The sequence below is a fragment of the Marmota flaviventris genome, chromosome 16 (assembly GCF_047511675.1).
Source record: "Marmota flaviventris isolate mMarFla1 chromosome 16, mMarFla1.hap1, whole genome shotgun sequence".
Taxonomy (NCBI): domain Eukaryota; kingdom Metazoa; phylum Chordata; class Mammalia; order Rodentia; family Sciuridae; genus Marmota; species Marmota flaviventris.
In genome coordinates, this window is record NC_092513.1 from 60,860,952 (window position 1) to 60,925,473 (window position 64,522).

Consider the following 64,522-nt stretch of genomic DNA (forward strand, 5'->3'; position numbering starts at 1 on the left):
TATCTATAATCCACTTTACTAAAATGAGAAAATCTCATTATGTTTTCTAGATTTATATATATATATATTTTTTTAATTTTCTAGCCTTATCCACTCAAGATACTTTTTACACTCAAGTGCTATCATAACTAGCATCTCACCAGTCTGTTTTTCTTCAAACAAGATGTGGCTACATTTCCCAGGATGGCCTCATAGCCATATTGGTCATCAAGACTGACCTGACCCATACTGGCTGTTGGCACCACTGGTAGAGAAAATCTAATCAAGCCAAGAGGCTTATCATATGTCACCAAAAGTGATCTCTGAGAAATCTCAGCTGTCACAATAGAGAAGAAAAGAGCAGTTGGTCTTAAACATCTGACAGAAGAATGTAGACAAAGCATTTTTGCATAATGATATTTAAATGGAAACCATTTTTTTTACAGAATGTAACTTAAGATGTACAGTTGTGAAAGCTTTAACAAAAGTAAATAAAGCTTGAGGCTGTAAAGGAAGTGTTCTTGTGTGGCAGAATTATTTTCTTCTTTTATCAGAGGTGTTTCAGTCTTTATAAACTTCATAATTCTATATCTTGTATTTATTGTGAAATACCACTTTGACAATTGGAGTTGACCACTGAAAATAAAAGTCAAAATGATGATAATTACAGAAAACTTATGATGAGTTTTATGTAAATGCTCATGTGCCAGGGCTCCTGTGATGTGGTGTGGGTCTGTATGGCAAGCCCAGAGTGAGTATAATTTTGCATGGCTGCCAGGTAAAATGAAAGCATTGAATGAGACAGAATTGCCACCAAACACTGCTTCTTTGTTTAGTCTTTTGCATAAATTCTTTGCACACTAGCACATTTTTGTAAAAGACAAATTCCTGGAACTGATGTTTTAGTTGAAGTGTCTACATTTTTTATCCTGATCAACAATGTTAAATGACATTCCAATGGGAGAGTCCATTTCACTTTGTCTTAACCAATTATGAATGTCATTTTTCTCTTTGTTAATTTGGTAGATGAAAATGACATTAACAACTAAATTATACATATTGGTAGAGGCAAACAACACTCCTCAGTGGGAGAAAGAATTCTAGTGTGTAGAGAGAAAATACTTAGCATAAGTCCCTGAAGACAGCTCTTCTCTGCTGACTCACAGACTGGATTCTTAACCTTGAGCAGATAAATTCCCAACTTTATGCCCATTTTCCCTGCGTGGTATCCTCATCTTCCTATCCTTGGCATGATGGCACATTTGTGTAGACTCATACACACCACTGCTGTTCGCCTGAGGACAAAACTCCTGGTTGCTTATACCACAGTTATTTCTATCCTCTTAGTTAAACTGGTGGCAAGATGTAATTTTATAGTCTAGCTGTATAATTGAGTACTTTTTCACCTTAATAGGAATCACATTCTGATACATGATAAAACAGGTTTGATTTAAAAAAAAATGCTAAGTAGATGATGTCAGTCATGAAAGAACAAATAGTATCTCTTCCAATTAAATAAAATCCTTGAATAAGCAAATCTACATATAGAGAAAATAGAATGGTCATTACAAGAAACTAGGTATAGAGAACATTTAAAGATAGTAGTTATAGGTTACAGTGTTTAGTTTGAGGTGGTGAAATTTTTCCAGAAATGGATAACTGTGATGATGGTTCCACAATGATGTGAACATGTGTAATGTCCTTAATTATACTTAAAAATAGTATAAAGGGAAAAATGGTTAATAAGGCAATGCTGGGCATGGAGATATATGCCTGTAGTCTGAGAAATCTGTGTATCTAAGAAAGGAGAATGAATAACAAGTTTAAGGCCAGCCTGATTAACTTTGTGAGACCCTGTCTCAAAACAAAAATATTAATTTAAAATGACTGGGGAATGTAACTCAGTCATTCTGACACATAATTCAATTCCTAGTTATGGCCAAATTATGATTAAATATATATATCCATAAAAATAATAAAATATTGCTAAATTTTCCAATATGAATGAAACTTGAAAACACACTAGGTGAAAAGGTCCATAGTCACATATGATTCCAGAAGAGGCCAGACTACAGAAAGAAAGTGTAGATTCATAGTTTTCAGGGAATGGATCATATGAGGAATTGAAAAGTGACCACTAAATCTATGAGTTTTTAAGAAGAGTAATAAAAATACTCTAAAATTTGATAGTAATAATTTTTGTAACATTTTATGATCATGCAAGTATAAAATAAAATGCATTCTTTATTTTTAAGTTGATTTAATTTAAAAATACTTTTCTGTTACTGGGAAATAAATCTAGGGTTTTGCTTGTAGTCCTCCTTTCTCAGGAACATTGCAGTTTATTGTGCCATTCCCCAATGAAAGTATATTGTGGCTGGGATTATAGGAATGAAGCTTGTTGCCTGGCTCTGAATCGTATGTTTTAATATGGTGAATATGATGGTGTATAAATTATATGTTAATTTAAAAGAAGAAAGAAATTATTGAAGTGGAAGAGAATCTTGTAATATTTCAGGCAATTCCCACATTTCAGTTCATTCTGCCATTCCACAGTAAAAGAAAATTGATTAATGTTACAAGATTGTTCCTAATTTGGAGGAGAAATGTTGGCTGACTCAAGGCAGGACAGGTTTTAGCAGTGCAAGTGACTTCCTGACACCTTGTCTTCATCAGCCTCTCCCTTTCATCAGGTTTCAGGTGTCTGCTATTGGAACTTGAGTAGGATAGCAACTAGTAGCATGTGAAGGACAGGTACGTCCCACTCTGAGTTACCCTAATATGTACAGCAGTTTTTAGACTACAACTTAACTTGAGTTACTGCATTTTGTAAAGCAATAATTTTCCACAAGCCACTACATTTTGACTACAAGTGACAAGGTACACTTTCTTTATACAAGTAAACAACCACCACCTGCCTAGTACAACTATAAAGCACAACCTGTAAGTAACTAACTTACATCTCACCTTATCAAAATAAATCCAGGAACACATTGGCATGTAAACATTCCAAACCATATTAGAAACTTCAGACATGGGAACTTACCAACCTCAGTAGATGCCACAGTTCACTCGAGATCCATTATAAAAAACGAGCCCACTGAGACTAACCACTCATCATCACTCTGACCCTGTCACTTGGTTATCATGAACTTGCCCAGGAAAATCATCACAGTAACAAACCACTAAATTTCTGTCCTCTTTGGACTGCATGACAGCATGGTTTCTTCTACATGTGGTGAGTGTACATGGCCCAGTCCAAGCTGACATTTTAAGCTGATGCTCTGAAACTGAAACTGCTGGACCCTCTATTTTGACTACTCTGCAGAACTGGTTGTCTAAAATACAATCTGACCATCTACAATGACTCTGACTCTGCTCTCAGATGTTTCTACATATAATCTTGGCTCAGCATCCTGTAGCCCTGAAGCTTTCTTTAACCTACTTACATATCATTGTGTGAAATATGATATGTGACATGATTGTTATAGACATTGAAAATTAAAATTGGAATAGAGAACTTGTATTTACCCAGATTATAACTATCAGGAAATCCATAACCCTCACATATTTAGGGAACTGGCACTAGTGAAAGTGATGTGGCCTTTTAATGTATTGGTATTCAACAAACCCTAGCAGTGTGGAAAGGCAGTGTTGTATCTATATTAGTGCCAATGTTTGCACAATCCACATAGCATACTCTGCAGAGAAATAGTAGCAAGACAGGAGCTCAACAAGTTATAGCTGGGTGAGAGCCAGCCTTCCTAGCTCCATGCACAAAGCCTAGGAGCCATACTTTTCTTCTGTCCCTAAAGCTCACATCAGAAATAACTGAAAGGCCCTGATTTGCATCCAGCAAGAATTTTGAAACAAGGTCTTTATGCCTGTGTTGCTCAGCCCCAGATACCTAGCCTAGGGCTCTGGAGGCTCTCATCCCTTCATCAAACTGCACTGCCATGCTCAGGCCATGCTGAGGGAGACAGGTGTTGTCCAGGCTGGGTACATTTGCCTACTAAGGGATGCTAAATGTTGTGTATTTGGTCACAGGTATTATGGGACTTCCAAACCATCCAGAGGAGTGGCAGTGGTGAAGGCCTTTACATTCCTGCTTTCTTCCTTCTTCCAAACACTGGCACCAAGTAGTTTTAGAATTGTCTGATACAATCTTAGCATTTTACATTCTGGCCTTTTCCTTGGGGGATTAGGGCCCTCATTTTTGATAACTGTCTGGAAAGAAAAACTGTCATTTGGAATCTGGACACATTAAAAATGTGAAATTTGTTCTTTTTTTTTGGTCCTAGATTTCCAACTGCATGAGTAACTGAGAAAAACTCAACCTGAAAGCTGGGGAATTTTAGTTTAGGGTAAATGAGTGCACCTACAAGGCAGAAGAAAGTCACATAGAGGGCTAGGAAATCAAGGACCAGCAATAAATTTTAAATTTCTCATTGAAGGAGAAATGTGAAAACACATAGATCACACCTTATGTTCATTATGATAAAACAATGGTAAGTGGTGGAGATGAAAACAGCCCAAATTCCAGAGCCCACATGTATCCCAAACTTCATTGACTGGTACTATCTCAGGTTTCTCTGATTTGGACATATGAAAATGATAAAATTATTCATACTCATAAGTATTTCACATTGTTTTATTTTCATTTTTTGTGACAGACATGGAGTATTTTAAATTTATGTAAAATTACTATAAATTTTCATGAAAATTAACATTAGAGGGCCATGTTAAAACAGAAATAATGTTGTATCTATTTTGTTCTTTGATATGATAGAATTTTAATCAATGACCATACTGACATTTTATGTGTTTTGACTTATCTACAATAAAATATTATTCTAGATATCTGTCAGTTATTCATTTCTCTCTTCCTTATAATTACAGACAAAAAATGCTAATTCATATTCAGAGGGAATATTGGATATATACTTGGATTTTGCATATTATTTTATTTTACCTATATTTTAACTTGGATCTTCATAAAGAAAATAAGATGACTATTTCAAGATATGTAATTATATTTGGGGCATTTCTTAGATTAGTAATTAAGAATAAATTCTAATAAAATGGAAGAAAATCTTCCTGCTTAATATATCACACATAACTCATGTTTTCTCCAAAATAATTAAAATATCCCCATGAAGTTTCTATTTGCTAGATAAGTAAAACATGAATTTGCCCTGGATTTTAATAAATTATATAATACTTTTAATTGTGCAGGCTTGGTACCCCACACTAGTAGTATGTGAAATTACAGAAAAAAAGCAATGTTGGTGAATTAATTAGCATTTTGAAACCCAGACAGAAAATTAGAAGATGGAAAGGAGGATTTTACTTCCTCACTCCTACAGGGAGGGTAGTTGAACCCAAGATTTCACAAATATAAACCTATAGTTATTGGATGACTTTTAAACAGATGTAGAACTTTATTGAATTAGTGCTATTCATTTTTATGTGTAAAATATCATTAATAGTTTTGAGAAAATGATAGTAACTTTTTAAAATTAGTATCAAAACTTATCTATTTGTGTGACTTCACCTTGATGTCTAATAAACAGAAAACCTATGTGAAGATTATTAGTGAAGATTATTTTCTTCACTAATTACCTGGGTGGGTTGCTTTGGACTCTCTTTTGCTGAAAAAAATGCTATTATTATTATTATTATTATTATTATTATTTTCAGTATTTTCTAAGAGGTACTTCATGGTGTAACATGTTGCCTATTTTCAAAAATGTTCAATATGATTCTCAGAAAAATTGTATGCAGTCATTCGTGGATGAAATATTTTATATGTGTCTGTTAAATATAGACTATTGATTGTATATTTTAATTCTGTTGATTTGTTATTTATTTTTTGTTTGAAAGATCTATCTAGTGATGAGGGTGCCATGTTAAAGTCACCCAGTGTTATTGTGTTATATATTTATTCAGTGTATTAGGCACTTTTATCATAATGTGTCTTAAAGTGTGCTTGTTGTGATTTTGTATACTTGGAAAACTGTATGCCTTCTTAATTTATTTTTTATTTCATTCTTAAGTTTTGAAATATTTTCTTCTAATAACTTATCCCAAAAGTTGTACATTCTTTCAGTTTTATTTCACAGCTTTCATTTATCTCAATAAATATTAAATTTTACTTTTTCATATGATTGTTTTTTCTTTTATTTTTCTTAAACTAAGGATTAAACCCAGGGATACTTAATCACTGTGCCACATCCCCAGCCCTTTTTATGTTTTATTTTGACAGATAGTCTTGGTAAGTTGCTGAGTCTTATCTCAAACTTGCTTTCCTCCTTCCTTAGCTTCCCGAGTTTCTAAGATTATTGAAATATACCACCATGTCTGGCCAGATCCTATTTTTAAAACACTTAGGTGAAGGTTCAAATCACTAGCATGCTTAAGATATGCTAAATTTATTAAGTAAGATACACTATACATCATCATTTATAATTTTAATTTAATTGTTTTGGGAATATACAACAACTAGCAGGAATAAATAAAGATAAGAATTTTAACATTTATAAAACAATGTTTTTATTGCATATGGTAAAAAGCTTATACTAATAAATCATACATTATATATATATATATATATATTATATGGTATGTCTATAACAAATTATATGCAATAGGTCATATGTGTGTGCGTGTGTCTGTAAGAAAGAAAAAAGCAGAAATGTAAAAGGCCTTCACCATTGTCACCCTTCTTGATGATTTGGAAGCCTCATAATCCTTGTGACCAAAGACACCATGCTTAGCACCCCTTAATACTGAGTTGCATACATTTTCAACATATGAACCAAAGTTTTACTAGGATGATATATATTAAAAGAAAAATAAATTTTACTAGTGTGTAGAATGGCTTTTAGGAACCACTACACAATAAGTTATCCTCAACTACATGGTGTAGGTGATTCTTTTTCTACTGATCATGGAAATTTTCTTGCTAGAGTAGTACGTGGGGTTGATCCCAGTCAGTTCACAATAATAAGCAATCTTCTCAATAGTTTATGGAATATTATTCCAAAAATACCAGGTTCAAAGTACAAACAAATGTTAATAAATATTAAAATACAGAAATTGCTTTCTAACATAAAGTAATTTTGTGGAAAATAAAAATGGAAGTGATATCCAAAAATTCATGAATATGAGTTTAAGGCCAAATTCCAAAATTTAGCAAGGCCCTATGGAAATTAGCAAGATTGGTCTAAAAATAAAATATAAAGAGGGCTGTCAGCCAGGTGTGGTAGCCCATGCCTGTAGCTCCAGAGGCTGAGATACAAGGATCAAGAGTTGAAAGCTAGCTGCAGCAAAAATGAGGGGCTAAGCAATCAAATGAGATCATGTCTCTAAATAAAATACAAAATAGGGCTTTAAATGTGTCTCAGTGGGCAATACCTCTGAAGCCTATTCCATGAATTCAAAAAAGGTTTGTGGTTGTGGTTCAGTGGTTGAGCACCTCTAGTACCAAAAAAAGTGCCTATACTACCCAAAGTGATCTAAGAAGTCCATGTAGTACATATAAAACACTCAATATTACTTTTGCAGAAACAAAGTAACTTGTTTTTAAAAATTCTATGAGGTATACAGGTTACATAAATAACTAGACATTAAAATTTTAAAAATGCTTCCTGATATAAAAATAATAAAAGCTGCATGTTGAATGGTTTTATGTTAACATGAAGTTAAATGAGGAAGCAATATATAACAAAATTGAGAATACATAAATTAACCTTCAATTTGATGATCAACTCAAAATATAGTTAATGATATATGCTCATTAAAACATCATTCAATAGAGAAAAATGTGGAAACCTATAAAATGTCCTTCCACATGAGTGGATGTAAACAATTTGGGATGAACTATGAAATATTTTCAAACTTTATGAAGATAATAAATTAATAATATGTACAATGATCAACTTTTAGTATAGTATGCTAAGTGAAATAAGTCATTCACAAAAACAAATATCATGAGATTCTACTTATGAGATATGTAATTTAACTAAACATACAGGCCAAAAGGAATGGTGTCTGGGATGGAAAGGTGAGAGAAAAATGAGCACTTGTTTTGGAGAGAATTGAATTTTACTTTTATGTGATACAAACTTTCTAGAAATATATTACAAAACCATTTGAATCACCACTTTTGAACAGAACATTTAAAAGACAATAAATTTAATTATAAGTAAGTTAATGGTTTTGATCACAACTAAAATTTCAAAAACCTTTTATAGATAAACAGAATTTTGAAAATCTTTGTTACCTTTAAAATGCTAAAGTCTTATTCCTAAACAAGAGAACAAATTTATTTGTATAAAGATGAGGAATGTGTTAGTACTTCTAGCTACTTGGAAGCCTGAGACAGAGAAATGCAAATCTAGCTTCAGCAACTTAGTAAGAATCTGTTACAAAATAAAAGTAAAAAGGGGCTGGAGATGTAGCTCAGTATTATAGCACCCCTGACTTCAATCTCTAGTATACATACATTTATGCCTATATGTATTTATATCACAAAATTTAGATAAATTATGTAAATAATCACATAAACAGAATAAACAAAACAAGGGTAATATTTATACAAGTAAGTAAAATAAAAGTTTATTGAAAATAGGCACATTGTTCACATGCATTTAAATTTCACCTAATATTGTCCTAAAGTGAAAAATCATGAAAATTTCTATTCCATTATATCACATAGGCATAAAAATAAAAACTGTATTAACTTATGTGTGGAAACCTACTTAACAACACTGAAGTTACTCTAAATAGTGGAACTCAAAAAGAGACACAAGAATTAGAGAAAATGTAACCCACAAAATTCTGAATAAATATTTTACTTTAGAAATCCTTATTTTATAATGTATTTTTTTAGTTATGGATAGATAGAATGACTTTTTTAAATTTGATTTAATTAATTAATTTACTTACTTATTTTTTGTGGCACTAAGGATCAAACACAGTGCCTCATATATGCTAGGCAAGCACTATGCCACTGAGCAACAGCTCCAGCCTTAGAAATCTTTATTTAAACCACAATTTTCAGCTACACTTAAATAACTACTATGAGCAGCCATTGAGAATTACTGCTATTCATGACACAGCAGAGAAAGTCCACAGAAAATACAGTGTAAGCATTCATAAAATGCTCTGATGTGAAAAATTTGAATGAATAAATAATTAAATTATATTAAAGTTTTCTTTAAGATATTATATGATATTAATATATTACAATGGTTTAACCTAGAAATATTTAGAACTTGCACAGATATTCTAGGAAGCCACGATTTTATTTGCAAAAATAAAAGACCCAGAATAGTCAAAGAAATCCTTAGCAAGAAGGATGAAGTAGAAGGCATCAAAATACCAGACTTTAAATTACACTACAGAGCAATAGTAATAAAAATGTCAAGGTATTGGCACAAAATTAGAAATACAGACAAATGGTACAAAAGACAGAGACAATCCCAAATGAATATGGTTATCTTATATATACAAAGCTGCCAGAACCATGCATTAGTGAAAAGACCCCCTATTCAATAAGTGGTGCTGGAAAAACTGGAAATCTATATGTAAGAAAATGAAATTAAACCACTATTTTTTACCCTGCACAAAAGTCAACTCAAAGTGAACCAAAAGCTTAGAGAGTAGAACAAAAACATGCACATAACAGAAGAAAAAGTAGGCCCAAACACTTATCATTTTAACTTAAGACATCACTTTTTTAAAAAAGGCTCCTATAGCACAAGATGTAATATTAATAACCAATGAAATGGGATGGATTCAAACGAAAAATGTTCTTATCAGCAAAGGATACAATAATGTGAAGAGAGAGCCTACAGAAAAGAATAAAATCATTATCACACACACCTCAGATAGTCTTAATCTTCCGGATACATAAAGAACACAAAAATCTTAACACCAAAACCACAAATACCCCAATCAATAAATGGGCGGAGGAACTAAGCAGAAACTTCACAGAAGAAGAAATACAATTGATTAAGAAACACGAAAAGTGTTCAACATCTCTAGTGATTAATCAACTCAAATCTAAGATTTCATCTCACTCAAGGCAGAATGGCAACTGTCAAGAATACAAGCAATATTAAGTGTTGATGAGGATGTGTGAAAAAAATGTACAATCATACATTGCTGGTGCTGCAAATTTTTGCAACCACTGTGAAAAGCAGTATGAAAATTCCTCAGAAAAATTGAAATGAAACCACCATTTGAACCAGCTATCCACCCCTCAGTTTATTCTCAAAGGACTTAAAATCAGAATACTACAGTGAAACAGCAACCTCCATGTTTATAGCAGTTCAATTCACAAGAGCTTAACTACAGAAACAACCAAGATGCCCTTCAACAGATAAATGGATAAGCAAAATATGCTACATATACACAGTGCAATATTACTCAGCCTTAAAAAATAATATTATGGCATGTGCAGGTAAATGGATGTAAATTAGAAAATATATTGCTAAAAAGAAATAAGCCAATCCCAAAAAAAACAAAAGCCAAATATTTTCTCTGATTAGCAGATGTTATTCCATAGTTGGAGGGGTAGTGAAAAATAAAGGAACTTTGGATTATGTAGAGAAAAGTGAGGAGAGGAGTTGGGGTGTGGGTATGGAAAGGATCATACAATGATACAGACATCATTATCTTATATTCATATATGATTACACAAGTTCTGTGACTGAGCACTGTGTATACGCAGAGGAATGAGAAGTTATGTTCCATTTGTATGCAATGTGTTAAAATGCATCTATTGTAATGCAATAACAAATAAAAATAACAATTTTTAAAATGAAATTAGGAATTTCACCAGGGGTACCCTACCCCTGAGCTGCATCCCCTGTGCTTTTGATTATTACTACTTTTTTGAGACAAGAACTTACCAATTTGATTAGGACCTCTCTAAATTACTGAGACTGGCCTCAAACTTGACATCTTTCTGAATCATTCTTACAAATTAGTAGGATTACAAGTGTGCCTGATCCCCCTGGCTCTCCAACCACTTTTAATACCAAATGTGTAAAATTGCACAACAACCAATATTCCAACAACTAGTAGTCTAATAATTCAACACTGATACCACTTAGTAGAGATGCCACAAGTTTTGGGTGCACTCCTGTCAAATTTCACTAATCTGAGTTATTAGTTACAAGCCCCAGAATAAGTTCTATATTTGTGATGAGTTTTTCATAAATTGGGGTCTCTACAACAACACACTCAAGTTACATGTTCTAATAAAACTAACTACTTACAGAACAAATAAACACAATTTACTTATACATACCAGCTTCTATAAAATATGAAACTCAGGAAGCTGACAATGGAAAATACATAGAGAACATGAAAAATGTTAGAGGGAAATAGAGCACATAGAAAATTTTAGGAAATAGATGGTTGAAGAAATACCCTCTAGTTTTGGTGATTTGCTTCAGTAGCAAAATCTCCCTTACCATCATCATTAAGAAAATTCTCCCTATTTAAACTGTGGTGATTCAGACACTCACACTGCAAAATTTCCATTTTTTTGCCATCAAAACCAATTAATCTAACAGTTTCATATTTAGTGATCAGAACAAAATATTGTTTATCCAACCTTACCTTAAATTTTCCCCCTATGTTCTACCCTTTGTACATTAAACCATGTCATGTCAACCTATAGCAACATACACAACTTTTTTTTAATCTCCTAAGTATAGGTTGGCTTTTGTGTAAAATACTTTTTCATTTTGAATTTTGATTTATTCTTGTGATAATGGGGCATTCTGCCACTGAAATATATTCTTAGTCTTTTTAATTAATTAACTAATTAATTAATTTTTGAGACAAGGTATTACTAAGTTTCTCCACTAAGTTTGAACTTGTGAACTTTTTGCCTTAACCTCCCAGTGGTTGTAATTATTGGAATGACAAAATATGCCAGTTGGGTATGAATATTTTACCCTTCTTTGATGCATTCCCCTTTCAACTTCTTTTTTTACACTTCCCTCTAAAAACAAGCCATTTACAGGCTAAATTTTGGGATGCATCAAGATCTTATATTTGATGCTTTCCCATTATTGCAATATCCATTTAGAATTTTTAAAATTCATTCATAATGAATATCTGAGTTTGTCTAATCTGATATTTTATAAATAGCTCCACAACAATAAAAATATAGCCACATATATTATTAAGAACTAACTTAACTGACCTTAGTTTGTGTATGATTTTATTCTGAAATTACCTCTATCTTTACTCTTAGGAAAAATTTTTATATCTTTCTAATACTAGTCATAAATTACATTCCATAGCTAATGAGAAAGTAAAACTAAAATGAGACAGTCTCTATCCAGCATCTTATTGGCTTAAATATTTGATGACCACCCTGACCATGAGGCAATACACTATGCCTTCCTATCTGCATGTAGTGAGTTTTCCCTTGAAGACTCCTGCACAAATAGACTAGAATTGTTTTCCTGATTTTTTGTCATAGTTTATTGTCCTACTGCATTATTAGAACTTTTAATCTTTTCTCCCTATATGGGTAAAAGGAAAAATAATAGAGATCATTTTTCCCTTTCTCTTTAATGCCAGAAGCTATGTGACTAAACTGCAATGTGTTTCTGGGGAGCTGAATCTAAAATTAGAAGAAAATTATATTAACGTTTCAATACATGATATTTATATAAAACCTATACAGGATATTCCTGTAATCTCTAGAGTAACCAGCTAGTCTGACCAGGTGCTCCATTTCCCAATAAGCTGCTTTGTAGAAAGTAATGATTACACAGATGTTGATATTCTCTAGGTAATTCATCTAACATGGCAGCTGGGGGAACCTTGGTTTACCTTCATGCAGTGCTGACACTTAGGACCAGTAAAAGACATGGCATTCATTGAAGACACATCACACTCTAAAGTTTTCTAAGGGGGCCCTAAACCTTCTATCCATGCTTACAGAAGACAAATAGATAAGATGTTATATAATTTTTTATTTTGGTACCAAGGATTAAGCCCAGGAGTGCTTAAGCACTGAGAGACATTCTCCCTTCTATTTTTTATTCTCAAACTTGTGATCCTGCTGCCTCAGCCTCCTGAGTTGCTGGAATTGTAGACATGCTTTCCCACATGGCATTAGATGCCAAACTTTTTTTTACAGTTTCAAGTGATAATCCTATTTTTCTCTCTTGTGAATGCACACAAACATATTTTATTTTAAAAAAATTTATCCAGAACTCAGAGAAAAAGATGAATTAAAATGTTATGTTATTTGAAATGTACAGTAAAAAAGCATACTTCATAATATACTGAGTTAACTGAGAAAAGATGGCATTTAGGGAACTCATGCTTACTATACTATTGGAAAATACCCAAAAATGTGGACAACATCTGAGATGTAAAAAGAAATTGAATACCTAATGGGCCACAACTACTCCCAAATATGAATTATTTACGTCAGTCAGAATTCTCATGTCATAACTATATATTTAATACGTGCTTTGAAGGTGTGTGGCAAGGAGGTAAAGAGAGTTTAAGCCAAGGCTGAGGCCAACAATCTGGCACAGGACATAAAAGTAGTATCCTGTCAAGCCTCATTATGTGGGCCAGAGGTGATGGAATATTGAGCACTATCAAAATTTGACTAGGGTTAACAGATTCCAAATCTGAACTCAGGAAAGTTCAGTTTCCCACAATTAGTTCTATTTTCAACCAGCCCCTGTCTTCTGTTTCATAATGCCCAGCCCTGCAGACTTATCATTTCTACAAATACTCTAGCCCCTGAAGTTCAGAGTGAAAGAACCTGTGACAGAAACTCCCAGGTATCATAATACCTGATGGATCTAGAGATTTACCTCCGCCAGAGATAAAAGTCTCCCAGAATTTTGAAACTTGTCCTCTATTCTTTGGTTGTTTATGATTGAATAATTACCATCACAATCACCTCTGATTGGATAATTTTTAACTGAATGGACAAAATACCTGCCTCAGACCCCTCTGAGTGACAGGTGAAACAATTAGAACTCAGGCTGCTGCATCAATGATTGACAGGTCCTTGGTTATTTTCTTTTTCAGACAGAGCTTTGTTTTTCCTGATTTTCTTTGTATACCCCACCATCTCAAGGAGAGAAGCTAATATGATGATGATTGTGAAGAAGAAGAGGTCATGTGGATGAGAAGAAAAATGCCACAGTTGACAGCCATCTCTCTTCCAGGAGCAGGGCTACCATGTCAAATAGCAGAGCATATGCAGAAAGTTTCCTAGCTGAAATCAGAAGAATAACCCAGCTTAACCCAGTCTAAACAGGGCTTTCTCATACACTGATCATTTCAATCATAAATTTGTAAGTTTGGTGTAGTTTGTAATATTTGATAGCTAATCAACAAAGATATCCAATGCAAACAGTAAACCAGAGTTCAAGACTTGCTGATTTCAGAATCACTAAATTGAATCGAGCATGCAAGAAATACAGATTTTCCCCCCTGATTTAATATTCGAAGTCATATTAGATGATTTTGAGTTATGCAGAAATGTGTGCAGACATGAACTTAAACTCACACCATACTCCTCACCAGAAGATGAACCAGACAACCTTAGCCAGATCACTAGAATCAAGGCTCAATGGCAAGATAAAAAGTTTTAATTTTTTCCTTCACATCTAAATTCTGATGTCAAGGTGTAGACACATGTGAAGACATAGAAATCCTTCCCCATGTTCACTTTCTAATATCTAAAAGGCCTGAGATTTTCCAGGTAGTCATTTGGAAAGATGGATTGCCTTTGTGAACTCTCATCTCATAGCACCCTCCTGTGTTTTCAAGACACTTTAGGCCAAGGCATAATACTAGTACATTTTTATACTCACTGTATTTTACTTACTGTAATATAAGCCATTCTAGATTAAAGTATCAGAAAACAGACCCTACCTGTCAATAAGAACAGCTACAAAAGAACATTGTCAATTGCCTGGCTACAGAGAAGGATGAAGAATTAGAACTATTTTTGCAATTCATACCTTTTTTTCTTTTCTTTCAGATAACATTTGTGTAACTATTCAAAATTAATAAAATTTTATTAAACCATAGGTACTAAGAGGCTAGTCAGGATTGGGAATCATAATTACTACTGCCTTCCTCAAAAACTCAAAGTTTTGCTAGGTCAAAATAATTATGCAACTTCTCTAGGAATTCAAGTAACTGAAGAATTCCACCTCTGCAATAGAAGCAAAATTCTTTTTTAGCTTCACATATCTTTACTATTTTTATTATCAAAATGTTTTCAAAAGAATGCTCAAGTGACTTTTAAAATAGGAAAAAATCTAGGTAAATAGATTTGGGCTATGTTTAGAAAATTAAGGCTGAATGATTCATTTTTTATTTCTCATCATGTGATAATATTAAAATTGTGCATAACACAATATAATTACAACTTCTTTCATTCCTTCTTTTGGTATTTTTAGTCTACATTTTTTTTTCTTGGTACCAAGGATTTAACTCAGGGACACTTGAACTCTAAACTACATCCACAGCCCTGTTTTATATTTTATTTAGAGACAGAGTCTCACTAAGGTGCCAGTGCCTTGCTGTTTATAGGCTGGCTTTGAAATCAAAATCCTTTTTTCTCAGCCTCTCAAGCCACTGGAATTACAGGCATGTGCCACTGCACCCAGCTTATGTACAATTTTTAACCTAGACTATACCTAGTCTTTTTTTGCATGAAAAAAAATCTTAATATGAAAGCAAAAGAGCAAGATAGATATACTTAGAAGATATTTCCTCCTCTAGCACTTTGTATAAACAGCTTAGTATGTAAGAAAATTATCTTTTTGGTTTTTTAAACATGGCAAATCTCTTTTCTATGAACCCAAACCTGAAAGGCTAAAATGGGCACATCCACACAGCACACATAAAAAGCACACAGTGTTAATGCATTTTCAACTGTTAACTAATGGATCCTCGTCTGGCTGAAGTGTACAGTTACCTGAAGTGAAAATTCAAAGAATCCAAATTGCATTAAAACAATGTAATCCATGTCCCTGCAGAGGGACCTAAGCTTCTGTGTTTATCAAAGATTTGGAAGGAATTATCATGTGAGTTTAAGTTCATGTCTGAAATTGAATGACTTAAACCCTCTTTTTTTTTCAGTAAAATTAAAAACCACTGCTTTAAGTGAATACCTTTTGATGAATGAGTTGAAAATACATATAAGACATTTGCTCATGGCATGGGCATTTCAGGCTCACCCAATGTCTTAGTCAGGTTTTACTAACTATAAAAAGTACCTGCGATAATCATATAATAAACAAAAAATCTTATTTTGAATCAAAGTTCTGGAGATCCTTGTTCATAAGTGATTGGTATTGCTTTAGGCCTTATGTGAGGCAGCATATTATGGCAGGAGCTCATGGCAACACAAAACTAAAAAAGCACCAGGAGGCCAAAGTTACCTTCAAGTACACACTCTGCAGTGAATTAAAAAATTTCCACCATGCCTTACCTTGTAAAGCTCCCACAACTTCAAAAACCCTGGGGACCAAGCCTTTAATACCTGAACCACTCACTATGGGGAAGTTACCCAAGCCAGAGCACCTGCATTGTCTAATTGACATCCTTTGCATAAACTGATCTCTAATAGTCTTTTTTTTCTCAGTAAACGCAATTAAAAATTATTGAGAATACACCATGCAAAGGACACAGTTCTAAGTACTTTTTCATGAACAACCTCACTGTACAAAATAATTTTTATTAGAAAAAATCATTACAAAACATGTGTTAAGCCATGAGGTGTGGTGCATGCTAATAATCTTGGCAACTAAGAAGTCTGATACACATGGATTGCAAGTTCAAGGATATGCTCAGTTACTTATTACATTATTACAATTTGTCTCAAAATAAAAAATAAAAATGATACAACTCAGTGGTAAAGTGCAACTTGGTGTCATCCCCAGTACCAAGAAAAAATAAATAAATAAATGAATGAATAAATAAATAAATAAATAAATAAATAAAAATAGAATGTTGGTCAAATTGTGGCTAAAATAAAAAGTCTTATGTTCAAGTGTTAGAACATGGAAAATTGACTGCAAATAATAAAATACTAAAAGCCAAAATGAGGGGTTGGAGTTGTGGCTCACTGGCAAGTCTGTTTGCCTAGCATGAGTGAGGCACTGGGTTCAATGCTCAACACCACATATAAATAAATAAAACAAATGTCCATTGACAAGTAAAAAAAAATTATGCTGAGCCAATTTGAAATCTAAACTAAATCACAAATTGTTCCTAATATCCTTTTTAAATATTTATGTTTAGTTGAGGTTGGACATATAGCTTTATTTTTATTTATTTTTATGTTGATCAAACCCAGGGCCTTGCACGTATCAGGTGAAGCCTCTACCAGTGAGCCAAAACCTCAGACCTGTTCCTAATATTTTGAGATACCTAATAATTTCACACACATAGCATTCAGAATTCCCATGTAAATATGTTATACATATAAAAACACACAAAGCATCCTGTAAAGGTTCAGAAATTATCCCAAAGTTAACACATTTTGAATTGCCCTTGCTCAGGACAGACTAAAACATTTTCTTCATCTTTGATCTCAGAAAGCAACCAAGATCTTATAAACCAGTATAGAAATGTTTTATTACATAAAAGTAAAATGTAAATAAATAAATGTTAAAATATACCAGTTATCCAAATTCAACATCTGCTTATTACATGACATGTTTTATTTCTTCTATGCTTCCACCAATTTTCCAACATAGACCAGTCCCACTACTTCTATATTTAGTTTTGGTGAGGTCTTGTGCCTTTAATGTCACATATATTAATGTAGAATTTTGACTAATAGAATAATAAAAAAATCACCATTTTTAAGCAGAGAATATTTATATCATCCCAAGAAAACTATGTTTTTTCCCAACAACATTTTGTTTCCCAGAAGGAAGATACTGTACTGGATATTTAATCATACTTTCATTTTGCCTGTCATCATGCAATATAATTTTAAATCCAGCTGCTGAACCATGCAGTGTTTGTGAGTCAATCAGCATGTTTGCTTCAGTAATGTGTTCCTTTGTAGTGAAGATTACTATTGTATTTTATGGATGCACTACCGATTTTTCATTTCAACATTCATGGTGTGCAAGCATCCTCATGGACTGCTAAAGTCCTAAGCAGTAGTTCATAGAAGGGATTAAAAAATATGCATCTGTGTTAATTCCCAGAAAATGTTTAGAGCACACTTTATCTGTGGCTACTTGACAGAATGGACTCTATAATCTTCCATCAGGAATTTGATACATAAGCTAAAACAGTGGACATTGTATACTGACCACAACTTTTAGAAGCACTTTTATCAATAAGCTGAAAGATAACAAAGAATCAAGAAACTATTGATATGGGAAAAAGAAAACCTTGTACATTGTTGGTGAAAATATAAGTTTCAAAAAGTCAGGGCATCAAACTACTTTACTGAAAATCTACACACAATACTTCAGACTGCTTCCCCTATGTCAGAAAAGGATGCAGAGACTGATATGAAACACTCCAAAAGAACTTAGACATGAAAGCTGTTGGTATCTAAGAATCCCCAGAGCCAAGAAAAGATATGAGGGTGGCATGAGGGCACATCATCCTTCCAAGTCTACAATGGGGCATCACAACTCAAAAATATTCCAATAAGGTATCTGTGTCTATAAAAGACAAAGGGAGGATAATAACAAGTACTGTTTTACAAAGAGTCAAGTGATTCTTCTCTTTTTTCCTATCATAGGAAATGCTCACAAACAGGATTTTTTGAAAAATCTCATAGTGTCATCATGTGCTAGAGAAAACGAAGTTACAAAACACTCTCCTTTTGAAGTATAATGTGAGGAATAATTTATTATGTGGTAGGGAAATAAAGTTGGCATCAGAAATGGGGACAATGAGATGAAAATATAGGAATAGAGATTCAGACATATGTTAAAAGAAAAGAAAGTCAGTAACTAATAAGGCAACTGCTGTTTTTCATAGAATTTTCTCACAACATGTGACAGAATCATAGTTTCCATTTATAAGGGGTGTATGAGTTATCTAAGTTAGTCACTCCAAAAATTATTAGATCATGGGTGGAGTGGTTTATTATGTCATGCTGGTCTTATCTAGTTTTTTTCTGGTGGAAGTAGTTAGCAAATGACTGCTAAATTTTATAAAGTCAGCTATCAACATTATAAAGGGCACCTTGTTTCTTTGCTTTGATATCTCTTCCTTTAAGGAGGGCTTGTTATTTTGAAAGCAGCATGGTTTGAAAGGCAAAAGCAGAGGAAATCAAGATCTTTTAAGTATAGGTACCAAAAAATGCACTTTCATAGATTCAGTTTTTCTGCATTTTAAGACATGAAGATAAAAAGCATATTACCTAGTTAATAAATACACAAATAAATTGCTGATATCCTAATACATTTTCTTATACATGAAGCTTATATAACTATTTAAAGGAAAGAAATATGTTCCAAGCCCCACAGCTATTAAGAAGATGAGGATGATTCAGAATAAACTCTGCATAACTTCAAATTTAAGAGCTCCACTTGGTCACACACTATATACAACTTTTTATTTTCTTAGGTTAGGTTTTACATAGAGACATACCAAAAAATCAGGGTATGTGTCTATATTTTGCTCTTCATCAATGGGAATAGTATCCTCAGAAGTATTTTTCTGAAGCATCTAGAAATGACTTGGAATACTGTGAAAAAATGGCTGAGGTCTGAATTTAGGAAATCAATAATCAACAATGCATTTTTAATTTCTCACCATATAAGAAATATTAAATTTTATAATGCATTCCACAGGCATGGTGATAAAATATTCTATGGAAACATGAACAAAAGACTGCATCTGTCTCCCAAGAGTGCTAAAAATGAAAAATTTTTACCCATAGATAATGTAAGGAGAGCACAGCATTTATAAATAGGATATCAAACAGTGCACTAGAATTCCCTGATGAGACTATTATCTGGGAATATCTATACAAAAACATAAAGCTACATGCAACTTGGGTCAATACAGAAGGATTCAAAATAGATTCAAACAGGAAATAGAATCCATGATTATGGTATATTGATAAAGCACTGTTTCAAATTTAATTGCAAGAAATTATTCTAAGTAGTTAATAGAGACAAATCCAAATATGAGTTAAAGTAAAAACAATGGCAAATAAAAATAAATGGAAAACAACTAATAATTTGAATAAAAATTAACACTATCAGAAAACTGAGTTGAGCAAAGCCACTCCTGTGGTTAGTGGTGAAGAGATAAAAATTCAGTTCCAACTATCAATTAGAGAGGCCATATTTTATCCCAAATTTACTGATTGGTAACTCATTTGTAAATAGGTGAGAATAACTTCCAATAACTTGAATGAACAATATCTTCAACTTTCAAAATATTTTAACTACCTAAGCATGGTGGTACAAATGTATAATTTCAATGGCTCAGGAGGGGGAATAAAAATATGACAATTTAAAGAAAGCCTCAGCAACTTAGTGAGGTCCTAAGCAATTTCTAGATTCTGACAAAATAGAAAATTTTTACAAAGTGTCTCATAAGATTATGTAAAAATTTTCTATTTTGACATATGTGTATCTTAATGACATTAACGTATTCTATCACCAGAAGCATGATAAATATTTGTATATTCAGTTAGCATATAAAAGAATGAGATCTACTTATAGGGACAGCACAGTGGTGCATACCTGTAATTACAGCCACTAAGGATGCTTAGATGGAAGGAGAGCAAGGCCCTAAGCAATTCAGTGAGACCCTGTCTCTAAGTAAAAAATAAATAAATAAATAGGGCTAGGGATGTGACTCCATTTTTAAGTTCCCCTGTGTTCAATTGTTCAATTCTGGTACAAAAAAAAAAAAAAAAAAAAAAAAAAAACAACTAAAAAACAATGGAAGAAAATTGAAGTCTAGAAGTAAATGCCACACTTTTGTTTAATTGAATTTTAACAAGTTTGTCAGAGGAATTACATGGAAAATGAGGAGTCTCTTCCACAAATAAGGTTGGTATTTATTGGATATTCATGTGTCAAAAGCATTACTGGATTTTACATGAGATTATTTAAAATAGTTATTATGAAATGAATCTTACACCAGAATATGAGAGCTAACACTAGAAAAATTAAGAAAATAATTACATATTTTTGAATAAGATTTAGCAGTAAATTCTTAGTTATGATTCAAAAGTAGGTGTGAAAATTAATAACTTGGGCTTGAAAAAACATATATATATATAAAATAACCTTACCATGAAAGTAAAGACAAAATTATTAGTTTTTTTTCTTGTTTTCAAAGAACTATCTTGATCAAATTTTTAACCTTAACTAGAGGACAGTCAATCCTCTTTCTTGAGTTGATGATTGAGCCTAGAGCTCAAACAATTCTCTTTTTAGGCTCTCATAATCCAGTGCCACAATGGACCCTGCATAGTTACACCAAAAAAAGGAACTAAAATATAGACAAATTCTATACATCCCAGACACCCCCAAATTATTTAAGCTGTAAAATCAATGATAAGCCCTAAATTGACTTCATACCACTTGACATATATTAATTGACCCCTACATTTCTATTTGGTTTTGCTCTGCCCATGAATAAACCACTATGTGATCTGGTCAGGCAGTATTCTTTTGTTTCTTTGTCTATCCAAGTGCAACTGTTTTATATTATATAAAGTTTTGCAAAAAAAAAAAATCTTAAAATGGATGAAAAAAGAAAAGAACAAATGTCAAGTGTGCAGAAAATTGAAAATTTTATACCTCTTTTTTGGGAAAGTAAAATTAACTAATCACTGTGCAAAGCACCTTGGTGGTTTCTTAGTAACATAAAAATTACTAAATTAACCAGCAATTACCTCTAAAATAACTGAAAATGTGTTCAGTTTGAAAATAATACACTAGCTAACATGTAAAGATAATACAAAGTAAATGGATTTTAAAAACTCTGTATTTTTCCAAAATAGTACATTATTAAGCAATATTATATCTGTATTGCTAGGAATTGAACTCCAGGCTACATGTGATAGGTGGGCACTCTACTTCTGAACTGTAATCCAAGTCATATTCAGCAATAATGTTTCATATGAGTACTAAAATATTACAATAAATATGTATGTGGAAACCGTAAACCTTAAGCCAATTAAAAGAAAGCAGAGAAAAATGCCTTGTATTTTATAATCAAAAGTATATGTAACTTCCTGAACAGGTAAATTTATGAAGCAAAAAAAACCCCATATTTCTCATTATCAAAGAGCTGTGTGAAAGAGAAACAAAGGAGTAATTGCTAGTGGGCACTAGTTGCTTTCCATCTCAAACAATACCTGGAACTAAGTGTTTGTGATGATACACATGTGAATATACTAAGTGATAAATAATTACACCCTTAAATGGTTATAAATATAATTTTAATTTCATCTGTGCTTTACCAGAATAAACAGATAAATTTTTTTATGGAATGCATAAAGTAGCCAAAGTCCCAGCCAGTAAAATAGGGAAATAAAAATGTAACTGATTTTCTTTTTATTATGGCTTCCACTTACATTTACTTGAATATGCTGTGGCTATATGTATATGATGATTATTTTTTATTTCCTTATTGCTTGTTTATAATTTGTGATAAATATATGAGAAAAATATGTCTGTATACAATACAATTGTAAAGTTGTCAAGAATTTACTATACTTACATAATTAAATATTCATTATTTTTTGAGTGTGTGTGTGTGTGTGTGTGTGTGCGTGTGTGTGTTCAGTGCTTGAGATCAAACATAAGCATAGCAAATGTTTTACTGTTTGGTCACATCCCAAATACAAATGTACATTTCTAACCTTGATTGCTTCTCTCTCTTTGTGGGTGTATGTGTGTGTTTCTTTCTGTGTCTCTCTTTGTTGTTTTTGTTGTGGTTGTTTGTTTGTTTGTTTTGTAACATGGATTGAACCCAGAGGAGTTTTACCACTGAACTACATTCCCAATCCTTTTCATTTGCTATTGTGACCCAGGTTCTAGCTAATTTGATTAGGCAGGCCTCAGATTTATAAATCTGCTGCAGCCTTTCAAGTTCTGAGATTAAATAAATGGGCAACCATGGCTGGCTATTAATTTCTTTTGAAAGAATATCCAATGACACATTTTTTTTTTCATTGTATGTATTTCTTATTGTTAAAGTGAACTTTTAGCACATCCTAATTAACTCTGTTATGATTGTTGTTGCTGTTATATTAGTGAGTAAAAATTCCCCATTATTAACCATAATCTTCTCCTTCACACATGTGCTTTGTTCTATTGCATATTTATTGTATTTAAATTTTTTTAGAGAAAGAGAGAGAGAAGGGGGGGAGAGAGAGAGAGAGGGAGGGAGAGAGAGAATTTTTTAATATTTATTTTTCAGTTTTTGGTGGACACAACATCTTTATTTTATTTTTATGTGGTGCTGAGGATTGAACCCAGTGCCCTGTGCATGCCAGGCAAGCGCATTACCACTTGAGCCACATCCCCAGCCCTTATTTTGAGTTTAAACTTAATCGGCCTGCTGATTAGTGTGCTCAGTCTCAGAGTCCTCAGTTCTCTGGCCATCTCAGCCTCCTCATTCCTGTTTTACTCTAGTTCAGTGTTGCAAATCTCCCTTACCTATGCTGTACATATGTCCTGAGTATGAGAATCTCTTTAATTGTGCTAGTGCACCAGCCCTGGTTCTGAGTTTAGCACAGCAAGGCACAGTATTGTGTTAAAATAACAAAAAAAAATTCACCTTCATCTTATATCCATGTTTTCAAACAGAAGAAACTATTCAAAGGGACACTCAGATGGATGTAAAGGAAGGGGGTTACATGGTATTCACTGAAGATAAAATGAAAGCTGAGAAATAAAATCTTGAGCATAAAGATCCCTCATATTGGTAATATGAGTAATACACAAAGACCCAATTTAGACAATTTATTACACATCTGTAATCCCAGCAACGTGGAAGGTTGAGGTAGGAGGATTGTGAGTCTGAGTCCAATTTCAGCAACTTAGTGAGACCCTGACTCAAAATAAAAAGGGCTCAGGTATTGACTCATTGGTAAAATATCAAGGGGTTCAGTGACCAATGCCCCCCCACACACAATTTAATTCCTGCAATTTTGTGAAGTTGAACTGATGAATTATCTAATTGTCCTTTAAATTACAAAATCAGCACTCAGTTCTTCCTACAGTTTATATATATATATATATATATATATATATATATATATATATATATTATATATTTAATATATTTATATACATACATATACATACATACACACACATATATTTTAGTTATAGATGGACACAATACCTTTATTTTATTTATGCTGTGCTGAGGATCAAACCGAGGGCCTCACATATGCAAGACAAGGATTCTAATGCTAAACCCCAGCCCCAGCCCCTAACCTATGCCTTCTTTAGCCTCACTTTTGGTTCCTATTTGAAGGTGATAACTTAAGTCAAAAATCACAAACATAATAAATAACCAAAGAATAGTACTCCTCTGAGGCCAGAAGTTATACATTTCTTTTTGTTCATTATCCAGAGCCATGAAGACTAATTATAATAACACAGGGTCAATAACTACAAGTGAATATTAATTTAGTAATAAAGTAATAAATAAATTTCAGTTTTGTATCTGGCTTCAGATTATACACACACACACACACACACACACACACACACACACAGAGTTTTGTATGAATCTTTATTGTTTATTTATTTATTTATACGTGGTGCTGATAATTGAACCCAGTGCCTCACACATGCGTTGTAACCACTCTACCCCTGAGCTAAAAGCACAGCCCTTCAGATGTTTTTAATCAGATCCAAATAGTTACATTCAGTGGTCAAAAAATGGCATAAAGTATACCTTGAGCTGCCCCACAAGAACCACCAATTAATTCTAAAAAGAGAATGATGTAACACAATGGAATAAATAAATAAGAAGGTAACACATAAGTACTAAATGAATTTAAAAAGAAATTAATCCAGGCATGGTGGTGTATATCTATAATTTTAGTAAGATGGAATTGTGAGGCCATCCAAACATAAATACAAGACTCCTGATGGTGCATGTCTGTAATTCCAGCAGCTTAGAAGTTGAAGGCAGGAAGTTCTCAGGTTTAAAAGCAACCTCAAAATTAAGCAAGTCCCTAAGCAACTTAGTTTGACTTTGTCTCAAAACTAAAAAGTAAACTGGGCATTGTGGCATTTTCAAAGCCAGCCTCAGCAACTTAGCAACACTATAAACAACCTAGTGAGACACTATATCAAAATAAAAATATAATATCTGGGGATGTGGTTAATGGTTATACATCTCAGGATTAAAAAATAAATAAATAAAAAGGGGGAAGAGGCTTGGGATAGGACTTGGTGGTTGAGTGCCCTAGAGTTTAACCCCTGGTCCAATATATAAATAAATAAATAACAAGATCAATTGGGCAACTTAGCCAGAGATGATATACCTCAGTAATAGAGCACTTCTAGGTTTGATCCCCACACAAAAAAGAACAAGAATAAGAAGAATAAAATAAAAATTGTTTTATAATGAAAACAAAGAAATACAATCATTAAAAACAAATAAGAGCAACTATCTAATGTAAAGGAGAGAACCACTAATTTACTAAATTAGTTTCCAAAGTAAATAAAATAAAATAAATTAATTAGTACTTGAATTAAGTTTGTTGATATACAGAATTTATAGTCTTGAAGCTTTGATTGTACCCTGAAACCATTCATAAAATTAAACCGGTATTTTCTGAACCAAGCCAAATATATGTGTATTGGTGATTAATAAACTTGTTAAACACTTGAATCTGAATAGAGTTTCTATTCTTTTACATGTTTTTCATCATAAGTCTCAATAGATGTTTCAAAGAAGACAATGAAGAATCCTTAGTATCCTTCCCACATTGTGTGAGATCTTTCTATCTTTATTTTTGTGGTTCAAGGTACATATATTTCTATATATGCAGTTGTATATTTTTGCTTTCAAGATCCATTGAAAAAGAAAAAAAAATTAATCTTCTCATCACAAATTTGAGTGCAAACATTGAAAAGTCTATCTTAAATTAACTACATTGGAATCATACAATATTAGAGAAATATGGAGCTTTTTTTAATTACAACATAGGTTAAAAAATTAAATATGAAACACTTTCAAGGAGATGAAACTAACATGCTGATATATCACATATTTATTTTAGTAAATAAAACAAAAAAATCATAGAGAAACATTACACAAAAATTTTGTTATCACATTAATAGATATCTACTCTCATGAAATATATCTTCTGTAAGTGCAATATAGTTGCATATACAAGTTTTTCATAATATCAATTTAAAAGATGCAAGATCTAGCTGGGAAAGGAGGCACATATCTGTAGTCCCAACAGCTCAAGAGGTTGAGGAAAGAGGATAATGTGTTCCAAGCCAGCCTCAGCAAAAGCAAGATGCAAAGCAACTCACTAAGGCCCAGTCTCTAAATAAAATGGCATTCCTTAGCTTTTGACCACAAAAAAATAAATAAATAAAAATAAATAGATAAATAGATAAATAAATAAATAAAATAAAAAAGTCAAAGGTTTGATGGGAAACTTAGAAGACACCAATATCTATAAGCTAGAAAACTAGAGAATAGAACCCTTGACCAAACCATATTCACTTAATGCAAGAGATGATAGAATAACCAGCCAACAAAATGCCCAGGTTTTCAACTGCCAAATAAAAACCAGCCTAAATGCTTTTCTATAGAGAATGGATAAAGAAACTGTGGCATATATACACAATGGAAAATTACTCATAATTAAAAAGAATAAAATTATGGTAATTGTATGTAAATGGATGGAGTTAAAGAATATCATGCTAACCCAAGTAAGCCAATTCTCCAAAACCAAAGGTCAAATGTTTTTTCTGATAAGTGGATGCTAATCCATAATGGAGGAGGCATGAGATACGTGGAGAAACTTTGGATTTGTAGAAAGAAAGGGGGAAATTAGTGTAGGAAAGATGGTGGAATGAGACAGAAATCATTACCTTAGGTACGTGTATGATTTAATAAATGGTGTTACCCTACTTTGTGTGTAATTCATGCACAACCAGAAGCAAAAATTTGTGCTCTATTTGTATATAATTTGAAGAGCATTCTGCTGTCATGTTTAACTGATTAGAACAAATAAAAAATAGATTCAAAAAATACTCAGGTTTAAACTGAGTAGGAAAGAAACCTGAAAATCTATTATCCAACCTCCAAAATGTAAAATAAGAGTGATCAAGAAATGTATAACACTAGAAAATCTTCTGTGAAATCAGTCTTCTTAGTTACAAAAAATAATGTGTCTTCTAATGGGGATTAGGTTCACAAGAAAATAAATGTTAAGACAGAAGTTACCAGAAATAATTGAAGGCAAAGAGGACATTATAGATAATAGCAGAAGGGAATAGGTTCTTGATGGAACACCATGTAGTTCACATCACAAGGAAGCTGGTATTAAAGAAAAGAATAACAAATACATTTACTTATCAATCTGAAATTAAAGGCTGTCTGATCAAGCTGTGCTGACTCTCAGAAAAGTCAGTGAAGCTACAATCATGTTTTCCAGTAGCTTTGGTCAACGATTTCATAACTACTACTTAATGCTGATCACATTATCATAATGGAAATTTGATCACATAGAAGATGTAATTTGCAATAATGCCTGATTTTCTACTACTGCAAAATAATAAAAGAATTAGGCACTCATTTGAATAAAATAACCAGAATTTTTTTCTCTTCCAGTTATGAATGACTTAAATATAAGATTTTCAGTGTGAATGACTGTGAGTGCACTGATATCAAAGTGATGTTAGGGCCATACTACCTCTAAAGGCTCTAAGAGAAAAATATTTTTTGCATTTTCTCAAATCTGATGACTTCTAGCATTCCTTATCTTGTGACCACAAATCTTTCTTTTCTGTGTTATTGAGGCCTTCAACATAAAGCAGAGAAGTCCCTATCATATTAAAGATAGTGCTAACACAACAGGGAGCTACTATCCAATACTACAGGATATGGGAAACATATTGCATGATATGAAAGACCCTCCAATAGGCTTGTTCTTTCAAACATTGTTTGCAAAGATTGACAAAAGTCAGTTCATGTCCCAGAATAAATGAGATGAGTCTCTGCCTCTGGAGACCAGAACAGGTCATAAAAGAGTTATAAAAGTGAATTAAGGACAGGGCATTACAGGACATAGCTGATAAAATCCTGATATAAAAACAAAACAAAAATTCAAAAAACATCATACCCACCTACATTCATTTAAGAGAATCAAATTTGGATGAAGAACAGAGGACAGAGGCATAGCCAGAAGGATTTAGCTTTATTTTCTTTTTACTAAATTGCTAATAATGTTTCCCACAATTACAGATTTCTGGATCACATTAATTACTACTTCATGTTTTGAATGCAATCATTACCTTCTATCTAAAATGCATGTGGCATACTGAATTCACACCCACATTTATGCACTGATCATTAATCTTTTTCTCTATATAAATGTATATGTATGTGCTTATATTTTTCCCACATTTCCAAGGTTCTGCCCTGAAAATTTCTGTGATATCATCTCCCTGAAATGCATTTTTGTCATTTCATGTCACTACATCTAAATGTTCCATTCCATATAGTTGGAAAAGATTGAAAAATTGAAATGCCCTTTTGATTTATCTAATTAGCCACTAGAATTAAAGATCAACCTCAGTGACTCCAGAGGTATTAATTCTCATTCACTTTTTTTGTTGGTGTTTAAATTTTTGTAGTTGTAGATAGACAGGATGCCTTTATTTGATTTGTATATTTTTAAAAAACATTTTTTACTTATGGTTGGGCACAATGTTTTTATTTTATTTGTTGATTTTTATGTGGTGCTGAAGATCAAACCCAGCATCTAACACATGATAAGTGAGCACTCTATTGCTGAACTACAACCCCAGCCCCTATTTGTATATTTTTTACGTGGAGCTGAGATTCAAACCCACTGCCTCATGCATGCTAGGCAAGCACTCTTCTGCTGAGCTACAGCCCAGTCCATCATTAACCTTTCTTATACATAGTGTTTTAATTTTAAAGCAAGTAGCAGGAATTTTATTTAACTGGATAGTTAAAGATTCAGAGCCATCCATGATGCTTTAAATGGTCCCAACAACATAGGGTAGTGGTTTTCACACCACTTTACCACTGAAGCATACGGATTTCATTCCAAGTTGGACATGGGTATTATGCTTTTCCTAGAAGGAGGTAGTTGGTTATGAATATTGACCTTTAACTACCTCTAATAATCTTGTAAATGTGAAGGTTGGATAAGAGGTTTAGAATTATAATATTCAAAACACTTAGAGTAGACCCATTTGACAACAGGTGACATTTATATTCTGAAAACATGGAAGAAAACCCTTTACCTAGGCCCAAAGAGGTGACAAAATAAACTATGGAAAAGAAAATTGTAGTCATTCATTAAATTGGTTTAAAAATATTTTAGATGGTAATATATTACTGTACTAGGAAAAAGTGATGCAAATGAAATTTCAGTTTTTACATTTCTGAATATTTTAAAGAGAGTATAAAACCTGGCTACAATGGTGCATGTTTTTAATCTCAGTGGCTTTGGAGGTTGAAGGTGGGGAATCACAAGTTTAAAGCCAGCCTCAGCAATTTAGTGAGGCTCTAAGAAATTATGCCAGACCCTGTCTCTAAGTACAATATTTTATAAAGTGCTGATAATGTCCCAGTGGAAAAACATTCCAGGATTCAACCAGTGATACCACAGAAAAAAAAAGAGTATAGAAAAAGATGAGGTAATAAGTGACAATCTGTGTCAAGAATGTAAAGAATTTAAAAGCAGTAGTGGTTAGTCTATGGAAAACTCCTCTAGGTTTGTTAACTGCTGCTTTAGAAAGTTAGTATCCTGTTCTTCAGTGTATACAAGGGAGATAGAAGTCCTATTTTAAGGTGTGTATGGGAACAAACAGAGGTTTCAACACAGCTTTTAGTTGTCCCAGAGTTCCACTTTAGTGGGTGATTGGATTATACCCAGGTGATAGATTCTTGAGCTGTTTGAATTGATGTGTTTTTATACCAGGTCTTCATAAACCAAGTTTAGGACTTAATAAGAAGCAGACTTGGCAAAGATGAAAACATTCAAATGATAAGTAAACATGTAAATATGTAAACCATTATTAGAAAAGCTAAGATTCAGGAGATTTGTTATCATTATATACTCACCAGGAATGTAAAAACAATGACAACTATGCAAAAGTGAATAAATAATATTTTCAGAGCATAATGAAATAAATGAAGAAATGAATAACAGACTAAAAAGTGCAAGGACATTAAGTGATTGGAATTTTCAAAGATTTCTTGTGGCCATGCAAAAGTGTAAAGCTACTTGGAAATGTTTATTTTACTACCTGCTAAGGCATACCCTATGAACTATCAATTTTGCTCCTTTCTGGGAAGACATAAACACATATACAACCCTATTTATATATTTTTCATGTGGAGCTGAGGATCATATTCAACTGGCTCTCTCTCTCGGGGACTGTGCTATCTTCTTCTTTCTATCTAAACCATATTTCTGCTTATAAAGACACTGCCCCTCTATCCTCATGCTAACAGTTTAGACTTGTTGCTTTTGAACCTATTAGCTGGTCTTTTTTTCTCCTCTTTTCTTCCATGCTTATTTCCTCCCTACCCCATCTATCCCACCAATACTTTGTCATGAATAGACAGTCCTACATACTCAGCATCCACCTTTTCTTATGTCCTGCCCTTTCCCTTTTCTGTCTTGTGCATGTATCACTTTGTGATCCCCTCCACTTAGACATCAATAGTGCAGAGTGGGGTCAGGGCTGAAGATTAAATGTGCAGGGTATTAGAAGTCAATTACATAACAATAAAGCTATAAAAAGTGGGATACCTCTAAAGCTGTAATATAAATGAGGTTAAAAAGATATCTAAAGACATCACTAGTTAAATTAAAGGGTCTAAAATTCATTAATTTCAGTAAGTTGGAAAATATAATTACATGAAAGGGAGAGTGATGAAAAGAACATTAAGTACAATAAAAATTTTCAAGATATACAAAATGTACATGTCCACAGAGTGTCATATATTGGTGCATATATACAAAATGTGCCTCTTTTTATAACGAATATACAGTGCAATAAATACACTCTAAAGTGTTTTTTTTTCCATTTTTTAAATGCCATAGTGAATACCAACACCATGATTTTTGTATTACCAAATGCTTAGGCTACATGTTATAGTTACATAAAGTTCCTCACTGACCAACAGATAATTTTATCACACATTACTGTATGTCATGATGTTATAAATATTAGTATATACCTCATAATAATATAGATAAATAGACCTGTGTAAATAAGATACAAGATTTATTAAAAGAAAAAAAAAGACTTGTCCTTGAGACAACGATAAAATATATAGCTTGCACTATGGTGAGGACATAGAAAAATGACATTCTTTCCAAAGACAACTCCTGGGACAAGGGGATTTTTTGAGGGGGAATAGTATTATATGCTTTCTTAATACCAGATGTAAATTATTTTCAGCAGTAATGTATACTTCAAAATAAAGATAAAATGTAGCTGGGAATGGTGGCACACATTTGTAATCACAATGACCTGGAAAGCAAAGTTCAAAGGTAGCCTCAGAAACTTATCAAGACCCTGAGAACATGGAACAAGACTCTGTCTCAAAATATAATATTAGATGGCCTGAAGATATGCCTGTGGCTTAAGGTTAAACCACCTCTAGTTTCAATCTGATATATGTCAAAACTTACTGTAGAAATAAATTTATGGGAGTTGGTTTTGTAGCTCAGTGTTATAACACCTGTCTAGCATGTGAAAGGCACTGGGTTTGATCCTAAGCACCACATAAAAATAAATAAATAAATGTTCAACTACAACTACAAAAATAAAGGGGAGTTTATGCCAGAACACATTCCTGTAATCCTAGCAGCTAAGGAGGCTGAGGAAGGAGGATCACAAGTTCAAGGCCAGCTTCAGCAAAAACAATGGGCTGAGCAACTCAGTAAGATCCTGTCTCTAAATAATACACAAAATAGAGCTGGGAATATGGCCCAAATCCCCAGCACTAAAAAGTAATAAGGAGACTTATAGTATGAATGTCATAAAACATGCCTCTAATACCATCTATTTGGGAGGTTAAAGCAAATAAACTGAAATTTCAGGGTCAGCCGAGGCCACTTACTGACAACCTGTCTCTACATTAAGATTCAATAAATGGCTTGGAAGAGCAGTGAAATGGCACCCTTGGTTTCAATATCAAGAACAACAAAACAGGGCTTTTTTTCAAAAAATTACACAAAATATGTTAAAAATTCATAATTGGGCAACATTAAAATTAAAATTTGAATGATACCATTAAAAAGTATGAAGAAAAGAGATAGAGTAGGAGAATTAATGTCCTCACATATAACTAAACTCTTTTAATAAAAAAGGAAATGATAGAGACACCAAGTGAAAAGCAGACAAGAGATTTGAATAACTCAAATATAGAAGTGTTCAACAATAAAAAAATTACAACATGTTAGCAACTTAGAGAAAAATAAAATAACATCAGATAAAAAAATATTACAGTGTTGATGAGGACATGAAACAAATTCTAATAAATTGAAAGGAGTATAAATTATTGTCATCTATTTTGAAAAATGTTTACTATAAATATATACATAATATTATATATATATATATATATATATATATATATATATATATATATAATACTCCTCAGAAAGTAAGATAGACCTATAGAAATTAATGTACATGTGAACCATGATAGCATATAATTACATGATAGAATAAAGCTAGAGCTATGTTGGTCCATACAGCTAAAATCTGGGGGCTGGGAAAAGAGAGGAGTTACATTAAAAATTACATGACTACTAAAGTTTGAAAAATTGGTTTCTAGGGAATAGACACATTTTTTGTTTCACTACATTCAGTTTTAACTAATAAAATATCACAGAAGTATTATATAGAAGTGATATCTGTGTAACATATCACATATGTAGAGATTTTTATGAAAAATATGTAGAACTTATCACAAAATAAAAATTTACGGAGGACATAAAATACTTCATCAAACACACCAAGTGGATAAATAAAACTCATCACTGCAAAGACAATCAATTTATGGTAGTTTAAAGTATTATATTCCCCCATCAAAATTTTAGCATGACTTTCTTTAATAAAAGAAGAGTCCAAGGCAATTTTTTTTCTAAAATTTATCTGAGAAGTAAAATACCTCGAAACCTCTCATTTAAAAGACCAAATAAAGTAGTTATTGTTATTTGACACTAATGTATATTGTAAAACAATATTGCAATAATACAGTCCTATCAATTATAACAGAATCAAATCTAATATATATATATATATATATATATATATATATATATATATATATATATATATATATATGTTAATTTGGGGTATTTTTAAGAGCAATAGAAAGGCCTACCTAAATACAACCATATGAAAAATAATATTAGATGTGAAGGGTGAGATGGGCATGGTGGGACATGCCTTTAATCTCAGCAGCTTGGGATGCTGAGGCAGGAGGTTCATAAGTTTACAGTCAGCCCCAGAAACAGTGAGGCACTAAGCAACTCAGTGCGACCCTGTCTCTAAATAAAACACAAGATAGGGCTGGTGATGTGACTCAGAGATCCAGTGCCCAGAGTTCAATCCCAGGTACAAAAAAAAAAAGATGTGAATGGGTGAATGGTGAAATTTTCAATATAAAGTTAGAGTTTGAAACCGGTGGCACAGTTCATTGATAGCGTGTGTGTGTAGATATGCAAGGTACTGGGTTCCAAACTTAGAAACATAATAAAAAGCAAATGTTAAGTGGAGATGATGTTGAAAATAAAGGAAAATATTAACATTCTGGACTCTCCCTTCATCTGTAGAGTTAATAAAAATCTACTCATGAGTGTCTCTTTGACACAGTCATAAATAAGTAGAGAGACTTAGATACATTGGACAGTTTAGAAAATATCTACCTTTAATCAGCAGAAAAGCTAGGCTGCACTGGGTATTAGTTTTGTCTTGAGCAAAATACCATATTTGGGACCAAATCTCCAACAGCAACATTACCCTCAGTAAAGAGAAATGTGGGAGAATTGATACACAATTCTCTATGCCACAAAAAAATGTGGTGATTTTCTAGGGACTGTGTTAGTTTGCAAGCATATTTTCCCCAACTGCTGTTGCTGGCAGATGAGGTTCTCTCTAGCTTGTACTGTGGGTATAATAGGGGAAAATACAGTATAACACTGATAGCCTAAGCGAGATTTTAGCATTTCCTGAGCCCTACACAAACTCTGTTTACTCCAGTAATAACTCCAGAACTACCAATTGCTGCTAGTAAGACTTTGTTTGTGCCCTGAGTGACTCAACTTTAACATATTTTGTTTGTTACCATGTCCTGAAGTTCCAAGCTCTGGAAGCAAAGGTGACTGAGAATGTGCAAATCTCCATAGATTGCAAAAAATAAATAAATAAATTTACATTGTTTTTCCAGCATTTTTATGGACTATGATACCTAAAAGTAGTTCAGAAAAAGGGTTAGAAAATGTCAAGAGCTTTGTAATGTTTTGAACAACTAATTTAAAAAAAAAAAAGAAAATACAAATTCCTGGTTATTCCATGCAGTCTTTACAAAAATGCTTTTATACTAGCTACTTCACATAAACTTGCCTCAGGGATTTAATGTATTAGTCAAATGGACATCTTGCAGTCTATGTACTGCTGTTATAATAAAACTGTAATTAAAACCTGAGAACCAGGTGTGGTGGCACATGCTAGTAATCCCAGAGGGTCATGGGGATGAGGCAGGAGGACTCATTCAAAGAGAGACTCAGCAACTTAGCAAAGCTTTAAGTAACTTAGGGAGAGCCTGTCTCAAAATAAAACACAAAAAGGGCTGGGGATGTGGTCAGTGGTAAGCACCCCTGGGTTCAATTCCCAATACAAAACAAAACAAAAACAAACAAATACCTGAATGATAAAAGAGATTTCAGAGTAAATAAGTATATAAAACTGTTGGTGACAATAAAAATTCTATAAATATATTTTTGAAACAAATGTTTAGGTTCTCCAAAAAGTCAAAATAAAAATGCCATATAATCCACTAATAACTATTTTGGGTAGTAGAGCAAGGTTGTACATGCTTGTACTCTCAGTGGCTTAGAAGGATGGGGCAGGGGGATTTCAAGTTCAAACCAGCTTTAGCATCTTCGCAAGCTCCTAAGAATCTCATTGATACCCTGTCTCAAAAGAAGAAGAGGAGGGAGGCTGGGGATGTAGAACTATGATGAAGTGCTCATGGATTGATGTCCACTACCTAAATAAATAAAAATAAATAAATAATAATTCTGGGTTGAAAAAGTCATACATTCCACTAATAAATATGCTGGGTATATATCTAAAGGAATTGGGATCCTCTTGTCAAAGAAATTTTTGCAATTCCATTTTCACTGTAGTTTTATTCACAGTCAGTATCTAAAAAGAGGAATCAAATAAAGTGTTTTTAGATGAAAGGTATATCAGAATATTTCTTCCACCTTCAGAGCATCCAACTACTCCCCTTAGAGGATACACACTTATAATTCCAATGGTTCCTAAGAAGGCAAGACTCAGATACTGATATTTTCAAGATACTCCAAGAGACTTTGATATCTTTGGGCACCTTTTGTCATACTGTTCTAAAATTGAGGACTAGATAAATATGAGACACTGAAACAAAAACACAAGATAGAGTAAATTCTTCAATGGGGAATCTTAACCTAGACCTGGTGATAACTGAAACCAGAGTTTGAGATAAAACTAGATTCTCTGCTTCACTGATTTCTGGGTTATGGATACAATCCAAACAGATATTGGAAAAGTGTTAAGGCTACTGGTTAAAATCTATGTAAAATAGTTATTAAAAAGTACTGGGGATGTAGCTCAGTTTGTAGAGTGCTTGCCTTACATACACAAGACCCTGGGTTTTATCCCCTGTGACACACACACACACACACACACACACACATCAGGTTATTGACATGGCTTTTGACCTAATTTGCTGTGTATTTTACCCCTTGAGATTGAACATGCCTGTAATTTAAATCCAAGTCCAGACCCACTTTTATTTTACTACCACAGCAGGACAAAGGAGTTTGCTGAAATATTTCAAATGTTTCCACAGGTTGCTTTAATAAAGTGGTCTAACATATAAAACAAAACAAAAATCTCAATTGAGGACCCATTTATTTTTAAATCCTTAATTGTGACACATTAACTATATTATGCTATTTAGAAGAGAGTCATTCTTTTTAATGTCACTTGTTTTTTCCTGCTTTCTTCACATGTGAAAGGCTCACAAGGGTAAAACAACATCTTGAAAAGCTTCCCTGCAGTACTTGGAGAAAAAAAAATACAAATAATGCATCCACTTGAAATGAAACATGGGAAAATAAAAATTGATAATGTTGAAACTGGAGTTTTGAGAAGAAATTAAATTCTCCATTTTGCCAAATTCTTTGGGGTTCTTGTCTCACTCCATATATATATATATACAAATGAGTAGAGAGTCATAAATGAGTAGAGAGATTTGATCTCAACTGATGATCAAATCTCCACTAGACTGTGTGTGTGTGTGTGTGTGTGTGTGTGTGTTGTGTGTGTGTGTAAAACCATGCAGGAAAAGAGATGACAGCAGGAAAAAAAATACAGTGGTGTGAACTTAGGATTGTATATATGGTTTTGGGCAGAGCATGAAGCAAAATTTACCTAAAATAGTTATTGAAAAAGTTATCCTGACTACAATCTTCCTTCACTTACATTCTTTCATAACCCATCCTACTTTGTTCCCACAAGTGTCCTCATAATTTTTTTTTTACATTTAAAATAGGCTTTAATAGTGCTCATTAATATATCTACTAGTTAGCCTCCAGGTGTGGTTGAATGAAGCCCATTATCCTAACTGCCTGATCATTTTACTATCTATTCACTGAACCCTGGCTTTGAAAATGTAAACAAGGAGCTGAAAAACTAAGGATTTATTCTTAGACATACAAAGAGCTAAGATGAAGTTCTGGATTTCAAATTTTTGTTTTATTTGAGATACTTTCTTCCACTAATTTTAAGAAGCTCAAGAAGCATGAGTATCATGAGTTCAAAGTCAACCCCAGCAACTTAGTGAGGCCCTAACAAACTCAGAAAACCCTGTATCTATACTAAAAATTTATATATATATATATATATATATATATATATATATATATATATGGGCTGAGGATGTAGATCAATGGATGAATGCCCCTGGGTTGAATTCCTGATACCAAAAAACAAAACAAACAATAAAAACCTCAAGAGAAACAAGTCCTAAAAATCACAGCTTCTACCATGCATGAACATAACTAATGGATTTGGGATTCTGGTGATTATCCCAGTCTTCACTACATAATCTGGGGATCTGAGGACATGCTGGGCTAGTGGCACATGGATTCCCACATAGGGCTTCACCAAGGTGCTTAAAAACACCATACAATGATGGGATTGAATGCCTAGGGTCTCCACTGATGATCAAATCTTCACTAGATTAGTTAGAGGGGAGTGAAGCCTGAGCTGCCACAGAGGCCCTCTGGTCACCAGACTCAACAGAGGACCAAGAGGAGTCCCTGAGTCCCTACTACATTTCCAGTTCCTGCCATTGGCAGTCCTGTTGGCTTAAAACAGCCTCCCTATCCAATCTCATGATAACAATGCACACTTACCATTTTCTCTTTCAGGGTTCTTAGCGTTGTCACTTTGATTTTTTTCAGCACCTGTGTAGCACAGAAACCAGAGGTTCTTGATCTAGTATAGGAAGCTTAGGAAAGGATTTGAAGAATGGCAAGCTCCAGACTCAAAGGGAGCAGAATATTGTGGAAGTCCAACCCTTTCATCACTGGATGTGTGAGCATTGGAGAGTTCTCACCTAAAGGACCATTGGACAAGGCTTAAGGCACTGCCTTCACACTGAGCCTATTGGGCCTGCTGTTTGAGTGACAGCATAGTGCAACCAACCCAGAAACAAATGAGGTCAGAATAGCAATTTCTCAGCTGCTCTGGTTGTGTGATTTAAAAACTAGCAATCAGGGCTCAGCAGAGAACTCAGTCAGTAGTGTTCCCCTCTAAGGCATAACCCTGGGGGTTAACCACACTCAGAAAAAAAAAAAAAAAAGATTAAGAAAAGGACTGTGTATCAAGCTTATGTACCCTCACTACAGACCCCATCACCCTCTCTCTCTCTTTCTCTCTCTCTCCATATATATCTATCTATCTGTCTGTCTTGGGACAGAGTCTCAAATATTCTTAAGATGACTTCACGAGTAACAGGTATTATAGGAATGCTCTGCAGCCCTCGTCTCTCTCTCTCTCTCTCTCTCTCTCTCTCTCTCTCTCTAAGCTGCTGTGAATTGCAGTAAGTGCCTGGGGATGGAGTTATTTTAAGATTTTAATGCAGAGTTTTCTTCCAAAGTAAATTCTATCAAAGACAGAAGTCAATTTACATTTATCACTGATTATAAAGATAAATTAATTTGTCAATAGATTTACATATTTCTATAAATGGAAGTGACATCACAATTACTTTAAAATTATATTTAAATTTCTGTTCTTTGGTTTTATGAGAAAACAACTAGAACTTAGGCTTATAAGCAATTAATTCCCTGAGGTAGCAATGTTCCCATACCCCCCACTAAAAAAGTGACTCAATATAATTTTAAAGCTTCTAGTATTCACATTAAAAATGAAAAAGAAGTTGGGCTTTTGTAATCCAAGTGGCTTGGGTTGCTGAGGTAGGAGGAACACAATTTTAAAGTCAGCCTCCATAAAAAAGGAAGGCACTAAACACCTCAGTAAGACCTTCTGTCTAAATAAAAAAAATAAATAAATAAAAATTTTAAAAGAAGAAGAAGAAAATTAACTTAAATCAATTGTGATAACTTAAAGCACTATATGGAGAATATAATCATGGCTTGACAATATGAATTTACTAATGAATATGTGTATTTTTGGAAATTCATTTAAAATTCATTTTAAAATTTACTCTTTACTTGAAGTCTCAGGCACATCTTAGTCCACTGCAGCCACATTCCATGTTTTAGAGCTATGAATTCTTTGATCTCAGCGAGGTGAAAAGTCTGGACCATTCATTTTTATGTCATAGGTGATGGGATACATTTCCTGGACAATAATCTCATCAAGGCCAAAGCACAGGGGAGACAGTGCACTTTGAGAGAGCTTATTTGTCCAACCAAGAAGTGTACAAAGCTGAACACTGTTTCAAAAGATGCTAAACACAGATCCATTTCCATTTCAGATATCACACTGTAAACAAACAAACAAAATGGTGTCCCAGGAAATGGAGGGTGCTAGGTCTTCAGATCTGTCCAGTAGCCCAGGCTCTAGAATATAAACACATTAAAGAAGATTCTTTTTTGAAATATTTTCTTGAGCCTAGTGGTAAGGTTGTGATATCTGTTTTTTTCCCCTTTGATGTGACACACTGAGAGAATATTTTCACAAATCAAAGGCATACCTGACTATACATATTTCTAAATAATTCAATAATATATTGAGAGATGTAATTTTAAATTTAAACTAGAGAAAGCAATTCACTCTCTATAAGATAGCTGCTATTTTCCAGATAATTAGTGTACCACATGTGATTGAATGTTGACATCTTGCCTACAGTGGGTATATTGTTGTCTATCACTGTATAAGAATTCACGCAAAAATTACTAGCTCATGTTTGAATTGTCCATCAATTAATCTGAGATCATCTGTGATCCTTTTGTTGCATGTGTTTGCTGATGATTGATAAGATTACTCAGAGGGTGATCTGGCTACCAAAGGAAGCACCCTGATTCTCCTCCACAGGATATTTTATGAACAAATAAATTAATGTGAGAGAGAACCAATGAGGTCACAGAAAGACATCTGCAACTGAAACTTTTCTAGATTCTTCTCTGTTGGTCTGCATATTTCCTGTTTGGCACACGTGATAAAGATCATCATGGTGTTTGTTAAGCTGCTTCCTGCTTCTATGCCAGGCCTGCTGAATCACTTCAGTAACACGACTTTGTTTTTAGATATACATGACAGTAGAATGATTTGACTTTGATTCAGCATTTTTCAAAAGTCCTCAAGTTGTTTTCATAATCAACCACAGTCGGAAAGAGCCTGGGAGAAATGTGGGGAGAGAGGAACTAATTCCAGTCCAGTTCTCAAGTCCTTAAATAATCAAGTGTGTCTTCAATTCTCAAGTTCCCTGCAACTTTTGCCAAACTCCACTTGGGTAGGGACTGTCTAGAGGTCCTAAAAGATTTATACTTAGAACTGGCCTTCCTACTTTGAGACCCTATGACCAAATGAGGCTGTGTGTCTTTTGTCACTGAAAATATCTCTGCAAATCAACATACTTCCACAGACAGGAATAAAAAAAATCAGACACAAAAGAAATGGAATGTACTGCCTCCCCATTTTTTTTTTCTTTTTTTGATTAGGTGATGAGGGCTTATATTTTCAGAGTGCACTTACTATGAACCAATCACATCGTCTGATAATAGGAGTTGAAGAAATAGAAAAAGTATGTCTTTTTTCAAAAATATGTTTTAGTTGTATATAGACACAATACCTTTATTTTATTTATTTTTATGTGGTGCTGAGGATTGAACCCAGTGTGACATGTGATAGGTGAGTGCTGAACCACTGAGCTACAACCCCAGGCATGAGAGAGCATAAATCTGAGAAGTGAAATTGGAGTGATAAAGAAAAAATGTATGGGTTCCCCAAAATTATGTTTGTACAACTTTGGAAAAGTGCTATAATGTTCTTCAATGACAAATGGAATCCTCTCCTGTTTTCAGGCTCAAGAATGCTGGCAAAGCTGCCTTAGCAAGAGTAATGAGTGACTGACAACGTAGATGGTATGTGGGAGGGCTCTGAGAGAGCTAGGGATTAGCCTTGCTAAAGCTTCCCATGAGGGAAAAATGCTCTATGAATGGAAAATCTTTGATTTGAACATTTAAAAAAATGCTCTATGAATTGAAAATCTTTGATTTGAACATTTAAAAAATGTCTAATGAAAAATTCTATTGCAATTTATCGTTCATATAAAAAGAGAAATGGAGAAGGAAGTAGAGATGAGAAAAGGAAGAGAGAAAAGGTGAAAAAATAGAAACTCAATTTAACTCTTCTACTAAAGCCACATGTATTTTACACTTTGTTTCAAGGCAACTGCATAAAGGTAACTAACTTGAATTGTTTGTTTTTATAAAGACATAAATCTATTAGAGTCAATATGGTCAAAGTAATTATAAGAAAATAAGAATGACACTAGAGGCAGGATCAGTCTAGCATCTCTTGGTAAGCAGCAGCATTTTATATTTTAAACTCATTTTCAGAAACTCCAAATATTCCCTGGGGCCCAGGGCTACACACCTCTGACAAGACCTTTGTATCAATAATACCTGAATAGGGCACAGGGATGAACCCGTCAATTCTGCCATCACATTTCTCAGTCATTAACCCAGGGCTGATATTGTTCCTACAGTGTGCAAAACGCTTCAATTCTGGTTAAAGAGGCTGTTAAATGATCATCTGGAACAACTCTGAATCAACAAAGAACATCACATCTGAAATGAACCTGGGAGAGCAGGCCACAGGCTCCATATGTAAATAAGAAAACTCAACCCAGAGGACGGGGCTCTACACTCAATGAAGTGCATGGTTGGTCCTATTTGGGGCCATCTTCTATTCCATCTTCTACTTCTAGAACTGACTTTGTTATTGTGTGTGTCACTAGAACAACAACTAAAATAACACTTATTGAATTTCTAAAAGATTTTTTTTCTCAGTTTGTTCTGCATTTACATTCCCATTTGATTTTCACAATTTTCTAGTGGTTATGGCTATTATTCCTATTTTACAGAGGACAACGTTGAGGCTTGGAGAAATTAAGAGCATTTCTGGCTCCCTCACTGCACATATGACCTTGAATAGAGGCTGTTAAAGTTGTCATCTAGAAAATTATCACCATACTAAATTCCTAATATGGTATTTTAAAAGGTAACATTAGGCAGTTTATGTGACTACCCAGCACAATGGTGGGTATAGGGTATGTCACAACATCAGCCAGAATTTCTCAGAGTCTTCCAGGAGCTTCCATTTCCCAGAAATAAAATACAGGTTCTTGACTCATCTATATGGCCTGAGCTATCTTGAAACACCCAGTCTTTCAGTTTTGACCACTCTTCCAATTCTTCTCTTCGTGAGACCCTCTCTACCCTAAAGTACTATCCTGCAGCATCCACCTCAGAGACCATACTATTTAAAATTGTGGCTCCTAACTCCACCATTCCCAATACTTTCACCCTACTGTTCCCTTTTCTCCATAGTATTTATCATTAATACACTGTATTTTTATATATTTTCTATTTTTATCCCTCCCTACCAAAATTTAAGCTGCAAGGAAAGAAATTAATCAACTTTGCTTTATTCTTGCTGAGCACCCAGTTGATGTTCCTTCATTAAATAAATATAGGGATATCCTTCTCTGTCCTTTACTTTCTTTCTCATTCAAGGTCACATCCTTTTTTGATCAGAAGTATATATCCTTCGAAGTATGCAAAAGTCAATAGAAACACTTCAACTTTTATATAAAATATATTTAAAGGGTTACAAGACAAAAAGAAAAAAAAATCCAACCAAGCAATAACAAAACAAAGTTTGAATCAGGGGCCTCTTTACCTGCACTGCAGCTCCTAGTTTGAGAAGTATAGGACTTTTTTGTAAATTTTTTTTTTCATTTTTTTAAAGTATTCATGGGGGCTTAGGCAGGCTGAATCACCCATTCTCTACTCTCTCATATTTCAGTAATGAGCATTCATTGACTGAATCCACTCTGCACAGGACTCTGCATATGCCATGACTAAATGGAAGACAGACAACACCTGTGCATCTCAATTCATTATTATATGATAAATACTAAGAAGGTATTATATTCTGAAGGACCCAAGTAGGGGGCATGTACCCCCAGTTGCAATTTCAGAGAACAAGTTTAGTGACATCTTGAAAGATATCCAAGATAATTCGGTCTCTAAACAACAGAAAGGAATTCAAGTCAGTGCTCACACTGAGCAAATAAAAAGTTATAAAGTATCATAAGGCACCCATGGAACTGTAAGAAGTTTTGTAATACTATGACATCAGACATGAGGCTCAGCCTCTCCTATGTGTTATATAAAAGAATCAGCCTTTACTTGTGGAAAATAGATTGATCCAAATTGTGTGCAGAATTATCTTGTTATTGAAAATATCTTTAATCCAGGCTTACTAAAGATTTAAAAGTTCTTTTCTCCAAGTTAGGGCATAATCTCTTTTTTTTTTTCCGTGCCATTATGTAAGCTTCCAGGTGACCTTAATCTTTAGAACGTACTCCTAAACATTCTTGAATGTCTGCTTCTCCCTATGTCCAATATATTTTTATCAAATGGCTAAATTTTAAAATTCTCCTGAGACTGATGAATCTGGCCAATATGGGGTTCCCTGATAATTATTTAGTGCCAGTTTTTCTTAGTTGAAAGAGCCCTTGTGAGAGAAGAAACTAATAGCACTTTTCACAGCAGAGGACAGAGGAATGAGTAGAATCAGGTGAAGAGTGCATCCTGGCAGAGAGTCTCACTGATGGCCTGAAACCACTAAGTTTAAAGTCAGAAAAGGATAGGTAGGAGAGAGAGAGACAGGTCATAGAGGAGAAGATAAAAAAGAACTGCAGTATGGGTAGAACAGAGAGAGATTCCTCTTCATTTCAAACCTCACCCTAATGGGTTTTAAAAAGAAACATTAGCACCTATGTACTTGTATATTTTATTACTAATTAAACCTAACATACTTGTCAGTTTTGATTGAGGTGTTTAGTGTACAGTATGCTCAGTTGAGCAGGGGTGAGCTCTTTTAGATCAAGATTGATGTCCCAACAAGTAATGGAATGTTTCACTTAGGTAGTTTGGTTCTTTGATATCTGCAAATATTTTCAAAACACAATATTTTTCAAAAGGTTTCTACATGGTATTTTGTTATGAAATATTGCAAGAAATAATGTGGTTTGAAAAGTACTGACAATACTATAAAAAATAAACAATTAGCATTTCCATTTTCACTTACAAGAATTTCCTTTTTATTTATTTTTTACTTATATTGGAAGTATCATTTGTTTTTCTTTAAAGAAGAAGGCAATGAATGACTTCAAGCCCACTTCCAAACAAAACACAGCTGTATTATGTTATTTGCTCCCTTTTTCAGTATTACAGCCTGGGAGAATTTTTAAGTACTATTTACTTATTGATGACTCAAAATATCTGTTTATCAGTAGGCTATTCCTTTATTATTAAATATTATAATGATTTCTACAGTTAAAATGTTTACACCTAACATCTTTTTAAAATTTTTTTTAGTTGTAGATGGACACAATACCTTTTTTATTTACTTAGTTTTATGTAGTGCTAAAGATTTAACTCAGTGCCTCACACATGCTAGATAAGCACTCTCCCACTTAATCACAACTCCGGTCCCACATAAATCCTTTAATGTAATTACAAAATTGTGTCCAGTGGATAATATTAAAGGGTTGAGAGAATAATTTGGCTGAGATACTGGTTGTAACTATCCCTATATACAGAAAAGCAACCTGTGTCCCAGTGGGGTTAAGTGACTGCCTCAAAATGGAAAATTCATGAGAAGGCACCACCAGGCCCCAAGTAGTCATTGTATAATTCTATAAGGTAGAGACTTTCATAGAAATATATACTGACCATGTGCCAAAGATTGAATTCATGAATGAGAAATTTAGAAACATGACAAAGTTGGTTGGAAGGACATGGGGAAATCATATATATATATATATATATATATATATATATATATATATAACAGAGTCTGTTGAAAAAAACGTTGTAAGAAAACTGCAACATACTGGGGGTACTGTATCTACAAAACTGGATAATATTCTATAAGGCAAGAAAACCCTAAATTTTGGAGTTACATTTTCTAGTAAACAGAAAATATTTGCAGCTAGTCAATCTTTCTTAGTTTAACATTTAACTTCAGAGAGTTCATGTACAAATGTATAGTACTAGTTAGTCAAAGTTATCTTCCTCTATAGCAAAAGTTAGCAAACATTTTTATATGGCACCAGGTAGCAAATATTTTTTACTTTGTACACCACAGAGACATTGTCACATCCATCTAGCTTTGTTATTAATATTAATTGATATTAATAGCCCTATTAATATTAATAATAATTAATATTAATTATTAATGTTAATTAATTAATATTCATTACCTATTGCCAGTAGCTGCTTTCTGCTTTCAGCCGCTATTGGCAATAGGTAATGAATAAAGATGACTCTGTTCTCATATGTCTGTATTTACAGCAGCAACAACAAAAGAGACAATGGCTAGATTTGACAGGACATAGTTTTCTAATCCATTTGTCCTAGATTGGACTGAGGAAGATCCCATATCCAACATTATAAGAAATTAAAAGTGTTGGAGATGTGGGGAATTAGCTCAGTGGTAGGGCACCCATGGGTTAAATACCCACTACCCCCAAAAAATATGTTTTAAGGAAAAAATTAATCAGATTGAAAATTCTTTATATTTAGTTATTATCACATATGACTTAGAATAAATTCACCTATAGCATTACTACTATATGTTCATTGGGATGCTAGAAAGAAAGTAAAAGCATCATTTCAATTGTTTAATGAAGTACAACATTGAGGTAATAATAATTTCATAGGAAAGTTATTCAAACTTTAATGAATATATGAAGAATATGCCAAAGTCAAACTGTGATTCTTTTTTGGATTTCCAACATGTAGTACCAAAATTTTACATTCCTTTTTATTAATTAAGCATAATCTACAATCTAACAAAAATGATTAATCAGAAATTGAAGTTGTGTGTTAATTATGATCCATTGAAACATTTTATATTTGCAGTATAAGGTTTTTATAGTATCTCCAGCTTGCAGAACTAACATTAAATACTGTGTGGATTAATAGCTGTCAAGTGTGCTCTACTTTCAGTATAAAGTAATATAAATTAGCTTCATAATTTGTCAATTAATATAGTTCATCACTTCTGAAATTCTTTTAACTCTTATGTGCACTTACTGCTATAGTTACAGGTACATATTTTTCTGAAAATTTTTTTTTTCTTGATTCTTAAGTTATAAGAAATAACTTTGGTTCTGTTTTTTTTTTTTTCTCTCTGTATTTCAGTTTCCTGATTGAGCAGGCTACAGAGATAAGACATTTCTGAGTAAACTCAGTGGAGAGTGAACCAGACTTAAGGCAATGACCCTGAGTAGCCACCATCAAAAACCTTTGTGCTATTTTCTCCAGCAGTTTTTCTCATTAAAAAATAAATACACTTTAAAGCATTTTCTTTTCCTAAAAGTTATTCAAGGTTGAAAAATGAATTCATTTCATTTAAGAAAAAAATCTAGGGCTGGGGATGTGGCTCAAGCGGTAGCACGCTCGCCTGTCATGCGTGCGGCCCGTGTTCGATCCTCAGCACCACATACAAACAAAGATGTTGTGTCCGCCGAAAACTAAAATAAATAAATAAATAAATATTAAAAAAAAAAAGAAAAAAAATCTATTTTTTTAAAATAATGGAATAGTCTTATTAATAAATGTTTAGCCTCTTTCTCTTTCTGTCTCTCCATCCATATTCCCTCCCACTCACATTAAACATCTTTCATAAATCAACTTTGTTGTGTCCTCTAGAAATCAAGTAGCCTATAGTTTCCTATAGAACACAGTTCTCACTTTATATGAATAGTTTTTGGCAACAATTCTAGAGCTCATTTTCCCAATTTAGAGTTTCTTTACTCTCATCAGTCTACCACCACAGCAGAATTTCTTATGTTGTTAAAAATATCATGTGTCATGCAATGCCCGCTATTTTGCCTAAATATGGGTATTATTAGTAAACAAATAAGCAAAACTGGAAAAAATTAATATCTCAGGCAACAGAAGAATACCTTCAACCACGGCTATATTGCTAGTACATCAGACTCAGGAGAACAAAGCTTAGAAAGGTGTTGCATATACAGTCTCACCTCCACCCAGCTTTCTTTTGTAAAGGCTTGCCTTTGCCCCAGAACTTAGATATCAAACATTTATGACCAACTTTGGGGGGAAAAAATAAAAGACACTTCCTGTTGGAATATGTTCTCGGCCAATAACATCAAGAAGATGAGAAAGTCTGAGTTAATGGCTGAAGTTATTAATTATAAACTTAATTTTTGAAGAAAAGAAATTAAGTTTGCTATAGCAATTGAGTTGCTTTGCTAATAATTTCTTTGATACTGAATTGGGTTCTAAGGGCTGCCTTAAAATTAACTAAAAGTGAACTGGCATAAAACAGCAGACATTTGGGGGCTGTAAGTCTGAAGTCAAGATACCAGAGGACTGTGTTCCTCTGCAGTCTCAGGAGAATGTGCATGCTGTTCCAATGTCTGGGGACCCAGGCGTTCCTCACCCAGAAGATGCCTCTCTGCTTCTGCCGTCACATGGTATTCTTCCTGATTCAGTGTCTAAAGTTCATTCTTCTCATAAGGACACCAATCATATCGGACTATCTTCCCTTCCCTTCCTGATGTATTTTGGGTGTGGGAACGTGGCTCAGCAGGGACGCGCCTGATTGCAATAGAGGAGACCTTGGGTTTCATCCCTAGAACCGCGAACAAAGAAAAGAAAAAAAGTAAATGATTCCGATTGCATTTGTAAGAACTCCATTCTCAAAAGGGTAAAACACCCGTGGAAACCGGAAGCTATCCGTTTCAGGGCCCATTCCCTTTGTCCTGACGCAGGGCAGGAACCCGCAGTCCACGCCCCATCTCGTAGCTCCGCCCCAATACCCCTGGGCACAGCCTTGCCCTGCACGCACAGGTGCACGCACTGGCGCACGCGCTCATGCTCGCACGCTCGCCGGCAGGCACCGCCAGCTGCTTCTGCGCCCTGGGTTTCTGGGAGGCCTGGAAGAGGCCGGCAGTCGGGGGAGAAGGACGTACCTTCCAGTCCCCCAGGTACTTTCTGCTGACTGCTGCCTGGGCTCTTCGCTCCTGGTCCCACGGCTTCGTCGCCTTCTGGGGAGGCATGGCGGCACCTTTCCCCTTTGCAGTCCCCGGTGAGGTCCTGGGGACTCTCACAGAGGCAGCCTGGGCCCTCACCACCGTTCTGCTGTTGGCTTTCCCAGAGCCGGGAGGAGAGCCTCAGGTAGGGCGGACTTCAGTATCCCTCGCTGTGTGTGGCAGCGGGCACTGTCCTGGCTGGAGAGGCTTCGGGCGAGGAGTTGGGCGAGGCAGTGCGTGGAGAGGGGGCGCGCTGTCTGTCGCTGTGAGGCACATGGCTGGGTGGATGCAGTGGAGATTATAGTTGTAGGCCAGTGGGGCAGAGGAGGGGGTGTGCTGTTCCTGGTGCTCACTCCTTCAGGCGGCTGAGTGGGTGTGGTGGGGTTATAGAGCTCATAGTTGGGTGTAGTTGTGGGACAGTGGAGGGGGTGTACTTGGGAAGCTGCTGGAGATGGAGCCCCTCTCCTGAACTGGGGAAGGGGACGGGGAGAAGAGTAAAACGTGAATTCAAGGGAAGCTTGTCTCTATTGTTAAAAGTATGGATGTATCATATTTTAAAAACTGTTCTGAACTATATCTGCAAGTGTTTTTTTTTTTCTTCACAGAAGTAAATTCCAATTTTTCAGTGTAAGTCCAGCCATTAGCTGATTTGTAATGATTCATTTTTTTTAATATACCAATGGCTTCCATATTTTAAAACGACCCATTTTATGGAAACCATTTTTGAAAGTCCTCGTTTACTTTGCCTTATATTTCACTATTTCCCAATAAGTAGAATTACTCTCCATTGACATTTTTCTTTATGCTGTGCAAAGGATATATTCGTTCTGAAATACTTTGATGTGCATTCTTCCAGTGTGTCTAATGCATGCCTCATGGAAAATCAGTTATCAGTTGGTTTTGTCTTAAAATGAGAGATAAGCACTGGAACTGAAATGGTCAAGTTTTTAAGGCATTCACCTAATGTCTTCTGATGACATTTTTCTCTATTGAGACATGTATTTTATAAATGCATGTCTTTGTAATAACACATATTGCATGCCTTTTGTTGTTTATACAACCAGTTATAGTAAGAAAAAGTTTTTTTGTTATTGTTTTTATTTCACATTATCATTTGATGGTTTTGAACATCTGTCCATGTTCAATAGGTGGGGATTTATTAAATTTATGATCAGCATCTTGATAAAAGAGGCTGTTAGCCAAGTTAGGGTTAATTTTCATTTTACCACAGGGTCATATGTCATAACTAGATTTCACTTAGGGGTTACACAAGTTAACACCAAAATAGACAATTAAGAATATTAACATATTAACAAGCACAGTTACAATTAATTTTTTTTTGCCTTTGAGATTTTACCATGGGATTGAGAACTACATGAGGAATATCTCTTAGAAGTTATTGTAAGTGTAGAAGCTTAATAAATTTGCCTAGATGCAACCAAGCTTATATATTTTAATTGAACTACTAAAACCTTAAAATCATATCACCTTTTGATTTTCCATATGTAGAATACTTTCTGAGGGTTGGTTATAATTGTCTGAGTTCACTTTATAATTTTTACCATTAAGAGTACCTCAAAATGCAAATGAAGGCTCTCATGAGGAAAGTAAATATGTGAATTTTGGTTTTCCCATAGCAGTTCTGTGGAGCATCCCAGAGCCCCAAAGTCCCTGATAAGCTCCTCTAGTTGGACATTGTAAGTCTTGCTAAGTGCTGCTGATGGTGGGGTATGATAATGGTAGTAGAAAAGAAGAGAAGGGATTCATACTTGATTTTTTTAAAGTTTCTTCTAATTATACATGACAGTAGAATGAATTTTGAGATGTCATACGTAAATGGCATTTAACATCTCATTCTTCTAGTTGTATGTGGTATAGAATCATATTGGTCATGTAATTATATGTGTACTTAGGGTAATAATGTTCATTCGTAGGTATTCTTCCTACTCCTTTACCCCACTCCCCTCCCTTCACTCACCTCTGCCTAATTGAAAGTACCTCTATTCTTCCCTAGAAGGAATCCTCCTGTCTCAGTCTCCCACCTCATTGGCATTACAGGTGTCCACCACTGTGCCTGGATTTCATTCTCATTTATTCTGACTTCATGGGTAATATTTCTTTTCTCAAAGATTTATTTCAATTGGCACATAGTAAGTACATATTGATATGGTATAGTGTAATCATTTTGTTTCATGGGTAATGATCTATCTCAACTTTTATCATTGCTTTGTTGTAAATATATTTTTAAAAAATCTTCCCTATAGTTAGTTTTGGATATACAATACATTACTTCAGCTATATTCCCCCAGTTCTGCCATAGAACACCAGAACTTATTCCTCCTAACTGTAATGGTGTTCTGGTTGACAAATCTCTCTGCATCCTCTCACACTCTTCCCAGCTTCTGGTAACAACTATTCTCTCAACTGCTGTGAGATTTATTGTGTTAGATTCGACATGTAGGTCAGATCAGGTAATACTTGTCTTTCTGTGCCTGGCTTATTTTATTTAGCATAATGTCCTCCCTGTCCATCCATGTTGTTGCATATGACCGGACTTCATTTAATTTTATAGCTTCATAATATTTCTTTTTATATATTACGTTTTTTAAATTCAGTTTGTCAGTTTATGGGCACTTCTGTTGTTTTCATTTCCTGGGTATTATGAACTGTGCTACAATCAATACAGTAGTTAAGGTGTTTCTTTAACATGTCCATTTCATTCCCTTTTGTGTAAACCCAAAGTGGAATTGCAAGATTATGTGGTAGCTCTACTTTTAGTTTTTGGAGGAAACTTCTTATTGTTTTTTGTAGCAACTGAACTAGCTTACATCCAACTATCACATTCTTCAAAAATGGTTTTTGTGATTTGCCTACCACATGTATCCCAATACTTTCCCTAATATTGTGGCTTTCCAAGTATGAAAATATATGCCTAGCCAAACCACTATCTCACTATTTTCAATAGTGACATGTAAAAGGAAAGTTTCTAAAATTTCTCAAACAAACAATGACAGTTTCTGTCTGGAACTTTATTAGATTTTTATGCAGAGTTATCTTTGACTTTCTTAATCATTTACGCAGTTCATTTCAATAAACTAAATTTTTAAGTTTCCACTGTATTATTAGTTTTAAAAATTGATTTGTCATTTTTACTTTACCATATTTGTATCCCAGACTATAGTTTAAAAGTGGAGAACTTCACAGATACTGTTGAATTTATATATTGAAATGCAAGAATAAATAAAATGGCCATGTGAGGCATGAATTAAAAAAAAGAATAATTTGATATTATTCAAAAATAATTTCAATAACGATGCTATGAAATTAAGATGGTAATATTTCAAATATATTTATTTTTCTAGCACTTAAGACAAATAAACTAATCACCAAGAAAATAATAAGTACATGCATTATTATTTAGGCTGTTTATATATCCTGTGAATCTCAGAATTATTGCCTTTTATTTGGTTCTAAAGAAAAGTCATGGGGTCTGCGCGTTGGAACCGCGGCGTGAGTGCCCCGGGAAGATGGAGCAGCTGCCGCCCGCGCCACCGCCGCCGCCTGGGGCTCCCCCGTCCCTGCAGAGCCAACAGCAGCTCAAGCCGGCGCTCGAGGCCCAGGAGCAGCGGGCCAGGACGCCCCCGAGGGTGTAGACCGCGCCCAAGAGAGAGTGATGGTCTTCAAAATGAAGACTCTGGAGAATTTTAAGTTCTGTATAGGAATTACAAAAATTGAAGGAAAGAAAATTTTCAAAAGGAAATTGTTTTGAAAAGTATGTTTACAACTAACTGATTCTATTGACTATTTTTTTAAATAATAAAATACTTTGAGAAGATTATATTTACGGTAAAAGGAAACTGGACTAACAATGAGGCCAAAGACTTTTCCTGCCACAACTTATTCTGGGAATAGCCGACAGAGACTACAAGAGATCCGTGAAGGGTTAAAGCAGCCATCCAAGTCTTCGGCTCAGCGGCTGCCCGTGGGACCAAACAGTGACACTTCCCTGGATTCCAAAGTCCTGGGGAGCAAGGATGCCACCAGGCAGCAGCAGATGAGAACCACCCCGAAGTTTGGACCTTATCAGAAAGCACTCAGGGAAATCAGATATTCCCTGTTGCCTTTTGCCAACGAATCAGGCACTTCCGCGGCTGCAGAAGTAAACCGGGAAATGCTGCAGGAATTGGTGAATGCTGGATGTGACCAGGAGATGGCAGGCAGAGCGCTCAAGCAGACCGGCAGCAGGAGTATTGAAGCCGCCCTAGAGTACATCAGTAAAATGGGTTACCTGGACCCCAGGAATGAGCAGATCGTACGCGTCATTAAGCAGACCTCCCCAGGAAAGGGCATTGTGTCCACCCCGGTAACAAGGAGGCCCAGCTTCGAAGGCACAGGCGAAGCGTTCTCATCCTACCACCAGCTGGGAGGTGCAGCCTACGAGGGCCCAGGCTTTGGCACAGATGGCCCCGCGGGACTGGAGGAGGTGCCACGGCAGTATATGGACTTCCTCTTCCCAGGAGTTGGTCCCCACAGCCTGCCTGGCCACCAGCACCCCCCCAAAGCCTATGGTGCCAGCATGGAGGCAGCGGGAGCACATTTCCCGGCCACCTGCCCCACCGGTCCGTCCCTGCCACTTCCAGGTGCACACTATGGCCGCACGCACCTCCTAGTACCTAGGGAGCCTCTGGGCTACGGTGTGCAGCGCAGCCCCTCCTTCCAGAACAAGACGCCGCCCGAGTCGGGGGGCTATGCCTGCCTGACTGCCAAGGGCCAGGGGGCCCCGCCAGGCGCGGGCATCGCCTTCCCCACGCCCACTGCCGGACTGTATGGCCCGCATGCGCACCATAAGCAGGCTGGCCCCGCAGCCCACCAGCTGCATGGGATGGGTTCCCGAGGCCAGGTGTTCACTGGCGACAGCCCACCACAAAGCTTGCTGGTCCCCTCAAGAAACAGCCTCAATGTGGATCTGTATGAGCTGGGCGCCCCCCCCCCCCCACACTGGCCCGCCGTGACTCGTTACAGAAGCCAGGACTGGAGGCTTCACGCCAGCACGTGGCCTTCCGGCCTGACGGCCCAGGACCCAGCAGGACCAACTCCTTCAACAGTCAGCAGCCGCGGGCTGGTGCACCAGGCCAGGCCGAGCCTTCCCTGCCTGCCCCAAACACTGTCACAGCCGTGCACATCTTGCACCCAGTTAAGAGCGTGCGGGTACTGAGACCTGAACCACAGACAGCCATGGGGCCCTCCCACCCTGCCTGGGTGCCCGCACCTGCCCCAGCCGCTGAAGGCCTGGACTCGAAGGATGAGCACGCCCTGGGCCTGGGAGCCACTGCTGTCTACCCACTGGATGTGGAGTACAGTGGCCCAGACCGCAGATTCCCACCTCCACCCTACCCCAAACACCTGCTGCTGCACAGCAAGTCCGAGCAGTACGACCTGGACAGCCTATGTGCCGGTGTGGAGCAGAGCCTCCGTGCGGGCCCAACTGCAGAGCCTACGGAGAGGAGCGACAAGAGCCACAAAAGTGCCAAGGGGGACAAAGGTGGCAAGGATAAAAAGCAGATCCAGACTTCTCCAGTACCAGTCCGCAAAAATAGCAGAGATGAAGAGAAGAGGGAATCCCGCATCAAGAGCTACCCCCCCTATGCCTTTAAGTTCTTCATGGAACAACACGTGGAAAATGTCATAAAAACCTACCAGCAGAAGGTCAACCGGAGGTTGCAGCTTGAACAAAAAATGGCCAAAGCTGGACTCTGTGAGGCTGAGCAGGAACAGATGAGGAAGATCCTTTACCAGAAGGAGTCAAATTATAACAGACTAAAGAGGGCCAAGATGGACAAATCCATGTTTGTGAAAATCAAAACCCTGGGGATCGGTGCCTTTGGAGAAGTATGCCTTGCTTGTAAGGTGGACACTCATGCCCTGTATGCCATGAAGACCCTGAGGAAGAAAGACGTCCTGAACCGGAATCAGGTGGCTCATGTCAAGGCCGAGAGGGACATCCTGGCTGAGGCAGACAATGAGTGGGTGGTCAAACTCTACTACTCTTTCCAAGACAAAGACAGCCTGTACTTTGTGATGGACTACATCCCTGGAAGGGACATGATGAGCCTGCTGATCCGTATGGAGGTCTTCCCTGAGCACCTGGCCCGGTTCTACATTGCAGAGTTGACTTTGGCCATCGAGAGTGTCCACAAGATGGGCTTCATCCACCGAGACATTAAGCCTGACAACATTTTGATAGATCTGGATGGTCACATCAAACTGACAGATTTTAGCCTCTGCACTGGATTCAGGTGGACTCACAATTCCAAATACTACCAGAAAGGGAACCACATCAGACAGGATAGCATGGAGCCCAGTGACCTCTGGGATGATGTGTCTAACTGTCGATGTGGGGACAGACTGAAGACCCTGGAGCAGAGAGCACGGAAGCAGCACCAGAGGTGCCTGGCACACTCCCTGGTTGGAACCCCAAATTACATCGCACCAGAGGTGCTCTTGCGCAAAGGGTACACTCAGCTCTGTGACTGGTGGAGTGTTGGTGTGATTCTCTTTGAGATGCTGGTGGGACAGCCGCCATTTTCGGCTCCTACTCCCACAGAAACCCAGCTAAAGGTGATAAATTGGGAGAACCCGCTGTACATTCCATCCCAGGTCAAGCTGAGCCCCGAGGCAAGGGACCTCATCACCAAACTCTGCTGCTCTGCTGACTGCCGCCTGGGGCAGGATGGGGCAGATGACCTGAAGGCCCACCCTTTCTTCACCTTTCTCCAATGACATCCGGAAGCAGCCCGCCCCCTACGTTCCCACCATCAGCCACCCCATGGACACCTCAAATTTTGATCCCGTAGATGAAGAAAGCCCTTGGAATGAGAATAGTAAAGACAGCACCAAGACCTGGGACACTCTCACCTCCCCCAATAACAAGCACCCTGAGCATGCGTTTTACGAATTCACCTTCCGGAGGTTCTTTGATGACAATGGCTACCCCTTTAGATGCCCAAAGCCTTCAGGAGCAGAAGCTTCGAAGTCTGAGAATGCAGATTTAGAAACTTCTGATCTGGTGGACCAGAGCGAAAGCTGCCAGCCAGTGTATGTGTAGGCTGTGACCAGGTGCCCACAGCTCGTGTCTTCAGAGCCCGGGAGCCACAGCAGGTTCCTGAACAGGCAGATGGGAAGTGCAGGGTGACTTTGTTTGCAATAAGTCTGTTGATTAATCACTTGAAATTCTGGTCTTCACCAAGAAAACCCCAAACCAACAAGAAACTGAAAAAAAAAAAAAAAAAAAGAGAGAGAGAGACTGAAGTCTAGCAGATCTTCGTTTCTAGATTCTGTTTGATGGGTGTCAGGAAGGTTCAACAGGTCTTGGGATTGGCTTTGAGGGCCTTCACTGCATTAAAATAAGATTTTTAACAGTTTAGTACAGTTTAGAAAGAGCACTTATTTTGTTGATATCCAATTTTTCTTACTAAATTATAGGGATTAACTTCGACAAATCATGCTGCTGTTATTTTCTACATTTGTATTTTATCCATAGCACTTATTCACATTTAGGAAAAGACATAAAAAAACTGAAGAACATGTGATAATAAATCTCTGTGCAATAATGTTTGGAAAAAAAAAAAAAGATAAAGCTCTGCTCAGATGTCACGGAGACTGTTTTATCCACACAATGGTTTTTGTTTTGTATTTTTTCCCACATTTCAAAATTGTGATATAATGTTAAAAGCTGCTTTTATTATTTTTTTTTTTGCTTTTTGCATATTATAGTATAATAGAAAGTGTGAGCAAAGTGATATGGGTGTGATTTCAGGTGTCTGGCGTGTGGAAAGTACTGCATGAGCAGGGTTTTTCTATTATAAAATTACCGTATCTTGCCATTCACAGCTGGTCCTGTGAATATGTTTTTACTGAGTGTTTTTAAATGAGGTTTTTTAGACAATGTGCTGATAATGTATTGTGTGGGTGAATTCTTCCTTATGATTGTATCCCTTATTGTTTTGTTAAAGAAATGCAGATGTGTAACTGAGAAGTGATTTTTGTTTGTGTGTTGTCTTGGGTATGATTGGATTCTTTGGGGAGTAAACATAAACATTTGTCATGTACTAAACTTATATACATCAAAAGGGATTAATTCAGCTATACCAAAACATTTTAAGTTAATCATAGATCTGTGTCTATTTCTTGCTCTTTTCATTCTTGGTATAGTTGGCATGTGGAATCCAGTAGCTACCCTACAACTTAACTTTTTCACCAACAGCCCACACTGAAAGCTTAAATGAACATTAGTCCTCCTGTTTTTAGACAGCTGAGATGAAATTGAACAATCTTATGGTTCTTTCCACATTTTTTTTTAGTGTGCTTTGAAGTATCAAAGCTTGGTTTAAACAGTTTTATTTAGACAAATGTATTGTTTAAATCATTTAAACATTTTTCTAAATGTATTCTTTTGTAAAAAAGCAAAAATTCTTCAAAGTAACATTGGAATAAAAAAACAATTAAGCCATACATATTTTCTTAGATGTATAGGTGTATATATAACTATATAGATAAACACAAAATATTCCTTATTTCAAATTAGTATGGTTCCTATTTAAAGTGATTTATATTTGAGTAAAAAGTTCAATTCTTTTTTGCTTTTTAAAAGAACTGATGCATCATATTTTTCATTATATTATTCCACATATTTTTTCCTTGACGTTCTTAGTGTAATGTATCCATTATTTAGTATATATCTAGCAACAACACTTATATAAGTTTATCAATGTCTAAAAAAAACGATTCCTGTGTACTGGTTTACATTTGTATGAATGGCATATTCTGAAGTCTGCTGTGCTTGTATCATGACTTACAGTATTTTCTCTATTTTATAGTAATGCCATGTTGTTATTTACAGCGCTCTGACATACTTTCATGTGGTAGGTTCTTTCTCAGGAACTCAATTTAACTATTATTTATTGATATATCATTTGCCTTTGAAAAGCTTCTACTGGCACAATTTATTATTAAAATTTTGAGTCCAAAAAAAAAAAAAAAGAAAAGTCATATATTACTATTGCTGCATCATTTAAATAAAATCTTTTTCATTATTGTTTTAGTTCTGCCTGGCATTTCAAGTATTTCTAGTAGACTTAGTGTATTAACTTATTAATATATTCTGCTTAACTTGCATGGTAGATTCTTTCAGATTATGTGGGAATATTTTGACATGCATAATGTATTTTTATTTGGTCAACATACTATTTTCTTAAGTTATATAATTATGAACCACACAAACAAAAATATTCTACAAAGGTCACATCAAAATGAAGAGAAGTAAAGCAATTTCATTAAAAATATAACATTTTGTGTTCACCATTGAGCATCAAATTTCTTAATTATCATATCTTGTCATTTTTCTCTTTCATTTCCTAACACAAATTATATTATCTAATACATCTTATAAAAAATTGAATTCTTTGTTTGTTTGTTTGTTTTTGTTTTAGTGGTCACTGTGGGGAATTTTTTTTTTTTTTTTTTTTTTTTTTTTTTGTAGTGCTGGAGATCGAACCCAGGGCTTTCTGCATGCAAGCCAAAAACTCTACCAACTGAACTGTCTCTGGTTCTTGAATTCTTATTAATAATTTTTTTCCAGCTAAAGTGAAACTTTTTAAATATTTCTATGTGTGTGTATAACACATAACATGACTATGGGTCATATTACATTTATGTACATTCATATAACACATAAGGGGAGAGAAGGAAAGAATGACTATTTTTTAAAAAATATTTTTTAGTTGTTGTTGTACCTTTATTTTTTTTTAATTATTTTAATTTATATGTGGTGCTGAGGATCAAACTCAGTGCTTCACACATGCCAGGCAAGTGCTCTGCCACTGAAGCACAATCCCAACCCCAGAATGATTATTTTTGTGTTTAGGTAATGATATTTGTCTGTATGTGTATTTTTCCTATAAAATTTGAACTTAAAAGTGAAGTATGATAAAGTGATCTGAAATTAAATAGTTAATAAACAGAAAAATTAAGATTCTATGTCTGGTCTGCTGCCAAATTCATTTTTCTGTAATAGGCCTTTGAATATCAGATATTGATCAGGTAAAATCAGTAACAGTGAAACTGATTATCTGGGGAAGATAATCAATATTAAACATATTTGAGAAATTCAGAATTGATATTCTGTGTTTCCTTTTTTTTTCCTTTTTCTCTTTTTATCATTTTTTTTCCCACTAGTTGCAAAGTATAGCACTTATCACAACCTCCTTTTGTCATCCACTTTGGCTACCTAAATAATTTGTTTAGAAAATTTATAATGTATTATCCAATATGATATATAATTGTAAAAGTTTGAGACAAAGGTTTTCAACTCTTTGTACATTATTTTCACATTTATTTTAATGAGAACACATGTAATGGGAGATAATATTTTTTTAATTTCAATGTTGTAATTTTTATAGGTCTTGATCTTCATGTTTGTTGTAATATGGAGTTATATACTAACCAGAGAATAATCTTATTTTGAAAACACAGGACATAATGTCAATTAAACAGGAGAATTTACAAGTTTAAGGGCAGCCTCAACAACGGTGTGAGACCCTTTCTCAAAAATGATTCCATCTCCATCACTGAAAATAAAAGTTGGGGAATCTAGCTCAGAGGTAGAACACCCTGAGGTTTATTTTCTGGTGTTCAAAAAATATGAATAAAAATAAATGAAAAAATGATCAATTAGTTGATAACAATTTTTTAAAATAAGCTATTAAAGTCTGTTTTGTGATTTAATTGGAACAAATTAAAGGATAAGGCTATTTTGTTCTAATCATAATATTGTACAACTCAAAGGATTTATTTTGATAATTTTTACATTACTGAAATATTGGAATATTACATTAATTATTTATCTCTCTGTCAATAACTAGTTGTCAGCTAGTTATATCTAGTGTATAGTCAGCTTGATTTGGCCACCATTCTTTGATAATATCAATCATTGAATTATAAATATGGCTCAAGAAACTTAATCTGGAGGCTTACTGAGGCTGGGCTGTGAGTGGAAAATATTTAGCATGAAAATAATAACATGGACTTTTGAAAATATTTCTCTTTCTGTTTTTGATATAAGAATCTATATATTTATCCATTTACTTAAAAACACATTTGATTGGAGATTTAAAAGGCAATTTGATATTACAGCTTTTTATATGACAAGAGAGGAAACAGCTACCTTGTCCTCTAAATGGAGAAGAAGACATGTGTTCTCTTCATGTCAGATCATCAAGATCTGAACCATTTGCTGTTTAGGAACTGAAGCAATTTTCTTATTTTCTTTGTGTTCCTAGTTCTCCATCTAAAAGTAGCTATAAATATAGTAGGTTTTTTTTAGAGCATTTTGTGTTAGTTTTAAGTAAATGGCATGTGGAGACAGCTTACATATGTAGCCAATACCTAACAAAAATAGCAACAGCTTTCATTTTTTAATTGTCATCCATCTCATGGTCCTTTTTCATTATGCTACAACAGAGCCATAGGATTAGAGAGATTTAATTGCTGAGAACATCAGTGATTCTTTGTGATGCAAGGTGTGACAGCGAGCTATCTTTCTGCGTTTCGTCTGTCATAAATCAATTGGTGATGAATGGTTCCTTTTCTGCACATATGTTTGAAAAGTTTATGTATTGGTAAACTTTTGGGTGACATTTGGAACACAGTCAGTTGTAGCTATTTTAAACAGTATTACTAACAGCCTTCTAACTTGTCTTCATGACACCTACCTTCTGCACCTTTTCCTATTATTTTCACTTCCACCACAATTTTCTTTGTAAAAATAATCTTACTCTTGTCACATTACTTCAGGTGTACCTTTAGGATAAGAATACAAACAAAAAAGAAACTAACAAATATAATGGATTCCTTTTGTTAGGCAACAAGCTAAACGTACTGTAGAAATTATCTAATTTAGTTCTTCCACTGATTCTTTAATAGAGATGATTGTTTTCCCAATTTTAACTGCTGAAGAAACTGGCAGAAGTAAGATAAATCATGTTCTAGTGGCATCATCCTCTCATTCTAATTGAGAATTAAGGAAATATCTGTCAGTGATTCTCTGCTCCTTGCAACTTAGAACAAACATGCTTTTATGCACTGAAAATAAATATTAAAAAGAAATGTCATGTTACACATTTTTATTAAGGGAGTAGAACAATAAAAAACCCTAAGTATCAGCAGTCTGATATAAAATGAATATCATTTTAATATCTACATCAATTTTTATGGGAATAATATTTTAAAAATGATCTAAGGTATTTGAAAAAAGCTACAACACTTCACTGAAATAAATAGCACTGTTACATTGCTTTTTTAACTCAAATAAACACTCAGGATATACTGAATTAAAAATAATTTCTAGAATTAAGCTATAAAGTATGATATTTAAATAGTTTAATTTTATTTAAAATATTTGTGTATGATGAAGAAGTGTGATGAAGTCTAAATAATCATAACAGAGATACCTGTGAGTAGTTCTACCAAATATTCATCTCTATCATGATAGTATAGTAAAGCATTATAGTATTGACACAAGATAGAAGATCTGTTGTATGAGAATAACAGTGGAAAACTAGAAAAGTTTCTAATTCTTTTGAAAATGCATCTGATAATGCAATTTTAGAACTTGAAATTTTTATATTATTAAGTGCATTTCTAGAAATCTTGCCTGAAGTTACAGGAAAAAAATGTGACATTTTATGGATGAGTTCATGCTATTATATTGTAAGTTAAAGAAAGTTGCTTTTTGTGTTATATTTTTCTTTTTACAGATGTTTGTTAATGGGATCCCTTAAGTTTGACATCTTATACAATAAAAAAGTTGGGAAATTATTCCTGGTGGACAGTAGTTTGCTTTTTTGTTCTCCTTAATTGTCCCCATGACAGTTATTTAGGCTGACATCTAAAAAAGTTATTGCTGCCTTTAAAATACATGTTAGACCAGTTTCTGTTATCATGATATTAATTATTTTGTTATAGCCTAGATTCAATATCATATCTAACACTGTGGGAGAGTAGTAGGGATTGTTGAAGAAAGGGGTAATAAAATAGAACACATTGTATGTTCAAGTTCTTATAGGCATGACATTAAGCACCTTGCAGCAGAACAAGTTGTAGGTAAATTCTTCTCAGTCACATTATCACCTGTATCTTTAGTAGAACTGCATGAGCATCTCAATATAGAATCAATGCACAATTAAGGAAGGCTGACAGTAATTTTTATGTAATTTTTCATCTGCCATCTTTAGTAATGTAATTAATATATATTTTCTTCTGCAATAAATATAACATCAGCATTTCAACTGTTTTGCAGAAATTTAAAATTCCTGTCTCATCACAGTGAGAGCTTTAATAAATTTGTTATAATTCTTAAAATATTTATGATAAATATTATCCTAATTCATTATTAATAGATCAAACTACTTTATATTCTTTCCTAAAAATAGCATTTTAAGCAAAAATTGTATATTTATACCTACTCCCATTTTATTTTTAGGGATGCATCTCTATGAAAAGCAGATTTTTCTGAAAAGTAATAAAAATTACATTTGTGATTAGCTGCAATGTATATTATGCAATTTACAAAGAACACTATAAAATATGTATACGTGTTAAATACATTTAAGCATATATATATATATATATATATATATATATATATATAATTATAGTTTATTCACATACACATGTATGCAATATGTTTTGTTCTAGAACAGAAGTATATAGGGAGATCTTTCAGATTCAATTACACTGAACTCTAAACAAGCAAGTTGAAATGGATATATTTCTCTCAAAACAACTAATGGAAATAAAGAAAACTTTGATTTTTAAATTAATTTAACAACTGTCTATTGTGTTCAAAAATAGCAATGTAGTTAAATTAGAATTCAAATTCATACCTATAGATTTTTCAAATATGTGAGCTTTTTAAATTTTTGCATGAGTCCAAAATAACAATGAAATTACCTAAATCCATAACCTAAGGGACCAGTTTTCCACTTTTCACTTCACAGTAACTAATTGTGTATCTATTCTTTCCCTATTCTGCAATAACTCCTGGTAATGACTAAAAGCTGTTCTAGAAGTAGTAGTAGTAGTAGTAGGTGAGTGTATTTTTTAATGCCTTTTTTTTTTTTTCAATTTGTAATCTCTTTATTTGAATGGGTTATGGCTGCATTATCTCTGCCCACATGTGGTTTAGAGATATGTAACAGAGCAGAAGGGTAAAACTCCTCTCCACTGTGCTATCATTTATAGGAACACATTAGTAGCAACAAACCTGCTCTCATTCAATGCAGATATTGAAGCCAAAAAAATGGTGTACATCAGTCACCATTATTTCTAAATTATTTGAAATATATTTCTTTAAAATTAACAGTGATGTATGCTAACAAATACTGATTATAAGCAGAATTTTCTTGATTAGAATAGTAGCAAATGTTGAAAGTTCTCCTCGTATTCCTTCTCCTTCTTTTGTAGCTCATTATGTATACTTAGTTTGTCTCAATGAATTGAGTCCACATTTAGAATTCTAGAGACTCATGTATAAACCTGAACTTGAAGCTTCTCTGAAGGAACCTCATGTAATCTCACTTGAGCCATAATACCTTATGATGTGGTATACAGGGGTGCATCCAACAGGCTGGGAATATGTGTTCTCCAGTTTTCTGCTGGCAACTACAGCATTCACTCACCACCTACTTTGCCTCTATAAATGAATTTACAAGTCTTTTATGATATATTTTGATAAAGATTTCATAGTGGTTTCTACTGATATACAAGAACATGGCCTACATAATATATTATGCATTTCTTTGAAATGGGATTAAATTTTTAAGTTTAGAACTTGGCATTTGAATAGTTTTCTTTTTATATACTATAAAAATCATGTTCCCGTTAGAATTTTTGAAAGTCTGATTAGGTTACTCATTGCTAGAACTGGATAAATAATTGCTAGAAGTAGATAAGTCATGGATGTTGCAAGCTGTCGTATGTATTAGTCTTCAGTTTTGTTCCTTAAAAATGCAAGTGATTTAGTGTCTTTCATGATGCTAAAAATAATCTGTATAAATCAGCATAAATGTTGTTGATACACAAAATTTCTGAATTAAATTTTTCCTAAAATTATAAATAATTTTAAGTAGCAATTAACGTGGAACCAGGGTTAATTTTTTTTGAAAAGTAGCTTAGTATTATGTTACCAGGATTATCATTAAAAGTGAGAATACATTTTTAATATTATTTTTATTAGAGTCTATATTATACATAGTATTTGGGTTAATTCTAAAAATATCATACAGGCATGGAATTCCAGTTGAGTTAATGATCCCCTCTTTTCCCCTTCTGTCCTAACTCTCCTCCTCCATTCTCTTCTTCCTATTTGCCTGGACATTCTTTCACTTGTCTATTTATTTATATTTGATTGCTTCTTTCTACTTATACATAAAGGTGCTATTCCCTGTGGTATATTTATATATGCATATAACATGATTTTTAAAGAATCCCTTCTTCATTGCTTTCTCTTTCTCATTCCCACTCTTCCTCTCAATCTTCTTTTTCTACACTAATGGTCTTCCCTATGTCTTATGATATTCTGTTCTTTTCTTCTCTTTTTATTTAACTTCAGCTTCTAATATGAAACTTTTGACTTTTGAGTTTCTTGGTTTGGCTTATTTCACCTAGCATGATATTCTCCCCGCCCCCCAATTACCAGCAGATGGCATAATTTATTATTTATGGCTGAGTAAAACTACATTATATGTATGTGTACCACAATTTCTTTATGCTTTCATCTATTGACAGGCACCTGGGTTGATTTCATAAGTTAGCTATTCTTCATTGTGCTACTATAAACACACGTGGCTGTATTACTATACTAAGCAAATTTTATTTTATTAATTTTGGGAAAATACTGAGTCATGGGATGGCTGGGTCATGCCATGTTTCTCTTTTTAGGTTTGGGGGAATCTCCAGACTGTTTTCCAGAGTGGTTGTACTAGTCTGCAGTCCCACCAGCAGTGTACAAGTGTGCCTTCCCCCTACATCCTTACCAGCATGTATTACTATTTGTCTTCTTGATCAATACCAGCATGGCTGGAGCAAGATGAAGTCTTAGTGTAGTTTTGGTTTGCATTAATCTAATTGCTAGAGATGTTTCATGTATTTT

General features: G+C 34.5%; 1 pseudogene; it reads left to right on the forward strand.

The window, feature by feature from the left end:
- The first annotated feature begins 51,980 nt into the window (after window positions 1-51,980).
- On the forward strand, window positions 51,981-55,616 carry LOC139702147 (serine/threonine-protein kinase LATS2 pseudogene; annotated as a pseudogene).
- The last annotated feature ends 8,906 nt before the right edge of the window (window positions 55,617-64,522 follow it).